The 72,089-nt window shown below is 43.3% G+C and overlaps 2 protein-coding genes and 1 pseudogene across 3 annotated transcripts in view; 2 read left to right on the plus strand and 1 right to left on the minus strand.

Annotated features, from left to right (window-relative positions):
• Positions 1-3,429: 3,429 nt before the first annotated feature.
• Positions 3,430-60,506, minus strand: LOC134323446 (leucine-rich repeat-containing protein 49). Of its 2 annotated transcripts, XM_063004973.1 has the most exons (18): positions 60,382-60,506; positions 57,969-58,037; positions 57,291-57,363; positions 54,894-55,100; positions 54,681-54,789; positions 51,925-52,128; positions 48,042-48,108; positions 42,475-42,618; positions 36,073-36,134; positions 33,224-33,371; positions 28,256-28,339; positions 22,515-22,690; positions 20,995-21,102; positions 15,093-15,327; positions 13,833-14,018; positions 11,990-12,099; positions 7,456-7,609; positions 3,430-4,635 (listed from the first exon to the last, which is right to left on the minus strand). In XM_063004973.1, exons 1-18 carry the CDS (start codon positions 60,436-60,438, stop codon positions 4,420-4,422), a joined length of 2,409 nt encoding a protein of 802 aa, XP_062861043.1. In that variant the 5' UTR covers positions 60,439-60,506; the 3' UTR covers positions 3,430-4,419. The 2 variants fall into 2 exon arrangements, with proteins under 2 accessions (XP_062861043.1, XP_062861044.1); XM_063004974.1 differs by lacking the exons at positions 3,430-4,635; positions 7,456-7,609 and adding an exon at positions 13,264-13,464 and having other exon boundaries at positions 12,044-12,099.
• LOC134323700 (U2 spliceosomal RNA) lies at positions 7,669-7,845 on the plus strand (annotated as a pseudogene).
• Positions 60,507-68,469: 7,963 nt separating the features above from the next.
• The window catches only part of larp6a (La ribonucleoprotein 6, translational regulator a), a 12,904-nt gene continuing 9,284 nt past the window's right edge, over positions 68,470-72,089 (plus strand). The window contains exon 1 of the mRNA XM_063004976.1: positions 68,470-69,408. Coding sequence (XP_062861046.1) covers positions 68,837-69,408 — 572 coding nt within the window. The 5' untranslated portion in view covers positions 68,470-68,836. The remainder of the gene's footprint in view (positions 69,409-72,089) is intronic.

Consider the following 72,089-nt stretch of genomic DNA (forward strand, 5'->3'; position numbering starts at 1 on the left):
ACATTTAATTTATAGAGCATTTGTGAGGTCAGACACATTACAATTCCACCTAAAATGTGTTTAGTGGGATTGAGAATCTATGCTGTACTGAACCTACACTATATTGCCAAAAGTATTGGCTCGTCTGCCTTCACACACATATGAACTTGAGTGACTCCCATTATTAATCCATAGGGTTTAATATGATGTCGGCCACCCTGTGCAGCTAACAGCTTCAACTATTTTGGGAAGGCTTTCCACAAGGTTTAGGAGTGTGTTTTCCAGAAGTGCATTTGTGAGGTCAGACACTGATGTTGGACGAGTAGGCCTGGCTCACAGTTTCCGCTCTAATTCATCCCAAAGGTGTTTTATCGGGTTGAGGTCAGGACTCGGTGCAGGCCAGTCAAGTTCTTCCACACAAAACTGGCTCATCCATGTCTTTATGGACCTTGTGCTTTGTGCACTGGTGCACAGTCATGTTGGAACAGGAAGGGGCCATCCCCAAACTATTCCCACAAAGTTGGGAGCAAGAAATTGTCCAAAATCTCTTGGTATGCTGAAGCATTAAGAGTTCCTTTCACTGGAACTAAGGGGCCGAGCCCGACTCCTGAAAAACACCCCCACACCATAATCCCCCCTCCACCACACTTTACACTCGGCACAATGCAGTCAGACAGGTACCGTTCTCCTGGCAACCGCCAAACCCAGACTCGTCCATCGGATTGCCAGACGGAGAAGTGTGATTCGTCACTCCAGAGAACACGTCTCCACTGCTCTAGAGTCGAGTGGCGGCGTGCTTTACACCACTGCATCAGACACTTTGCATTGCGCTTGGTGATGTAAGGCTTGGCTGGAGCTGCTCGGCCATGGAAACCCATTCCATGAAGCTCTACACACTGTTCTTGAGCTAATCTGAAGCCCACATGAAGTTTGGAGGTCTGTAGCAATTGACTCTGCAGAAAGTTGGTGACCTCTGCGTACTATGAGCCTCAGCATTCGCTGACCTGCTCTGTCATTTTACGTGAGTTGCTATCGTTCCCAATCACTTCCACTTTGTTATAATACCACTGACAGTCGACTGGGGAATATTTAGTAGTGAGGAAATTTCACGACTGGACTTGTTGCACAGGTGGCATCACGGTACCACGCTGGAATTCACTGAGCTCCTGAGAGCGACCCATTCTTTCACTAATGTGTGTGGAAGCAGTCTGCATGCTGAGGTGCTTGGTTTTATACACCTGTGGCCATGGAAGTGTTTGGAACACCTGAATTCAATGATTTGGATGGGTGAGTGAATACTTTTGGCAAGATAGTGTATATTGAAACTATATGGTGTAAATGTTCTGTGTACGGACATGCAAACTGCAGACTAGCACACGACCCCACTGGAACATGTGAAGCCATCAAGGTCTTTTTTTCACCAGCCAGCACATAAAGCTGTAACACAAACAAAAGAAACAACAAGCTGTACTCAAAGTAATCCTCCACCAGACAGAGGGAGTCGCTATTGCAGCAGCAACAGGATCCCCATCCAGCCTTCTGTCACTTCGACAGAGCCCAGTGTAAGACTGCTGGGTCACCTGAGATCTAAAATGATCTACAAATGGTTTGTTTTAAAAGAGAAAATTCAGTAAATATGAAGACACAAGTCAACTCATCAGGTGATAAAAGGTAAGCACTTGCATATACAGATAAATAACATGAGCGAGTCTCAGTTCTCTGCTTACTGTTCGTCTGGTGCATTACATCAGGTCCTAATCCACGTTCACATTTCGATCCTTCATTGGGAGTGAGAGTTTACCCCCGAGCTCTTTCCTGCAGTGGGATTAGGGCTGGATCAGATCTACCCAAATCTGACAACAGTACTTAACATTGCGTGATATTTCTGTGGCCATGACGTATAAATTAGACGGCAGTGATGACAGACACCAGACAGCAGACTGCAGCTTCAAACCCATGTCCCGATGTCTTGCATCGCTTCTCTTGCATATATAGATGAGAAGGTTCGGTTCTAGCCTTGATCTAACGAGCTAAATCATCTAATCAAGACTGTCAAAAGCACCGGATCTGGCTAGAATGGATCTAGAAAGTGAAAGCCCGGGATGAACACACAGACAGGGCGAATTTAGCAGCTGCTACATGAAGCAGCTGCTACATGAAAAAAATGCACTTGCAAATTACTTTTTACAAGCCCTGGATGATTATACAATGCTAAGCATCAGCTAGAGTCTTGTAAAAAAAAAAAAAACACTGGGGCAGGAACTGTCTGATGGATGATTCTGAGGTTGGCAGATGCAGGAGAATGCTTTCTTATTGCATAGTGGTGTCTGTCTGTCTGTCTGTCTGTCTGTCTGTCTGTCTGTCTGTCTGTCTGTCTATCTATCTATCTATCTATCTATCTATCTATCTATCTATCTATCTATCTATCTATCTATCTATCTATCTATTCATATACATATACCGATCAGCCATAACATTAAAACCACCTCCTTGTTTCTACACTCACTGTTATCAGCTCCACTTACCATATAGGAGCACTTTGTAGTTCTACAATTACTGACTGTAGTCCATCTGTTGGTCTGCATGCTTTGTTGGCCCCCTTTCACTCTGTTCTTTAATGATCAGAACTCCCAAGGGACTACCACAGAGCAGGTATTATTTAGGTGGTGGACCATTCTCAACACTGCAGTGACACTGACATGGTGGTGGTGTGTTAGTATGAGTTGTGCTGGTATGAGGTAAACACCTCACTGTCACTGCTGGACTGAGAATTGTCCACCAACCAAAAATATCCAGCCAAAAGCGGCCTGTGGGCAGCGTCCTGTGACCACTGATGAAGGTCTAGAAGATGACCGACTCAAACAGCAGCAATAGATGAGCGATCGTCTCTGACTTTACATCTACAAGGTGGACCAACTAGGTAGAAGTGTCTAATAGAGTGGATAGTAAGTGGACACGGTATTTAAAAAGTCCAGCAGCGCTGATGTGTCTGATCCACTCATACCAGCACAACACACACTAACACACCACCACCATGTCAGTGTCACTGCAGTGCTGAGAATGATCCACCACCTAAATAATACCTGCTCTGTGGGGGTCCTGACCATTGAAGAACAGGGTGAAAGCAGGTTAAAAAGGTTGCAGGTATGCAGTTGTAGAACTACAAAGTGCTTCTATATGGTAAGTGGAGCTGATAAAATGGACAGTGAGTGTAGAAACAAGGAGGTGGTTTTAATGTTATGGCTAATCGGTGTATATAGAACATGCAGGATCTTCTTGTGAAATAAGACAGTTAAAAAATAAACCAATCATTCACTTCTTGCCAATCAACATGAAAACCCGGTGTTTGGACAGACAGATGAAGCTGCTCCTGGTGTGGCTTCTCCGATAGTCAGTGTTGATTTTGGAAAAGAGTAAGGAGTAAAGAGTGAGCAGGCAAAAGTTTATCATTCTCTTTTAATATCCTGTAAAATACAGAACCAAAGGTGAAAACTCAAGAAACAAGAGGAGGAAAAGTCACCTGGATCTCAACCAGCAGCATAAAAAGTGGAACAGAAGCTGATTAAACACGTCAGTCTTTCTCTGTTGGACAGAATAAGAAACGTATCGGATTGTTTTCGTCCAGGAAATGAACTATTAGCAGCACCATTAGGAAGACTAGAGGAGCTCACGTACGGTCTATTACACCTGTGTGACCAAAAGTATCTGGACACCTGACCATGACCTGGTTGGACGTCCCAGTCCAAAAAGAAATGGTAGTTAAAATATTGTAATCTCTATGTGACGTGTGAAGGCTTCTTACTTTAAAGACTTTAAAGTATGTCTGTGGGAATTTGTGCCCATTCAAACAAAACTGGGCACTGATCAACAGAACCTTAGTTGAGTTGATGTTCCAGTTCATTCCAGAGGTCAGCAATTCTTCATGTCTGTGTCTTTATAGAGGGCCACAGTCATGCTGGAACAGGAAACTGACCCTCCCTAAACTGTTGCTGCAAAGTTGGAAGTATACAGCGTATAATTGATTTATTACACCTGTTAGCAACTGTTGTGGCTGAAACACCTGAATTCAGTCATTAGTAGAGGTGTCCCAATACTTTTGTATGTATAGTGTATTTTACTACTTAAATAAGTAAGTAAATTGTATTTTTTAGACTTTTTTTCTCAGACAGTCAGAACTTGAACCTCCATCAAAGCTAAAACATGTTCGTGTCGAGGATGAGCTCAGGCCACACACAAAACATCCATCAGATTAGGAACAAAAGCCTCCATAGGAGACCTAGACCTTGAAGAGAAGCCAGGGAGGAAAGTATCCAGAAAGCTTGAGAAATTTGCGGAACGTTGTTTTTTCCTGGGTGGCATCGGTGTAACGTTTCCATTCATCTCTCCTCATGCAAGTTCCATTTTGCTCCCTGGCTCCCTGGCTCCACGTTCTCCGGTTTCTCATTTGGTGTGGGTGAGCGTGTTGAGGCAGGTGCGGGTGTACGCCGGCGTGTTCCTCATCTCCAGCACGCAGTCCCTCACCATCTCCACGAACACGGTGGGCCAGAGCTTGTGCAGAGCCTCCCTCTTCACGCTGGTGCTGGAGGCCGAGCGCAGGAGACCGTGCAGGTACTGATCCACCATAGCGGTGCGCTCCAGCACCTCACCGCCGCCCTCCTGGGAACGACATGCAACAGCAGGCATTAGAGATTTACTGCTCACAAAAGGAAACATGGCAGACTCCTGTGGCAAATGGTTTAAAATAAATGTATGATCTGTCATGACCAAAAAGGGCCACAATTCCACCCAATGCACATTCTAGAAATTCTTATTCTTATATATATATATATATATATATATACAGTGTATCACAAAAGTGAGTACACCCCTCACATTTCTGCAAATATTTCATTATATCTTTTCATGGGACAACACTATAGAAATAAAACTTGGATATAACTTAGAGTAGTCAGTGTACAGCTTGTATAGCAGTGTAGATTTACTGTGTTCTGAAAATAACTCAACACACAGCCATTAATGTCTAAATAGCTGGCAACATAAGTGAGTACACCCCACAGTGAACATGTCCAAATTGTGCCCAAATGTGTCGTTGTCCCTCCCTGGTGTCATGTGTCAAGGTCCCAGGTGTAAATGGGGAGCAGGGCTGTTAAATTTGGTGTTTTGGGTACAATTCTCTCATACTGGCCACTGGATATTCAACATGGCACCTCATGGCAAAGAACTCTCTGAGGATGTGAGAAATAGAATTGTTGCTCTCCACAAAGATGGCCTGGGCTATAAGAAGATTGCTACACCCTGAAACTGAGCTACAGCATGGTGGCCAAGGTCGTACAGCGGTTTTCCAGGACAGGTTCCACTCGGAACAGGCTTCGCCAGGGTCGACCAAAGAAGTTGAGTCCACGTGTTCGGCGTCATATCCAGAGGTTGGCTTTAAAAAATAGACACATGAGTGCTGTCAGCATTGCTGCAGAGGTTGAAGACGTGGGAGGTCAGCCTGTCAGTGCTCAGACCATACGCCGCACACTGCATCAACTCGGTCTGCATGGTCGTCATCCCAGAAGGAAGCTGACGCACAAGAAAGCCAGCAAACAGTTTGCTGAACACAAGCAGTCCAAGAACATGGATTACTGGAATGCCCTGTGGTCTGACGAGACCAAGATAAACTTGTTTGGCTCAGATGGTGTCCAGCATGTGTGGCGGCGCCCTGGTGAGAAGTACCAAGACAACTGTATCTTGCCTACAGTCAAGCATGGTGGTGGTAGCATCATGGTCTTGGGCTGCATGAGTGTTGCTGGCACTGGGGAGCTGCAGTTCATTGAGGGAAACATGAATTCCAACATGTACTGTGACATTCTGAAACAGAGCATGATCCCCTCCCTTCGAAAACTGGGCCTCATGGCAGTTTTCCAACAGGATAACGACCCCAAACACAACCTCCAAGATGACAACTGCCTTGCTGAGGAAGCTGAAGGTAAAGGTGATGGACTAAACCCAATTGAGCACCTGTGGCGCATCCTCAAGTGGAAGGTGGAGGAGTTCAAGGTGTCTAAAATCCACCAGCTCAGTGATGTCATCATGGAGGAGTGAAAGAGGATTCCAGTAGCAACCAGTGCAGCTCTGGTGAATTCCATGCCCAGGAGGGTTAAGGCAGTGCTGGATAATAATGGTGGTCACACAAAATATTGACACTTTGGGCACAATTTGGACATGTTCACTGTGGGGTGTACTCACTTATGTTGCCAGCCATTTAGACATTAATGGCTGTGTGTTGAGTTATTTTCAGAAGACAGTAAATCTACACTGCTATACAAGTTGTACACTGACTACTCTAAGTTATATCCAAGTTTTATTTCTATAGTGTTGTCCCATGAAAAGATATAATAAAATATTTGCAGAAATGTGAGGGGTGTACTCACTTTTGTGATACACTGTATATACAGTATATATACGTATATACAGTATATATATATATAATGCATTTTTCTCCCATTTTCTCCCAATTTAGTGTAGTCAATTTGTCTTCCGCTGCTGGTGGATCTCCAATTGTTTGCATTTGAGGAGGGTATATTGCTGCTCACGCCTCCTCCGACCCGCTGGACGCCCTTAACAGAACCCTTTTCCACCCATGCACTCTGCACAGGTGCCTCTATCCGCCAATCAGGGTCCTTACACTGCGTTTGAAGACCCCGCCCACATATTCCGGTCACTCTCCCTGCAGGCACTGCCAATTATGCCCGCTAGATGGCGCCCAGCCGACCGGTGGCAGCGCTGAGTTTCGAACCCGAGGAGTTTAGAATCTCTGCGCTGGTGTGCTAGCGGAATATTCCACTGCACCACCTGGGCGCCTATTCTAGAAATTCTATTTATTTTAATTTATTTTCCCCCTTTTTTCCCAATTTAGTCATATCCAATTACTTAGTTGTATATCCTTTGCTGTAAACCCAACTGTCTAGACCCCTGCATACAGTAGCTGTATCCAAGCCCTGAATGGTCCTGAATCTAATAAAAGTTTGGCATTGTTTTAAATCTGGTGATTAAAGGCCAGAAAATGTGCTTTTATTAGTATATATGGAGGCATTACGGTGCTGGACTATAGGAACATAACCAGGAATCAAAGGTTTGCACCATAGGGTGCTCCTTGTCATAAAAATGGTAAAAGTAGCTCAATAATGGTAAAAATAGCTTAATAATAAGATTAATGGCAATTATATTTATTAAAAATCAAATCCACAACACAATAGTGAACAAAATGTTATAAGGGTGTGAATACTTTTACATTCTGGCCTTTCACTGCTTTGACATATCACTGTGCTGTCTGAACTTTATGATACATGCAGCTGTGTTTGCAGCTGTGATCTGTAACTTTAAAGCAGAGAATCTTTTTCATGTGGTGTTTTAATGATCGGATCCACGCCCTGTACACACATGCTTGTGTACGAGAGACTGGGATTCTGTTCTATCTGTCAGGTGTATCACCTCAGGACTATCGGAGCTGAAGTCCCTGCTGGGGTAGTTAAACAGCGCTCGGCTCATGCTCTCCCCCAACAGCTTGCCGTTTTCCCTCAGCTCCTCCGGGCTCAAACCCAGCCTGCGACCTCTGCCCTCCAAAAGGAACTGCAGTTGCCTCTTTCTAAAGAGAGAAAGTCAGACAGAGGGGGTAAAGAAAGGATTTATTTTTAAAGATTAACATTAAATGTCATTTTGTCATGACTTATCTGCTCTTATCAGTTTGATATCTGATACGACACCTACCAGGGGACCATATATTGAATTGTTTTTGGATCAGGGAGCTGGAATAGGGGTTTGCTTCAGTCACTCCATGCATCAGTCTGGTATTGCAGTACCTCTGGGAGCAGTGCATCCCCCTGGAACAGTGGTAGCCTAGTGGGTAGAGCTGTGGGGCACCAACTCGATGGTTCAAATCTCAGCTCTGTCATGCAGCCTGTTGGGCCCTTAAGTGATGCCATGGGTGCCGTACAATGGTGTGAGCGTAACACAGTCAGCGCATCCCTGAGACGGTGGTAGCCTAGTGGATAAAGCTATTGGGTACCAAGATGGTTGTGGGTTCAAATCTCAGCTCTGTCATGCAGCCTCTGTTGGGCTCTTAAGTGAGACCGTGGGTGCTGTACAATCGGGTTGATTGCTCACGCATTAACCTGATATTGCTGTGCTTCCGGGAACAGCGCATCCCTGGGACAGTGGTAGCCTAGTGGGTAGAGCTATTGGGTACCAACTAGATGGTTGTGGGTGCGAATCTTAGCTCTGTCATGCAGCCTCTGTTAGGCTCTTGAGCGAGACCAGGGTGCTGTACAATAGTGTGAGCGTAACACAGAGTCAGATTGCTCACACAGTAACCTCCAGAAACAGTGAATCCCTGGGACGGTGGCAGCCTAGTGGGTAGAGCTGTGGGGTACCAGCTAGATGGTTGTGGGTGCGAATCTCAGCTGTCATGCAGCTACTGTTGGGCCCTTAATAGTGTGAGCGTAACACAAAGTCTGATTGCTCACGCATCAACCTGATATTGCAGTACCTCCAGGAACAGCGCATCCCTGGGACAGTGGTAGCCTAGTGGGTAGAACTATTGAGTACCGACAAGATGGTTGTGGGTTCGAATCTTGGCTCTGTCAAGCAGCTAATGTTGGGCCCTTGAGTGAGGCCCTGGGTGCCATACAATGGTTGGGCTGTTGGGCCCTTGAGCGAGGCCATGATTACAGGTTTTAGCTGACACCCCGTCTTCACCCCGAGTCCATCACAGGCCTGGAGCCGTGGTGTCACCTGTGCTTGGGCTTGGTGTGACGACAGTAGTCACCAAGAGTCTGCCATCAATGTCAGGGTGACAAGCACAACTACAGCTTTCGGAGGACGATCCTGAGAGAAGGCATGTCTAAATTCTTAGATTCCCTTAAATACTCCTACTGAGGCGCCTTAGTGCAAATAATCTGCCTTATGAGTTCGATGTCTTATTAGAATCCTCTCTACTGAGGCAGCTGATCAGGTAGGTAGTAGGCAGCGAGGCAGCTCACTAGGTTTTCAGACAAAAGTATTGGGACACCATGTATGCAATGTATGCACTGTTTTGTAGACAGAATTTTTGTGTATGTAATGTGACGTAGAGACGAGAGTGAAGAACAGAACTGGATGTTTGATCGCACACACTCTGTAACCTGGATGTGGATGAACTGCAGCATTTCAGCAGCCGGCTTCAGTTCCCTCTGCCAAAGATCCGACCCGCTGCCTACCTGCAGGCTAAAATTCTGCAGGTACACTGCTGCAAGTATGAGTGGGTGTGGATTTACTGTATAAGTGTGTGTGTGTGTGTGTGTGTGTGTGGGGTGAATGTTCTAATAGTTCGAGACAGAACAGAGATGTTCCACTGGAGCCACTGGTTTAAATACCTGCGAGGGTTTCACAGAAAAACAGTCTTCTATTAGAACACTTCCCACCTGCTGCCAAGATAGCCTGGGGTGGGTGGTGAGGTGATCCTAAACCAAGGGTTTACCCTTCGTGTCTTATACAACACACACACACACACACATACACACAGTATCGTAGGCACACATGGCAGCTGCATTAAACAAGCACCAACCTGCCATCACCTCGCCACCCTCTCACCTACAGCGCTAGAACTATTTCAGGAAGTCTTTACACTTTCATTCAGTCACACACACACACACACACACACACACACACACACACACACACACACACACACACACATCTTACTGGCACATTATCATGATCAACCCCCATAACCTAAATCTAAATCTAAATCTATGATAAACAGTACTCAGATACCAGTAATGGGCAATAATCAAGACCGGTTCTGTGTTCGCACACTAAGTTAGGATGGTGGACCGAGTAGCTTGTGCATTTGTAATACATTTCTCAAGAACTGAAATTGTGTATTTAATTTTCTTTTTTTTTTTTTTTTTATTTATGCATTTTCTCCCTTTTTCTCACTAATTTATCATAGTCAGATTGTCTTCCGCTGCTGGTGGATCCCTGATTGCAGCTGAGGTGGGTATATTGCTGCTCACGCTTCCTCGAACCCTCACGCAGCCCTTAGCGAAACCCTTTTTCAACTATGCAGTCTGCACAGGCGCCTCTCTATCTGCTAATCAGGGTCCTTACACAGCGTTTGAAGACCCCACCCACATAGTCCGGTCATCCCGCCCTAGCAGAAACGTGTCTACTGCAGGCACTGCTAATTATGTCCGCTAGATGCACCCAGCCGGCCGGTGGCAACGCCGATTTTCAAACCGAGGAGTTCAAAGCTGGTGTGCTAGTGGAATATCTCACTGTGTCACCTGGGCGCCTCAATTTTCGAGCCTTTTTAATTCGTTTCACAGATTCGACTGTGGCACTCGGGTGCCGCAGCGGTCAATTACGGTAAATTTTGAATCCCCAGCGGTGCTTGATGATTAGCTATGTTTGTAGGGGGATGGCCGAGGACCTATGTTTGATCGGCATCCTGTCTGGTATGCGTTACTGCACTGCACCCAGTGATGCCGGTGAAACCGGACCCACTGCAACCCTGCTCAGGGTAAAGCGGTGTGTTATGTTTGATATCATCTGATTATTAGTATTTTGCTGCTTGTGCATTAAATACTTATAGTTGTTAAATCCTCCCGTAGCTGCTTGAGATGTGGCTGGGAGATAAGCAACATGTCTTTGGTAAGCAGATAGGAAACAACAGTTAGCACAGAATGGAGGTTCCAAAGTCCAACACCCAATGTAAGGTGACTAGAGCAGTATAAAGGGAGGCACACAACTGTTACTTGTTCTTCAGCTATTCCACTGCTGTAAGAACCCAGGAAGACATGTGTTGCTCCAAAATGTGTAAATATCACTCACATTAATGTACAAGTTCTCCATGCCGTGGGCATCAACATAAACCATACCATGACAAACCATGACATATTCTGCTGCTGCCAACCTGAATGATGGATACATTTAAATTGTATTATGTATTATATATTATATATGGCCTGTAGAAACAGTCCACGCTTAAAGCGTTGAGGTGCATTCGTGAAAACTTTAAGTTCTTTAAACATGGTCACTGTCCAAAAAAGGGGAGAGAACCACAGCAATCTGGCATCTCTGTGATGGAAAATAATATATGCCAGGGTGTGATGGGTACATCAGCTCTGACTGTGAAGCTAATGGAAGCCTAAATTGGCACGGTGGCGTCGGTGCCACAAGCAGAACAGCGCTGACAGACGGAGTCGGAGCTGAAATGATTTGTCTGCACTTAGGAATGTCTGCTGGTGCCAAGGGTACCACCCTGCATCAGACCTAATACAGGTCAGAGCATTCTCGTTTTACTCTCGACAACACACACCTGCAAGTGTAACAAATGTACACACACACACACACCCGGTCGGCCAGACAGTAAGACAAATAGACTGAGAGACATTATGTCAAACATTGTCAAACCTCATTGTCCTCTTAATGATCTTCTACTCTACTGTGTATGAATTTGTCCCCTTTCCTTTGCAAAACTGCTTCAGATCAGACCAGCCGCACAGGTCCTCCACATCATCACAACGTCAGTACCAAAAATGACACCATTTTTAGAAGGGTTTACCCCTTTCATTCCCACCCTAGTCATTCCAGGTCTCTGTTGGCATCCTTTGCTGTTTGTACCTCCACTGTGGTGTCACTGGCTGTTTCTTTACCACCAGTAGATTCTCACCAGTGTTTAGCACCCGTTTACTCCTGCTGGCACCTCAACCAGAGGGCGCCAATGGCTTTCTTTGCAGCAGAAATAAAGAGAACACCTTATAACCTTATATACCTTATATACCTTACCCTTATATATACCTTAACCTTATATATACACAGTCAGAAGTTCTCACACTGCTCTGCATTTTGGCTTTTTAACTTCTGACCGTGTATCACTGTGAGACGGGAAGCGAACACAGACTCGACACATCAAGGTCAGCTCGTCTCTTCATCACACTCAGACTTGGAAATGTCTCGGACATACACACGCTGCAAGTACACTCACCTGGACTCCTCCAACAGCAGCAGCAGTCGACAGTGCGGCGTTTCAGTGGAGGCCACGTAACCCAGAGAGCCAAAGAGACGTTCAGCCGCCATGACATCGTTTATGGTCACCTGGTATCAGACAGAATTAAATTAAATCAGATTAAAGAACAACTCTACAGGAACCGAACCACAGAACATCTCAAGATGAAGTCAGAAGAGCATTCAAAACACGAGAAACACGTAACTGAGACGATTGCAAGGTCATTGCAAAGGCACCGGCCATACCAGGAAGGCATAAAGAGGCAGATAATTTTTTTGTGAATATAAACAAATGTAGAATTTGATGCCTGCAACACGCTCAAAAGATCTCTGCTGCTCAAAATAGACCGACCAGGTATAACATTATGACCACTGACAGGTGAAGTGAATAACACTGATTATCTCTTCATCACGGCACCTGTTAGTGGGGGGGGGGATATATTAGGCAGCACGTGAACATTTTATCCTCAAAGTTGATGTTTGAATCAGGAAAAATGGGTGAGCGTGAGGATCTGAGCGAGTTTGACAAGGGCCAGATTGTGATGGCTAGACGACCGGGTCAGAGCATCTCCAAAACTGCAGCTCTTGTGGGGTGTTCCCGGTCTGCAGTGGTCAGTATCTATCAAAAGTGGTCCAAGGAAGGAACAGTGGTAGACCAGCAACAGGGTCATGGGCGGCCAAGGCTCATTGATGCACGTGGGGAGTGAAGGCTGGCCCGTGTGGTCTGATCCAACAGATGAGCTACTGTAGCTCAAACTGCTGAAGAAGTTAATGCTGGTTCTGATAGAAAGGTGTCAGAATACACAGAGCATCACAGTTGCAGGGCTGTTTTGGCAGCAAAAAGGGGGGCCAACACAATATTAGGAAGGTGGTCATAATGTTATGCCTGATCGGTGTAGCTAAGATGAGAGTTGAGACAGATGTGTGTTTACCCCTGTGTTTCATCACCTTTCCTACGTTTTAATGCTTTGGGAACTGAGGACACAAATTGTTGCAGTTTTGCAGGTGGTATTTTTGCTAATGCTTCTTTATACTAAGATTTTTTCTGCTCAACCGTCTTAGGTTGCTGTCGTTTCTCCTACATTTTCAACAAAATTCAGATCCGGACTGCAGGCAGGCCAGTCAAGCACATATACTCTGTGTCTACAAAGCCACATTGTTATAGCGCATCATATTTCTAAAATTCTGCTGTTTACTTTTAAAGCTCTCCATGGTCTGGCCCCAGCTTATCTTCAAGAGCTCCTTCACCCTTACATTCCCTCTCGCTCCTTAAGGTCCTCCGGTGGTGGGTTTCTCGCTACGCTTCTGACTAAACTGTCCTTGATGAACGTCAGATCTTTTAGTGCTGTTGCTCCTAAACTCTGGAACTCTCTGCCTCAATCCCTGCGATATTGCTCTTCTGCTCTTCCCTACGAAAGACTTATCTCTTCGAACAGTATTGTTGTTCCCTCTGTCCTGTAAAGCCACCTTGAGACTGTGAAATGCGCTATATAAATAAAACTTATTATTATTATTAAAATAATCATGACATTTCTGGGTAAAGATGTTGCCTGGATGGGGGCACATGTTGCTCAAAGTTCCTAATATACCCATCAGCATCATTGGTACCTTCACATATATGCAGGTCACCCATGTGGACACTGATGCACCCCCATGCCATGACAGATGTTGGTTTTTACACTTTTTGCTGAAAAAGTCACAACTGAAATGTGTTGTTTTTACTTAAGTTCTCTTTGCATAATTAAATGTTAATCGATCTGAAATAATTGTACACAGAAGCAATAAAATCGTACGTTATAATCCGGGATGCTACGCAGTCGTACCTCTATGCCGTTGATTTTCTGCAGGTTGAGGTGATTGAGTCTGTAGATGAGGAAGGATCTCCACAGAGTCAGGCTCACCACCGGGTTTCCTTCAGGGTCGATGGTCACCTGCTCCAGCCTCTTCATCTGCGCCAGAGATGCCAACTGCAGCAAGCGGGTTATATTGGTCTCCATAAACATCAGGTGCTACACAGGTAAAAGGAGGAAGGAGATGAGGAAGAGGGAGAAAGAGGAAGAGACATGTTGAGAAAGGAACAACAAGAGGAGAACAGAGAACAAAAAGGAGGAAGATTAAAGAGAAGGAAGGATGGAGATGATTAAGTAATACCAATAAAGAACAAGAGAAAATAGAGAACATCCTTTAAAATCCAGCACTGTTGGATCAGTGGGTTATTTTATTCCATTTTCATCAAGCACTCTATCCTGGTCAGGGTCATGGGGGATTCGTTTCCACCTGAAAACACTTGCAGGAATACCCTGATCCTAGACGTAACCAATCGTGTCTGAGAAGATGCCTGGCTGGTCGATTGTACCGCTGAGTTTGAACCTGGAACCGCTGCGCCACCCAAGCACCATCAGTGGTACATCCAAATGTACATCAAGCACCTGACAGATCGATTCAGCTGAGGCCACCGTGATGGATTGGCTCCTTGTCCGGGGTGGATTTGTGCATTGTGCCCAGTAATTCCATGGAAACTGGACCCACCGTGACCCTGATCAGGATAAAGCAGTGGTAAAACATGAACATCCTAACAGGGATCTATTAAATTCTGATCCTCTTACTGAGGTGTGTTTTTTTTTTTTTTCATTTTTATCAATCGCTTAATCCTGGTCAGGGTCTTGGTGGGTTCAAATTCACCAGGAAACACTGGGCACAAGGCAATGGTACTAGGTGCCTGGATAGGCGCCGATTCATCACAGGGTATCGGCCATCCCTGACCCCCATCAGACATAGCCAATAGCTTCTGTGTAGAAGCCTGGCCGGCTGATAGCACCACTGAGATTCAAACCCTGGATCCCTGCACCACCTGAGAACCACTGTGGTAGATCATCATGCTAAAAAGAGCCACGAAGAAATGCACATAATCAGAAACAACATTCAGAAAGTATATGGTAATATAAAGCTTGCTTGAATGTTGACAGGATCTCTTCTAATGCATGTTGTTTCTTCAGTGTTGGACTACTTGACCTTTGCTCTGGTGAGACATCACTGTTTCATGTATGTTCATGTGAAAAACCTCAGCTTCACACCAGGCTCACCGTGAGGTTGGGAAATTTGAGGCGAATACGTGGCAGGGTTGGCACGATGCTGTCAAACTGGATATATCGGAAGGCCATGGTAGTGACCGCGCTGGCCGTCTGCACCCCCCAGCCCCTCTCCAGAGTGTCCAGGGCCCCGGGGCCGAACAGACGCACTGTCTCGCCATCCAGCTCGGCCACGTGACTCTCGGACAGAGACAGACTCTGCACGCTGGCGCCCCCTGCCTCCTGGAGTCTGGAAACAAGGACACATGCGGGTCAGAGTCCAGCCAATAAAAAACATTTCACTGTAGTGACTAGAGAGAGAATCTGTTCATCCATCCACACAGTTATCATTATATGACTTTCCAAACCTGCAGCATTGATAACACGTAAAAACACAGCAGTTCATGTAACGCACCGGTGTGACTAGTGTAGATGCACAAAAACCACTACAGTGCCAATAGATTCTCCTTCAGGGGGGGCTTATGGGTGATAAATATGAGTGAATAAGTAACAGACAGAGTGAGTGAGTGAATTGGTGAATCAGTGTTTGAGTGAATCAGGGAGTGAGTGAGTAAATAAGTGAGTGGCTAAGTGAATCAGGGAGTGAGTGAATCAGTAAGTAAGCGAATCAGTAAGTGAATCAGTGAATGAGTAAGTAAATCAGTGAGTGACTAAGTGAAACAGGCAGTGAGTGAATCAGTGAGTGAGTGAATCAGTAAGTGAATCAGTGAATGAGTAAGTAAATCAGTGAGTGACTAAGTGAATCAGGGAATCAGTGAGTAAAGGAGTGAGTGAATCAGTGAGTGAATCAGTGTATCATTAAGTAAATGAGTGAGAAAGTGACTGAATCAGTGAGTGAATCAGTGTATTAGTGAGTGAATTAGTGAGAGAGTGAGTGAATCAGTGAGTGAATCTGTGTATCATTAAGTAAATGAGTGAGAGAGTGAGTGAATCAGAGAGTGAATCTGTGTATCAGTGAGTAAATGAGTGAGAGAGTGAGTGAATCAGTGAGAGAGTGAGTGAATCAGTGAGAGAGTGAGTGAATCAGTAAGTGATTTAGTGTATTAGTGAGTAAATGAGTGAGAAATTGAGTGAATCAGTGCGTGAATCAGTGTACAAGTGAGTAAATGAGTAAATCAGTGAGTGAATCAGTATATCATTAAGTAAATGAGTGAGTGAATCCGTGCATCATTAAGTAAATGAGTGAGAAAGTGAGTGAATCAGTGTACAAGTGAGTAAATGAGTAAGAGAATCAATTTATCATTAAGTAAATGAGTGAGTGAATCAGTGAGTGAATCTGTGTATCATTAAGTAAATGAGTGAGAGAGTGAGTGAATCAGAGAGTGAATCTGTGTATCAGTGAGTAAATGAGTGAGAGAGTGAGTGAATCAGTGAGAGAGTGAGTGAATCAGTGAGAGAGTGAGTGAATCAGTGAGAGAGTGAGTGAATCAGTAAGTGATTTAGTGTATTAGTGAGTAAATGAGTGAGTAAATCAATTTATCATTAAGTAAATGAGTGAGTGAATCTGTGAGTGAATCAGTGTATCATTAAGTAAATGAGTGAAAAAGTGAGTGAATCAGTGAGTGAATCAGTGTGCAAGTGAGTAAATGAGTAAGCAAGTGAGTGAATCAGTGAGTGAATCAGTATATCATTAAGTAAATGAGTGAGTGAATCAGTGTATCAGTGAGTAAATGAGTGAGAGAGTGAGTGAATCAGTGAGTGAATCAGTGAGTTAATGAGTAAGAGAGGTGTAAGCACTAATGTAAACGTTAACCTGCATTTTCATCACTGATTCATTAGCTGCTGATTCAGTTTGAACTGGCCCCGGTTCAGAATTCCTCCCTGCATTCTTACAGCAGCCGATTCGTACAGGCTGAGCTCGGGTACACTCATCCCTACAGAGCTCTCTGTGTATCTAGCAGCCCTGAGTGCCTACATGGTGCGGTGCCAAATCCCCATCTGCCCTATCCATTAGCGCAGATGCTAATCAGCAAGCCTTTTACAAAGCCCTGCATTCGATAACGTGTGCTTCAATAGGATAGAAGGTATTGAGTGTGTGAGCGTGTTAGCTAAAACCCAGGTAGGAGAGAATGGACGTCCGCCTGGCCTAATTGGCCCACCTCCCGGCCCGGCCCGGTAAAGCCGTGAGAGTGGAGGATCGCTGTGAGTCTCAGGAAAGATCGATATCCGGGTGGAGCTCGGGTGGTGACCCGGGACCAGCGTGGCCTCGTGACACCCACGTTCAGGTGGGATACGTACAGGCACAACTACCGGGTTCAAGTTTCACACCCTGATGAACCAGACTGTGGGTGGGGTGAGGCGTGACACTAAAGCCACACAGGGAATCCCCGACAGTCTGTCCATGATGTGTTGCAGGAAGGAGCTGAATGAGGACGGGGGCAGAAGGTGAGACGCTACAAGGCAGCCGTTGTGCTTAAAGAAATAAAATCTCATTCAGGTGACGAGGGAAGAGGGAGATAAAAGGTGAAATTAGACCTCATTAGGCTAAGAATGAAATAATGATTAGATTACACCCAGGGAAGCATGGAACAAAGATGAGCTTCATGACCTGACATGCACTATATGGTCATAAGTATTGGGACACGTCTTCGATTATTGAATGCATTTGCTTCAGCCACAGCAGTCGCTAACAGGTGTAATAAATCAATTATATAAAGGTAATGATATGCTTCCAACTTTGTAGGAACAGTTTAGGGAAGGCTCGTTCCTGTTCCAGCATGACTGCACCCCTGTGCACACAACAAAGCTCTGTTAGGAGCTTGTTTTTGAGACTGGATGTTCAGCAAGAATTAATTAGGGTCGGAATTAGTCATTAAAAAAATCAGATAGATAGATAGATAGATAGATGGATGGATAGACAGACAGACAGACAGACAGACAGACAGACAGACAGATACACAGGGTGTGTTCAAAAACCAAGGGAGGTGCCTTGCTGTCTACACAGGCAGCTGCCTCAGTAGAGAGGATTCTAATAAGTCAGTAACTTATAAGTCAGGTTATTTGAACGCGATACTTAGACAGCGATAACATCGGGTTTCGCATTTAGCATTTAGCATCTTGCCATTCAAACCAATGGGATGGGGTGGCACAGCACGCTAGCATGTCACCTAACATCTCCCTCCGTGTACCGAAAACGTATTTGCAAATTCGCTGACAAGCCCGAACTTGCAAATAAAAACACTTGTGCAAGTTTATACAAATTAAAAATCAATAATAATTTATTTACGTTTGAAAATAACTCCATTTGTTTCTCCGCACCGTCAGCCATGTTTTTTTTTTTTTTCTGTGAGAGAAGAGCTGCCGCACTGAATTCTGGGATTGCCTTGATCACTAAGGACGCTTCCGATGCTCACTCGTTCTTGAGTCAAAATAACATTAAAATGTTAAAATGCCAACTAAACATCTTATTAAGACATCTAGGATTTCGAACAGCCTCCTTCTTGGGAGCGTGCATAGGATGACGTAAGATGCGTCTATGTAGAGAGAGAGCTAGGTTTTCGAACACACCCGATAGATAGATGGATGGATGGATGGACGGACGGACGGACGGACAGACAGACAGACAGACAGATAGACAGAAAGTCAGACAAAAAGACATACAGACAGACAGAGAGACATATAGATAGATAGATGATAGATAGTTAGATAGATAGATAGATAGATAGATAGATAGATAGATAGATAGATAGATAGATAGATAGATAGATGATAGATAGATAGATAGATAGATAGATAGATAGATAGACAGACAGACAGACAGACAGACAGAGAGACATATAGATAGATAGATGATAGATAGATAGATAGATAGATAGATAGATAGATAGATAGATAGATAGATAGATAGATAGACAGACAGACAGACAGACAGACAGACAGACAGATAGACAGACAGATCTATTCCTGTAAATCATGCTGCTACACTTTGATGGAATGATTTATCGCCGGGCTGGGTGTTATTGTTTCAGATTACGCGGTCCAGGTGCTTATCTAACAGGGTGAACATCTCAGGATAAAAGGCAGATGAAAGATTAGAGGAGTGAAAGATTAGAGGAGTGAAAGTGCAGGAGGAGTGAAAGTGCAGGAGTATGAGGAGCTTTAGGAGTATGAGAAGCTTTAGGCTGATTTATGGCTCCTGATGGGTGCCGCCGTGGGTGTCTGGAGGAGACTGATATGAGAGTTCAGTGAAGCGTCTCAGTTAAACTCGACCCGCTCTTCTTACTGTCGGGTTTATCGTACCAGGACTAATGTGGTCTGAGAGAAATCTTTATTATTATTGTGATTATCATCATTATTATTATTATTATTATTTTATTATTTTATTATTATTATTATTATTATTTGGGGGATGCAGGGTTTGAATCCCCAGTGGTGCTATTGGCTGGCCGGGTGTCTACATACAGACATGATTGGCTTTGACTTGAGAAGAGGGGTTGGCAAGGCCCCACAATGGATTTGTGCATATTTAATAAAGAGAGCAGCTTTGCAGGCACTGCATTTGTGCAGGCACAGAAGGCACAGAAGGCACAGAAGGCACAGAAGGTCTGGCTCTCAGTCAGCATTCTAATCTATCCCAAATGTGTACAATAAGACTGATGTCAGGGCTTCATCAAACTCATCAAACAGTGTCTTTATTGACATTATTTTGTGCAGAAAGGGCACAATCAGCAGAGAACAGAACAGAAAAGAGTCTTTCACAAAATATTACCATAGTTAGAAGCATTTTATCAATTCAGTATAAGTGATTTTTTAAACGAATGAATTGGAATGTTGACTGGGAGCCAGTCTAGGGTTGCCAACTTTCAGAACTGGAAATAAGGAACACCCTGGGCTGGCGGGATGCCAGGTGTTTACCTGGGGGGGGGGGGGGGGGTGTAAGACCTGTAAACAAAATAACGGGTCTTACACCATCATAGGAACATTATCAAAATGTTTAATTTAGGCTGTTTAACTAATATTATTTTCATTCTTTATAATAATAAATCAGAACCATATTTTAGGTTAAAGAACATCATGTAACATTTTTTCCTCAATAGTGAAAACAACATTTTTACATAATCCATCTTCACACCGACATGCAGCCCAGGTTCTGGACTGTGTTGCTTAGGGGGGCAGTAAGAAAATTGGGCGAGGGTTGGGGCAATGCCCACCCCAGTGCCCCATAGCGCCGGCCCTGCTTGTGTTACTTTAGTTTCACCCTAAGCCGGATTCGAACCTAGGGCAGAAGAACGTGCGTGATGCGCTCTGCCCACTGCGCTACTCAAACAGCGGTGTATTTATAGTGGTGGTAAATTCGGTTCATTTTATGCACTTGGGTTAATCTGAGTCACTCAGTAATGTGATCCGGTTCACTTGGGTCACTTGAGTCAGTTGAGTCACTTATACTGACGTTCTGATTGCGACTGATTAACTGCATTAAAATGCATCCAAATATCACTTGTCTTCCATGCACTTATCTTCTGTAAATAAATCCTTCTCTCTTAATTCTCTTGGCACCTCACACTTCTCTTGTCAGTGACAAGTTGACACTTTTTTAAAGTGAAATCTTGATCATGGGGGAGGGGGGGAGAAAATATGCTGCATTACTAATCTATACCACTACTGCTGATAATAATAATAATAATAATAATAATAATAATAATAGCATGTGCATAAAATCAGCCACATAACGAACACCAGTGTGTATCAGTTCAATACGGAACACGACGTTTAGTTTCCAAATACGGAACGATTCCGTATTTTACGGGACGGTTGGCAACCCTAAGTCAGGCCTTCTGTGCCTGCACAAATGCAGGGCCTATTTTTTATTTGAGCCTCCTGTTAAGCTCAGGTTAGCAAACTGGTTCAACCAAGTGTGTGTGTGCGTGTGCGTGTGTGTGTGTGTGTGTGTGTGTACCTCGGGTCTCTGGGACTGTTGGGGCGGCTTGTTGAACGCAATTGCAATCTACCATCACTGCCCCCTGCTGGACGATCTGGAACAGTGACAGGACTAATTCTGTCTCTTCTGAGTAAATGAACAATAAACAAATCAAGAGATTAGTACGGAAAGACAAACAGACAGACAGACAATACTGTTCTTTATTTAATAACTTATTAAAAAGCTACACTTCATTTCTAAGCAGGATCATCAGTTTTATACCTAAAAAAATGCAGAAATCTTTGTTAAATGTTTATTATTTAAAAATATCAACAGAAAACGTTTTATAAACTGAGCAGCATGTTGAAGCTGGTTTTCATACGCAGGTTTGTACATTCATTGGTCATTATATTATTATATTATACACTGATCAGCCATAACATTAAAACCACCTCCTTGTTTTTACACTCACTGTCCATTTTATCGGCTCCACTTACCATATAGAAGCACTTTGTAGTTCTACAATTACTGACTGTAGTCAATCTGTTTCTCTGCATGCTTTGTTAGCCCCCTTTTCACCCTGTTCTTCAATGGTCAGGACCACCACAGGACCACCAAAGAGCAGGTATTATTTGGGTGGTGGATCATTCTGAGCACTGTAGTGACACTGACATGGTGGTGGTGTGTTAGTGTGTGTTGTGCTGGTATGAGTGGATCAGACACAGCAGCGCTGCTGGAGTTTTTAAACACCTCACTGTCACTGCTGGACTGAGAATAGTACACCAACCAAAAATATACAGCCAACAGTGCCCAGTGGGCAGCGTCCTGTGACCACTGATGAAGGTCTAGAAGATGACCGACTCAAACAGCAGCAATAGATGAGCAATCGTCTCTGACTTTACATCTACAAGGTGGACCAACTAGGTAGAAGTGTCTAAAAACTTATTTAATTTAAATTATTTAAACTAGTATTTAAAAACTCCAGCAGCACTGCTGTGTCTGATCCACTCATACCAGCACAACACACACTAACACACCACCACCATGTCAGTGTCACTGCAGTGCTGAGAATGATCCACCACCTAAATAATACCAGCTCTGTGGTGGTCCTGTGGGGGTCCTGACCATTAAACAACAGGGTGAAAGCAGGTTAAAAAAAAAGCATGCAGAGAAACAGATGGACTACAGTCAGTAATTGTAGAACTACAAAGTGCTTCTATATGGTAAGTGGAGCTGATAAAATAGACAGTGAGTGTAGAAACAAGGAGGTGGTTTTAATGTTATGGTTCATCAGTGTACTTTTGTCCATATAGTGTAGATGAACTACACATATTCTCTGTATATATTGTTAACCCCCTTTACAGCATCACTTAATGGAAACCTATACCAGGTGCAGTAGTGTTGTTGGGGTTTTAAATACTGTTAAACACCTACTGTCCTCTGTATTAGGAACACAAAGCGTTTTATTTACACGTCGTATTATGTCTTTGGTCTTAAATCTTAAAGCTGAAGGGATTAATTATTATTTTAATCATAAATAACAACACGATTGTCCTTACTTCAGTTCATCAGGTGAAGGCTCCTGAGCGAGTCCGTTAATCTGTCCGGGACTATAGGCGGGGCTGTTCTCTGGGCTCACGTCCTCCCGGGAACCATTCTGAGTGGGAAGCTCCAGAAAGCTCCTGGATTCCTCCCACAGCTGGGCGGCGTTACGGATGGCCAGCCGTCGCTTCTCCTGCACACAAAAATAACAAACTATAATAAACGGATAATAGATCAGTCGTGGTCCTAATTCAGTCCTCACTGGTGTTCGGTTTCACCCTACATACCTTCTTTTACATACACAATGTAATATAAAATTTTTTTTTACACAATTTTTAATATACAATTTTTCTTACTCTACCACTGCAGACCTTTATTCCTGATCAATTTCAGCAATTGAGGGTTAAGGGTCTTGCACAGGGGCCAAACTGTGGCAACTTGGCGGTGGTGGGGCTTGAACCAGCAAGCATCTGTGTTCTAGTCCAGTATGTTAACCACTGAGCTACCATTGCCGCCGTGACTAACACACACCCCCTCCAACACGTGCAGTAGCTGAGGCAGGTTCATATGGAGATCCGTATAGCGCACGGAGAGTCAAGCACTGAACTTAATTATCCCTCGTATCTGTGCAGGTGCCACTGACCAGCCAGCAGAGGTCGCAATTGCAGCCGGTAGCAGAGCTCAACATGTCAGCACTGGTGGGTTAGTGCGTTTTCCACCTGATTGACTTCAGCCTACATACTTAATCTATATACAAGCAGTGGGCATGTTTTGGATCAGGATTATTCATCAGAGACCTGGCAACCCTATTTACAGGCAGTGTCTGGTGGATATTCAGTAAATCAGCAATGAATATACCAGTTTAAATTTCTCTGGTCAAAAGTATGTGGACAAATGATGGAAGTGATGAAGATTCTTCATTCGGCAAACTTTGTCTATTGAGCACCTTGAGATTCGAAGTCTGGTGGTGGTAGTGCTGCCGTATTAGACAAACGTCCTGATTTATTAAAACCAGTGACAGGGTGTTTTGCTTTTACTGTGCTGACTGGTGGGTGGCACGGTGGCTCGGTGGGTAGCACTGTCGCCTCACAGCAAGAAGGTCCTGGGTTCGATCCCCAGACGGGGCGTTCCGGGTCCTTTCTGTGTGGAGTTTGCATGTTCTCCCCGTGTCTGTGTGGGTTTCCTCCGGGAGCTCCAGTTTCCTCCCACAGTCCAAAAACATGCAGTCAGGTTAATTGGAGACACTGAATTACCCTATAGGTGAATGTGTGTGTGTGTGTGTGTGTGTGTGTATGTGTGTCTGCCCTGCAATGGACTGGTGCCCCGTCCAGGGTGTTACTGTGTGCCTTGCGCCCATTGAAAAGCTGGGATAGGCTCCAGCACCCCCCACGACCCTGATTGGATAAGCGGTTAAGAAAGTGAGTGAGTGAGTGTGCTGACTGGTAATCGCCACACTTGTTGCGTAAAACCTGACCATAGCAACACAAAGTGGGCGGAGTCAGAGTGGGCGGGGTCAGAACATAGAGACAGCATTGCAGCAGCGTAGGTTTGACTGCAAGAAAAATACAAATGTATGGGTCTTAGCACACAAAAGTGGCTCTGTGGCTAGCACTGTCACCCCACAGCAAGAAGGTCCTGGGTTCGATTCCCAGGTGGAGCGGTCCGGGTCCTTTCCGTGTCTGCGTAGGTTTCCTCCGGGAGCTCTCGCTGAGACTTACTGAAGCTTTGTTGCATCGCTGCCGGCGTAAACGCGAGAGTAAACTGGAGACACAATGAGGAATGTAGCTGTTTTCACCACTTATTAAAGTTTCTACTGACTCAGGTGTGGAATGTGCCACTCCCATTGTGTGTGTGTGTGTGTGTGGCATGAAGGACTTGATGTTTTATCATTCTCTATTTGCAGGGATTATCTGGCTTCAATTACACTGGAACTATCACATCCAGTCTCTTCCCGTGGGCACAGACACGAAGGAAACAAATATGTCACGCCACGGCTCATTAATTCGATCTTTAAAACACGCGAGGCGCCAAGTGTCTCTGTTAACTAAAAAATGTAGGGGGTGTAGGGTTGCTAAAGGGTTGCATTTGTATACTACTAATTAGGGATGCATCGATACCATTTTTTCCCAACCGAGTACGAGTACAAGTACATGTATTTTTGTACTTCCCGATACCGATACCGATACCAATACCTATTTAGAATACCGTTTTTTTTTTTAAACAAAAACACACGTGAGAAGTGACGAGAAGTTTAATGATACCACGTCCAAAAATGCACGTCAACAAGTAGCGAGTGATCAAAGTGTTTGTGCGCTGACGTGATGAAATCAAGGAGGCAAAATAAATGAATCTGAGTGGATTTGGCAACACGAATAGCATGGATTGTTCTGTAGTGAGTTGGAGGTTAATAAATATTTTTGCAATGTTGGTGTTTTGTTGTTATGTTTTGTAGAGAACGATCAGGTCAGAAGTACTGTAAAATGTGTGTGTGCTGATGTATTCTGATATAAACTATATTACCCCCCTGTACCACCTGTTTACACTCCTCTCCTGCGTTTCCCCTCACACCGTATCCTGCGTTCTCATTGGCTGTTCGACATGTCACTCATTCCCAGTCGCACATCTCAGATCAGATATCTGACGCAGAGCCGTAGATTCTCTCTACGCTCTGATCTGACGTGCTAGAAAACTCAGCGAGAGTTGTTGGATAGTTCACACTTAGCGATCGAGAGCCGAGTTTTGATCGCCGAGCGAACGCAGAGTTGCTCCCGAGCCGGCAAATCTAGCGCCGACCAGTCACCGAGCGAAAATCAGGGCAAAAATCGTGTAGTGTGAACCAGGCATAAAGCAGCAACGTGCACTAGGCACACGGTATCGGATGTTTAGTATCGAAGCCTCGTTTGCGAGTACGAGTACAAGTTAATGAGCGCAGTATCGGGCAAATACCCGATACCAGTATCGTTACTCATGCATCTCTACTACTAATAGAGCAAGAACATCAGAAACAGACATTTAGGGGTCGTCACAGCGGATCATTCTGGTCCACGTACCCGATTTGGCACAGTTTGTACGCTGGATGCCCTTCCTGACGCAACAGTCCTATTTTTATCTGTGCTTGAGAACAAGAGAGCACAGACAAGTCCCAAAACATTTGCAAAACACTGATATAGAACTGGCTCAAGCACAATAAAGTCCCGTCTGTAGTCAATCATCATCAGTAGTGTGGAATCAGGAGGCAACAAAGTTAAATGACTGAATAAATAATAATCTGTTTGTTCACTCACTCACTTTCTTAACCGCTTATCCAATCAGGGTCGCGGTGGGGTGCTGGAGCCTATCCAATGGGCACAAGGCACACAGTAACACCCTGGACTGGACTGTGGGAGGAAACCGGAGCTCCCGAAGGAAACCCACGCAGACACGGGGAGAACATGCAAACTCCAGACAGAAACGACCCGGACCGCCCCCCTGTTCATTTACAAAGTTGAAGTTTTATATTATTAAAGGTGCCTTTGCCGAATCCTCATGGTCCGTTATACTGACCACATCACTAACGAGTACACCATCGCACGCCGAAGACTCCGACTGGCCGGACACATTCTTCGTATGGACAACGCATGGATCCAAAAGATGGCGATGCATTGGACACCTCTGTGCAAGGCACACAGTAACACCCTGGACGGGGCGCCAGTCCATCGCAGGGCAGATACACACACACACACATTCACCTATAGGGCAATTCAGTGTCTCCAATTAACCTGACTGCATGTTTTTGGACTGTGGGAGGAAACCGGAGCTCCCGGAGGAAACCCACACAGACACGGGGAGAACATGCAAACTCTGCACAGTAAGGACCCGGACCGCCCCCTGTTTGTTTACAAAGTTTTATATTATGCTGCTGAATGTAAACTAAATAGCAAAAAGTATGTGGGCACCCCCCACTATTCATTTATTTATTTATTAGTCTTTTAAGGCCATGTTTTCCACTTTGGGTGCACAAATAACAGGACTTGTAGTTACACGTTACCCATAATCCATCAGCTCAAGTTCAATGTCAAACACTGTCACAGCCAGTATAGTATCTCCAGTTTACTGACTCACACGTCTTTGTAAGTTGGTTGTGGGAGGAAACCGAAACTCCCAGAGGAAACCCAAGCAGACGCAGGAATGCCGTGCAAACTCCACACAGAATCTGGGATTCAAACCCAGTACCTTCTCGCTGTGAGGACTGGGAATGAGGACAGTGCTACCCACTGAGCCACCCCTACTAATTATTAAGATCAAGGATTTTATTTATGGCATCAAGCAGACGCTTTTAGCAAAAGTGACTTACAACTGTGACCGTTTGCAATCCAAGCAGGGCAAGAGTTAGCTCGGTGGTTCAAGTAATCGGAAGGTTGCTGATTAAAGCCCCACATGTATCAATCATGGAGCAATAAGAGCAATCTTTAATCAGCTGAACAAGATCTGGTCCTCGTCGTCCATCTCCCTGAAGATCAAGTTCCGCCTGTTCAACTCCATCGTGGTCCCGACATCCATCTACACCACTTGGAAGGCGTCAGTGAACATCAACAATAAGCTCGACGTCTTTCAGCAAATGTGCCTTCACAGAATCCTCAAGATCCGTTGAATTGACCCCATCACTAACGAGGAAGTGCTCCGAAGGAGAGGCGCGGTCAAACTCCATAACACCGTCGCACACCGAAGACTCCGACTGGCCGGACACATTCTTCATATGGACAACACACGGATCCCAAAGACGGTGATGCATTCTACACCTCCTGGCGTAAAAAGATTATGTGGACACCTTCGCAACACCTAGCGAAGAACCTTCATACAAGACCTGAAGGCACTCAACATAGCATGGGATGATGCCGAAGCCCTGGTGCGAGACCAGAACCAGTGGCGAACATTTGCTGCCCAATATGCTACCTAGTCCAGCACCTTAACTGCTCTTAACTGCTGAGATACCACCTTCCTGTACACCTAAGCAAATTATACTGGCATCTTTTAACCTGAAGTCTCCCGGAGAGCCCATTGTGCACGGTGAGCCACACTATGCACTCAAGGGAGGATCTACTACCTAGTCCAGCACCTTAACTGCTGAGATACCACCTTCCTTTACACCTAAGCAAATTATACTGGCATCTTTTAACCTGCCAGTGGTGGAGTCTCCCGGAGAACCGCATTGTGCACGGTGAGCCACGCTATGCACTCATGTCACAGTTTTGCAGCAGCATTGAAGCCCAGCCTGAGCCAGCTAATTGTGCCTGTTTGGACATTCAGGCAGGTCAATAGCAGCGTCTGGAATATGAACCCAGGAGCTCAAGATCTCAGACGCGAAAGGTTAGTACATTAGATCACTGGGCTTAAATTGTTTCATTTGACAAACATGCAGTAAGAGAGGCGATCAGTTTAGTGAATTACTTTTCATACCAGTGAACAAACTGTGGAAGTAGAGGGTGGTAAATGTACCATGTCATCCATCACTGACAGGTAAAAAATAAGACTTAATGACTCATCTAATGAGCATCCTGTCCCACCCCTGCCCGCATGAGCCTGAGTCTGGAGCTGGGAATTTAGCCTAAATTACAGCCTGTCACGTCAGCAGCAGATGAACCGCTAGTGATTTTATACAGCAATGGTGTCTCAGAGATGCAGATTAAAGAAACACGACATAAATGTGCCACCAGAAAAAAGGAACAAGAGGAACCCTGTGAAGAAAAGTAACCGGGGGAGGTTTGTGGTGATTGTCTACCTTATGAGTGGGTTGTTTGTGGCTCTCGCGTTTCTTCTCATCCTCCCTTTTCACTAAAAGACCTCCAGTGCGTCTGTCCTCCTCCTGCAGGACAGAAACAGTCAAGGTAGAATATAAACCATTACTGACCTGCAGTCCATCATCATCATTTCCAATTTTCAGCACCGCTTTATCCTGGTCAGGGTTGTGTTGGATATAGTTTCCCTTAAAAAAAACACTGGGTGAAGGGCAGGACTCCACCCCAGACACGGTGCCAATCCATCAATCAAAACATGGCCAATCACGTCTGTGTAAGAGCTTGGCATACAAAGTACAGAGACGTGTAAATGAGTAAACTGGAGATACTATATTGGCTGTGATGGGTCCTGGCTGCCCCGGGAGGAGAGGTTGTGTCAGCACTGCACTCTCAGTACAGTAGAGATGGAGCTGCACTTCCTCACCCGGTGTACCAAGTACCACCACATCCGCTCCCAATTCTTCCCCAAATTTAATAACATCATCCCCAACTTTACCTCCCTCCCAGACCCTGACAAACTGCCCCACCTACTGGGGGAACACAGCGAGAGCTGCACACTAGCAGCACTCTATACACACACCTGCCACCAGGTGAGGAACAGTGGGTGACCATGTCTCATACACACACACTTATAATATAATATAATTTTAATATACAGTATTTTATATAATATAAAATATAATATAATTATAAATATTATAATTTTTATTGTTATTATTTGTACTGTTTATATTAATATTTTATTCTATTTTATATTTTTTGCACATGTAACTGTTTTGTATATTTTTGTTCTTTCTTATTGTTATTTTTATTATTTCTCTGTAACTTGCTTTGGCAATACGAATGTCCTTATTTGTCATGCCAATAAAGCTTCTTTTGAGTTTGAGTGTTTGACATTGAACTTGAACTGATGAATCATGGGTAACCTGTAACTACCTGTCTATTGGTGTAACCTGTTGTGGGAGTTCAAAATAACCGTTAAAGATTGACACGGACAACCGGAGTAATAGCAAAAGCAAAAAAATCAATTTATTACTCAGCTGAGGACCAATCTCATAATGCAAACACTCACAGGCCTTAACAAAAGAGAAGGGTGGATACCGTCATCCCTGTCTCCTTATTTATACCCTCTTTACTGCCCCATCAGGCTAACTCTGCCTAACTCAAGGCTGACAAACTTGTTTATTATTCTACAAGAATAGTCAGCTTGGTAAGAACATGGCATACTTGCATAAGAATGTGTGTGCAATCAAAACTGTGTGTGCAGGGGTGCCCATGCCAACGTCAACATATCTCTGGACTTCTGAAACCTTCAAAAAGTCTCTTCTACCTCTGCTAATTGTACTAAGAAAGCAGAAACGTATGAGTTTAATGCAAATAACTAATAAAATATAAAATTTCCAGTCACAAACCAAAGTGTAAAACACTAATTAATAAATAAATGCATAGTGGGGTGCCCACATACTTTGAGATACCACATTACTTTACACCCCATCAACCCTGCGCCTTTTACCCTGGAAGCAGATTTCTGATATCAGTCTCTCACTGCCTTCAAAAGACGATTAAAGACCCATGCCTTTACTAAGCACTTAGGCTGAGCAGTAACAGGCACTTACTAACCTTCTATAGCTTCTTATTAAAGAATGAAAAACCCTAACAGGGTTTCAGCAGATGTGTATCACTGGACTGTTGTTTACTTATACCCACTTACTTTCTTATCCGCTTATTTAATTAGGGTCGTGCGGGGTGCTAGAGCCTATCCCAGCTTTTCAATGGGCGCAAGGCACATTACACCCTAGGCGGGGCACCAGTCCATCGCAGGGCAGACACACTCATTCACCTATAGGGCAATTCAGTGTCTCCAATTAATCTGACTGCATGTTTTTGGACTGTGGGAGGAAACCGGAGTTCCTGGAGAAAACCCATGCAGACATGTTCTCTTGGGAGAACATGCAAACTCCGCATAGAAAGGACCCGGACCGCCCCGCCTGGGGATCGAACCCAGGACCTTCTTGCTGTGAGGCGACAGTGCTACCCACCGAGCCACCGAGCCACCGAGCCACCGTGCCGCCCTCTTCTTATACTAGAGTAGGCAAATGTTTACTGTTGCTCCTCTGTAAGTCGCTCTGGATAAGAGCATCTGCTAAATGCCGAAAATGCAAATTTAAATTATAAAAATAAATTTGTGCAATAAATTGGCGCCCTCTCCAAGGTATTTCTGCTTTGCTGCCAGTGTTTTCCGCTACGACTCCGACCAGGATACATCGTATGATGAAAATGAAATGAATACAAACAGTTTACAACTTTCTCATTTGGATACAGGACTAAAAAATAATAAATGAGTAGCACAGAAGAATCCGGAATCAAGTCACGTCTATTAACATCTCAGTGTTTAATAAACAAAAAGCCCCTACTGACTTTGGTATTACATCATGCTGTCTTCATACTGATAACATTTAATGATCCCTATTAAAAATAATAATGATAAAATAACTGACTGACAGCTTTCATGCGTCTCAGTTACAGCTCCATAAATAACATCTAAAAGTATGTAGCCTTGAGCATCAACTATAAAAGAAAACTCCGGATATTAGAGATCTGAACGCTCGGCTCCTCACATCGACTGAATGTGTCTTAAAGAAATCACAGCAGGTCTTCAGTAAGATCACAATAACCCACGAGAGCAGCGATGGTTTTTGAATGTGAAAATCAGGACACGTGTTTCATTTTCTCCCTTTTACTGGCGTCTTTATAATCGTGATCCAGCGTCTCAGTGAATCGCACAGCGACGGACGTGTTAGATCAGATCCCTGCACCTTCCACGCCGAGTCCTAACACGACAGTAAGAGTGAACTCACCGCAGGCCACTGGAGAGAGAAACCCGAAGATCTGAAGCAGTCTAAATGTAGAACAGACTGGAACTTGTTTGGCATGCCGTGTTGACACAGAGAGGTGTGGGTGGGCCAGTTCTACAGCAGGTCAGGAGCTGGGAGGAACTGGCCCAGATTTTACTGATGAAGAGCAACACTGCTGATGAATTTCACCGGTCATTTCAGTCTAGCTTATGGAAGATTGTACCAAATAAAAGTATGTTTTGCTAGGAGGTGAGGAAAAGTATAATGAGCTGCTTTTTCCTGATTGAGGAGTGACAACTGGGTTTAGAATCAGCACCCCCACGTCTTGGTTCTTGATCCTTTTTGAGTGTGTGCATGTGTGTATGCGTGTGTATGTGCATGTGTGTGTGTGTTAGGGTGGATTTGAGGCACCTGATGTACCCAAAGTGAAAAAAGAAGTGTAAGATTAATAAGTGGATCAGCACCAGAGCTTTTACAACCACTGTATTGTTCCGTGGTGGTAAAGTTTACTACGTATCAGTTAGTCCCTATTCTCACAGCGGTCATCAGCTGTGGGTACTGACCAAAAGCATAGGGTGATGGGTACACCAGATGCCTGAAGAGCTCCCATTTAAGAGAACTTTGGAAAATAGCCACTGCTTCTATAAATCAAGAGGAACCAGACAAAGTGGTTTGGACATCAGACAACAATTTTCCTGGTCGGCTCCTTCTGGTGCTGCTTCAGGCATGCCAGGCTGGATGGAGACCAAGGGACAGATCCAGGACCTGTTTACGGGATTGAATCTCACATCTGGCTTGGGAACTCATGTGATAGGTTCTGTGTCCTGGGATACAGAATTTAGGCTCAGAGGTGTTTCTGAAAACAAGCCTTGCGGTAAAATACGCTATCACACCAGAGCTGGGGTTTTGAATACATCGTATCGAATCTCAGCTCTGCCGTCCAGCCGGGCGGGGCGGCTATATGTCCAACGTTTGGCTGTTGTTCATCCAGGGAAGGGAGCTGGATAGGTGACTTCATGGATGACTTGTCACTGAGCCAACAGGCCAAACACTCCTGAGCAGAATAATCATTGCTCAGTAGTTCCTGTCTTATTAAGTACTGCCTCTTACTGTGGTTCGGTGGAATTCTGGAGTCCTAAAAATGACTTTTCTCAAGATTGTAGAATAATTAAGGTGACGGCTTTAATGTGATGGAAACGTCTCAGATAAGTAAGAAGTAGATTTTACAGGGAGACCTGAAGTAAAGACTTGTTTTAGTCGATCAGCTGATTTGACTCACCAATCATTTGGTGACATTTACACTGATCAGCCATAACATTAAAACCACCTCCTTGTTTCTACACTCACTGTCCATTTTATCAGCTCCACTTACCATATAGAAGCACTTTGTAGTTCTACAATTACTGACTGTGGTCCATCTGTTTTTCTACATACCTTTTTTAGCCTGCTTTCACCCTGTTCTTCAATGGTCAGGACCCCCACAGGACCACCACAGAGCAGGTATTATTTAGGTGGTGGATCATTCTCAGCCCTGCAGTGACACTGACATGGTGGTGGTGTGTTAGTGTGTGTTGTGCTGGTATGAGTGAATCAGACATAGCAGCACTGCTGGAGTTTTTAAATACCTCACTGTCACTGCTGGAATGAGAATAGTCCACCAACCAAAAATATCCAGCCAACAGCGCCCCGTGGTCAGCGTCCTGTGACCACTGATGAAGGTCTAGAAGATGACCAACTCAAACAGCAGCAATAGATGAGCGATCGTCTCTGACTACAAGGTGGACCAACCAGGTAGGAGTGTCTAATAGAGTGGACAGTGAGTGGACACGGTATTTAAAAACTCCAGCAGCGCTGCTGTGTCTGATCCACACACTAACACACCACCAACATGTCAGTGTCACTGCAGTGCTGAGAATGATCCACCACCTGACCATTGAAGAACAGGGTCTATATGGTAAGTGGAGCTGATAAAATGGACAGTGAGTGGTTTTAATGTTATGGCTGATCAATGTATTACAAGAGTGTAATTAATGTTAAATAACTTGGAACTTTAAATAAAAGTGTTGTTTCGTTTGTAAAATATATTATTTTACTCACTGTGATGCGTTTCATGTCGAGCGGGCGGAGTGGAAGCACGGAGCGCAGCGTGGTCGGTCTGTAGCATGACTCCTCAACTACAGGGTTCCCATCCAGGGTGAGTTCACTCAGAGAGCCTGAGTCTCCCAAACAGAGCAGCTCATCCAAACTACACACACACACACACACACACACACAAACACACACACACACACATTATAGCACAAAGCGAGCTATAAAGACATGGTTTGACTAGTTGTGTGTAAAGTAGCTCCACACAGAGCCCTGGTGAACACTTAACCCAACTCAACTTTTGGGATGAATTGAAACTTTCAAGCCAGGCCTTCTCTTCCAACACTAAGTGGCCACAAATCCCCATAGACACACTCCAAAATCTTGTAGAAAGACCTCCTACAAAAGCGGATAATATTCAATCTACAGAGGAAAGAGGGAGCAATTCAATATAAATGCCCATAGTTTTGGAATTGAATGCCCAACAAGCTCATGCTGAGGTGTCTCAATACTTTTATCTATACAGTTTACGTAAGTAATAAAAAAAATCCAGAAATGGCCTGTCTTTAGTTCTTAAACATTCCCCAAAACCCTGATAGACTGATAAACTTTAAAAATGCAGGTGAAAGCTGTTGGAACGACTCTTACAATTTCCCTCTGGGGTTTAAATCTTAGCTCTGCTATCAACCGGGCAGGCACCTTCACAGACATGATCGGCTAATGTCTGCTGGGTGGGAGGGCAGAAGGGACTTCTCATTGTTGCTGCAATTACGGCCTCTGTTGGCTGGTCAAGGTACTGCGGTACTACATAGAGACGATGAACAATGGAGAGCAGTGCCTGACTCCCCATATCTGACACTGATCCCTGTGTGAACTCCCCTCAGGTAGGTGAAAAGAAGCAGTTGGCTATTGCACACATGTCAGAGGGGGCGTGTGTTAATTACAGCCCGGTTTGGTCAGGTTCGGGGTCTGCAGCACTGGAGGAAGATATAATGAGGGCACTTGGATACGACTGGATAGAAAAAAAGGGAAGATGCATAAAATATACATAGATAAAAATTATGGGATCTTTGTATTCAAGAACATCCAAGAAAATTTAAGAACTAAAAGCATTTTGCAGGGATGAGTGGGTGAAATTTTGTAAAACAAGATTTGTATTTGGCTACAAAAACATTTTCCAGCTAAAAACTGTAACATTTGCCAAAGGGGGTGTTACTCAGACTTAGTTGGGTGTCCACACCTTTTGTGCACATGCCACAATTACTATTTCATATTTTTGTTTAAAAATTAATCACCTTTACATTAACACTTGAAGATTTGTTACTGTTTAAAAACTGTGCCAGTTGTGTTTACTATTTTTTTCTTCAAAAATCAACAAAATACACAATATGACCAAAATTATTTGGACACCCCTCCCACTGTTTCATTTTCAGCTAGTTTTTAGGTGTTTCAGACACACACATTGCTAATACATTGGAGTATAAAATCAAATATAAAAAATAAATATGCTTCCAATGCTGTGGAAACAGTTTGGAAAAGCCTTTTACTGTCCTAGCAGTACTATGCACAAGGCAAGGTCCATAAAGACATTTTATTATGATTTTAACATCATGTTTTACACACTTTGATTACATTCATGACAGGACAAGTAGTTACTGATAGATTCATCAGTTCAAGTCTTAAATGTTAAACACAGTCATGGACAATTTTGTATCTCCAATTCACCTCACTTGCATGTTTTTGGACTGTGGGAGGAAACCCACACAGACACAGAGAGACAAAGAGAACATGCAAACTTCACACAGAAATGGCCCAGACCGCTCCACCTGGGAATGGAACCCAGGACCTTCTTGCTGTGAGGTGACAGTGCTACCTACCGCCCCACCGTGCCATTAGGATGAATTGAAATGCTGATTTTGAGCCAAGCCTTCTCGTCTCACTCAAGTGCCTGACACATGTCTCACATAACTACTCTTCTGACTAAATGGACACAACTTTCCACAGACACACTCCAAAATCTTGTTGAAAGGCACAACACTGAGGCAACAGTGGCTCGGTGGGTAGCACAGTCGCCTCACAGCAAGAAGGTCCTGGGTTCGATCCCCAGATGGAAAGGTCCTAGTCCTTTCTGTGTGGAGTTTGCATGTTCTCCCCGTGTCTGTGTTGGTGTGCTCCGGTTTCCTCCTACAGTCCAAAAACGTGCAATTGAGGTGAATTGGAGACACTAAATTGTTCATGACTGTGTTCGATATTAAACTTGTGAACCAAAGTGTGTAAAACATGATGAATTTTAAGCTCATGGTCAGGTGTCCACATACTTTTAGCCATATAGTGTACATTAGGGCTCAGCTCTCTCCCTCCCTCTCTCTCTCTCTTTTTTCAGGTCACACTGGTATAAATCAATTATTGACTAAGCCATTTTAACCCATGATGATTGGTTCCTGGCCCTCTCTGGGATGAGCGGAGCTCCTCACAGCCCCTCACCCCATCCATCCACACTGCACAGCGCTATCTGTAATATCTAGATGTGCTAGAACTGCTGGCTCACTTTTTCTCCGGCTAAGCCGGTGTTGCTGCATGACACTGCAAAATCCAGAACAATGGGTTGTAAAAAATAATAGAAGAAAAAAACACACATGGAGCTTTAACTATAAACCTGTACTGACCCAGGAACATAGATATGTCTAAATACCCTGCCATAACTTCCCCAGCAAGCTCACCATCCATGCACTGGCACAACAACCATCTAAACTATTACCAGCATGGCACTGGCATGAGGGCAGGGAGGGAAAGACGTCAGTCTAAGCACTTTTCTTGAGTGGTGGAGAGAAAGGGGTTAAAACAGCAGCACTTCTTACCTGCTGATGCTGTTTCCACTGAGGAAGAGACGCTGGAGCCGGGGCAGCCGGTCCACCTCTGTCTACAGAGAGAGGGAAAACAGAGAGGGATGATGATGATAAGGAGGAGGAGAATAAGAGAGAGGGATGCTGCAGGATTCTCGTGGTCCTGCAAGACCTCACCATCCGTCCAGTCACCTTGTTCGCAGTGCCGGCAGGCACTTCATCCGGCAGGCGCAGGCGCACGCGTGAACGCTGACGGAATGGCGTGGATGCTCGGGGAGGGGTGGGAAATGAACGGTGGGATGAGGACGAGAGGAGGAGGGAAAATAAAAAGAGAGAGAGAGGGAGAGGGGGGTAATGCAGAGACGGCCGCTGCAGGAAGATGCTCGTACAGCGCATGACGAAGAGCAGATGACGTATTCGCCGGAAAGGGCTGATGAGAGGGATCTGTTTTATTGTTGTGTGTATATATGAGTGTGTGTGTGTGTGTGTGTGTGTGCGGCAAATGCTAAAGACCAGGGGGTGGAGGGGTGGAGGAGAGAGAAGTGGAGTGTGAGAGTGACCGAAAGATGGGTGGGGGAGAGGGAGAAACAAAGGGAGGGTGGATGAGGGATAACGCTGTATCTGCTGGATGAGGGCACAACCAGGCAATTTCACTGAGGGCAACAGTTTCTTAAACAACTTTTTTCCAAGCAACCCACATGTTGTCCATGATTTTTACCGCAACCCAGGCAACACGAACGATGCATCGAAACAAAACACAAAACGAAATATACTTAATTAATAAAAATGGTGGCAATCTGGTCGCACTGTGGTTAGCAAGAAGTAACCTAAAGCCTCCATAAGGGGACGTTTGTGTTCAAGTTTATTTTGTGTTTATGTGCCAGTTAAAATTCATTCACTCTCTCACTCACTTTCTTAACCGCTTATCCAATCAGGGTCGCGGGGGGGTTCTGGAGCCTATCCCAGCTTTTCAATGGGCGCAAGGCACACAGTAACACCCTGGACGGGGCACCAGTCCATTGCAGGGCAGACAAACATACACACACACACACACACACATTCACCTACAGGGCAATTCAGTATCTCCAATTCACCTCACTTGCATGTTTTTGGACTGTGGGAGGAAACAGGAGCACCCGGAGGAAACCCACACAGAAAGGACCCAGACCACCCCGCCTGGGGATTGAACTTGCTGTGAGGCAACAGTGCTACCCACCGAGCCACCGTGCCGCCCCTGTTAACATTAATTTACTTAATTATTATTATTATTTTTGGCTGGTGAGTCACACAAGGGTTGCGACCCAGTTTTTGAAACACCCTGTTCTAGAACCAGTGCCATCCAGGAAACTGTACCAGTTCTGATTGGGTACCTGGGTCTTTTTAGCCTAGCATTAGGGTACCAGAGGAAATGACAGGAGTAGGAGGTTGGAGTGGTGTTGGCAACTGGTATGCACCACTAATAAAAACCTGGATCACTTTTAAAACAGATGTAAGATTTCTAAGAAACATGAGGCATGAGTATCAAAGAGGTCAATGGTGCCAGCCTATGATTGAGCAATTACCTCTATGCAATGGTTAAAATGGTTCAATAATAACCCCTCCTCATTTTATTACATCTTATTCTTTTAATTTATGTTTCTTACATCTGGATAGATCAGTGCAGCCAGATGTCAGGCATGGCGAGGATCAATATTGGTTTTGGTACCTGCTGTGCCTTCCGGCCAAACCTCTCCAGGTTTGTGCTTCCAGAGGGTGTGTGCAGGGCACATGCTGGCACTCTATATATCTGGCATTCTGTGCATCCTTATTCACACACACACACACACACACACACACACACACACACACACACACACACACATACATACACTATGCTAGATTGTAAAGGTACTGAGTCAGCACTTACTTCAGTATTTGGCTTGATGCCTCTTAAGCCTCTCACACTGCCAACATTCACACACTGCAGCGCTTCAGTTCTGTTATAGTGCTTGTGTACAGGCATGCGAACATATTGATGTAAGCACCCTGCATTCAAGTGCCACCTTAACTAGTACAACAGGGGTCACTGAAACAAGATACATGGTACATACCCATTGTTGGGTGTATGGTTTCAGCACCACACTTAATATTAGCAGACCTCTTGTTTCGTAGTTCCTAAACTACATCTGGCCATGAAAATCAGTTTCCTCTTAGTATGAGCTGACTGTTTCAGATTGACCTTCATAAGCGACCACTGTTCCATGTACTTTTTGAAGAGTACGGTCATAAGGCGCAGGTGGCGCACCAGCACTAGCACACCAGCACCGAGATTCTAAACTCCTCGGTTCAAAACTCTGTGTTGCCACCGGTCGACTGGGCGACATCTGGTGGGCACAATTGGCAGTGCCTGCAGCAGATACTAATTGGCCATCGTATCTGCAGGGTGGGGGCCAGACTATGTGTGGGTGGGTGGGCCTTCATCAAACTAGTCCTCTTTATATCGGCACGGATAATTTACCCACATGTAATCATGATTACTAATAAAGAAGCCATGCCACAAAGTTAAGTTATATTATAGATGTAACAGGGCGGGGCAATAGCCTTTATCTGCAAGACCAGGGAGGATGAACTCAACATGCAGGGAGCTCAAAGAAGGCAGAACAATACTTTGCCTAAAGAGCTACAATTCATTCAGAAATGAAACAAAATAAAGGGTGGTCAAAATAACAGAAAAAGCCAAATAGCCAGCAAGTAAAAGCCCAATGAGAACAGTATTTTAAACTATCACCCAGCTGCAGTGCATTACTGCTGATGAAATGCAGAGACTGTCTGATTAAAACAGTGACATGAGTGACAGGTCAGATGGGCATGATTCTGCAATCTGAGCCCCCTGCCTGCAGATGGGTATGTTAAAATAGGACAACATGGTCAAATTGATGTTACTGTGTGTATATATACAGTATCAGGCCCACAATAAACTTAAAATCCCATAAAATCCATGTCCCTTACAAGTGTATGTAAACATTAACAGTGTTAACTGTGTATACAGTTCCATCACCTTAACCTTTAGTATCTGATGTAAAAAAAAAAATTTGGATTTACAACCAACACACTGAAGCTTTGTGCTCAGGCCAGACTCTTCTAAATGTGACAGGATAAATCAATGTTGTGCTGATCTCATTATGTAACCAGCATGACAACCTCTGGAGCTTGGCGAGGACACCAGAAGACGTAGACGTCTATAAGAGATTACTACTCAAAGTCCACAAAACAGCAAAACAACAGTAATACACAAAGACACACATCAAAAGTTGCTGCAGAAATTCTATAAACCTCCATAGAACATTTATATACAGCAAATTATGTTAAAAATAATAATAAGCATATACTGTACAGGTCGATATTTATTTATATTTTATAATAATAATTCATTGTCATGTTTCACTACCTCTTTATCCTGGTTAGGGTTGCGTTTGGCCTGGTTGACCTGCCGGTTAAATTTGGTAATTGTATTGGACATGGAAGACTTTTGAACCACTTAAGAGGTATGTTTGGGGGCAATATCGTTTAGGTATATGAGAATAACTGGCGCGGATTACAGTATCATGCCCATCTGTCATGCCACTAATAGCAAGCAGGGGGAGCAGATGACTGACAATGCACCTCATTAAACAAGAATTTACTGCAGCTGAAAGAGTTCCATTTATAATCCTAGCCTTGGTGTCAGATCTTCACTGGCTTCTTTGTCAAAGGTCAAAGCGGAAAGGTGAAAGACCAGTGAGAAAAGAAAAGGGACGTTCACTCAGCAGGTCGGAAAGCTCAGATGACCTTGTTGCCCCACAGGGACATCAGCGACACGCCCCCAGCGAAATGCACCACCACAGACAAAAGTAGGAAGCAATTCAGTAAAAGGACAGGGGTGAAAATTGCATTACAACAGCACTAGCTACTCAATCCACCAGTGTGCGATAACTCATACTTTTTGGAAAAGGCTATTAAAAAAAGACCGGAACAACTTAATTACTGATGCAGCCCTCGTACAGTGTGGCTTTGTCTGAGGGGATTTGGTCAAAAGGTGCAGTCATGCCACCTTTCCGCTTCCACGCCACCTGCTGGCCATTAGTAGCAGTGCACATGGACATGATTTTGTAATCTCAGATCTGCCGATCTCCACAGTGGGTGGGCCTATTACAATTTTTTACTTTTCATTTTGTAATTATTTAGCCACATTATCGTCTTGCCTGCTTAAGCATCCTGAAAAATGGGTTCATTTTGTAAACGTGCAGGGCTCCATCTGCGCATCTGTAGAGAGGAGTGCTTGCACCATAGGGTGCACCTGATCCAGTAAAACTGCCATGCAAATCAATCATTAGACATAAGTGCTATCCCACTTTTGCCTTAACGCAAAACTTCTTTGGCTTCCTCGATAACAAATTCATCAAGATGTTAGAACCAGTGTATGTTGAGTCATTAGACCTCAATGACTTTTTTCACTGCTTAGGGGTCCAGGCACCAGTAGAGAGGAAGCATAACGCAATTGGGTAAAAGTTGGACACGGTAAAAATCTGGAAAAAAAAAGGGAAAAGGCATTAAAAAAATAATAAAGGTGGCCATTAAATTCTGTGAATATTTTTCTTAGATATCTTTTCTTTTCTTTGTGCCTTAGTGAAACAATGCATTTGTTTACCATTTGTAAGCAGTATTTGGCCTTTTCGGAACTCTGTTAGTTGCTCCACGTTGCAAAATATCTCACATATTAGAGTGGGGATTGTTGCAGATCTTTTACATTTACATTTTTGTCATTTAGCAGACGCCTTTATCCAGAGCGACTTATATTACAGTATACAGTCCAGGCCTTGCTCAAGGGCCCAACAGCAGGAACCTGGCAGTGGTGGTGCTAGAACCAGCGACCTTCAGATTACTAGCCCAGTACCTTAACCTTGTTGTTAACTGTTATAAACCAAACGTATTTAGCAGGTTTATACAGGGCTTTAACATCAGCCATGAAACATGTGTGCTGTATCTTGGGACAGAGTTTTGTATAACCATCTGTAAAGAACATCTGTATCATTGAAGGTGAGATGCAGAGCATCAATCCTCCTCTTTCTTTTTCCTGAATGGCCGGGTCTATATTTAGATGTGACATCATCACCCAGCTGATACGGTACATGCCAAAAACTCACCAATCTGAGACGGGCGCATGGAGAGACGTGACGGGGGAAATAATTTGAAGCTTTCATCATTTCAAGTGTTCTTTTGTTTCCCTGTGGTCTGTTCTGCTTCTCAACCAACCATTGACAACCAATCAGATTTAACCAAATGACATTATTAAGGTAAACACTATAAATTAGGGTGATATAGTGGTGCAAGTGATGTGCCACACAGTGCCAAAAATCCTTGTCTGAGTGGTTTTCTGGTTCTCTGGTTTGTTACCACCTCAAAAAATGCAGAATCTAGAGGCGGCTGACGTAGCCCCGTACCTGCAAGACCCAGGAAGTGCGCTTGATGCTTAACCATGACAGAGCAATAAAATCCGCAGACCAAAGCAGAAAGGCGATAGAACAGATAGATGAGCATGTTAGTCAGTGTAGTTAATATCACACCCCACAGGCTCTCCCAAAAAGAAAAGGGACTCACCCCACAGGGACAGCGATCTTGATCTTATGGCGGGTGCCCTTCATAACACAAACCTCCTATTTAACCTGGGCTTGGGACCGACCGGCACTGAGAGCACACTGACAAGTCCACTTCCCCAAGTCTAATCAGTTTGGGCCACCCCAATACACCCCTCATACACCTTGGACATTAGTCAATCATGTCCACGTAGACGCACGACCGGCCGATAGCACCACTAAGATTTAAACCCCAAATCCCTGGATCTTAGCGTTAGTGGGCTTGCATTTTTAATGCTGCTCCACCTGAGCATCTTACATTGTGTTTAAAGGTCCAATAAACAAGTCTAATAGACAAAAAGTAGCTGCATCAAAAACAAGATCATTTGTTTAAATACACTATATGGACAATAATATTGGGACACGCATTCTTATTTTTAAATTCTTGTGTTTCAGCCACAACAGTTGCTAACAGCTGTAATAAATCAATTATATAAAGGAAATGATGCCTCTGTGCCCCTGTGCGAGTCCTGATCTCAGCTGCTCAGCTTTGGAATGAACTGGAACATCAACTGAGGCTTTCTTGAGCAACATCAAAAGCCTTCTCAGAAGAGCAGCTGTCGTTATAGCTGAACAGATCACATAGACGTCACTCTGTTATAATACCATTTGTTTTTGACATAGGACGTCCCACAAGCTCACGTTCAGGTGTCCAAATACTTTTGTCCATAAAGTGTATTTATACAGAGTGAATACTGGGTGAATGTCTCATTATTGAAGTCATTTCATCATAAGAGAAAGCTATGTGTCCAGTTTCAGTGCTCACCACAGTGCAGATGCGGTTGTGTTGGAGGTCGAGCTCGATCAGTGAGTCGAGGCCCTGCAGATTCTCCACCCGGGTGATGAAGTTTCCTGCCAGGTTCAGCGCTCGCAGCTCCACCAGATGAGCCACGTTCTCAATCCTGCTGATCTACAGAGAGAACACGCAGAACCTGAGCACAGCAGTCCAACATCTGTACAGTCCAGGACGCTCTGACTTGTGTGAACCAGCGCTGTATAGCAGTCATAGTGATTTTGCTTAATACTGACCTCACTATTTATCACGATGATTTAATACAGGTTAACAAGATCAAGATCTCACCCGGATGCCTTGGGTTCATTTTTAATTCTTGTAGGTTTACGGCTTCATCTCACGTTTCAGTAACAAGGCTACCCCATCATTACAATATGAGTGCAACAAGTTTTATCACTTACATGAATGAATGAATGAAAACAGCTTGGTTGGAACAGTAAGTAAAATGCTATTTGTAACTGTAAATTATTTTTGAGCTGTACTAAATTACCTTATGCCAAGTTCACACTACACGACTTTCCAAGTGGTCAGGTCGCTGTACAGTTCACACTACACGACTGGATCTCTTGTAATCGGGAGTCTTTCAAGCTGGTGTGTATTTCACACTACACCATCTATCACCAACTGAAATCACAGGCGAGCTTCTCTGCTCTCCCAAACTACGTTTTGTCATGAAAACAAACGTGAGAACTGACGAGGGGTTTAATGATACCACGTCCAAAAATGCACGTCAACAAGTAGTGAGCAATCAAAGTTTGTGCACGCAAAAACAAAGAGGAAAAATAAATGAATCTGAGTGGATTTTGCTTGGATTCTTCTATGGTGATATTGGTTAATAAATATTTTTTGCAATGCGGCATTGATGTTATGTTTTGTAGAGAACGATAAGGTCAGAAGTACTGTAAAACTTGTGTGTATGACAATGTATTCTAATAGAAACTATATTAAGCCCCTGTACCACCTGTTTACACTCCTCCCCTGTGTTTCCCCTCACACAGTATCTTGTGTTCTCATTGGCTGTTCGACATAGAGAATCAAGAGCCGAGTTTCGATCGCCAAGCAAATGCCGAGTTGCTCCTGAGCCGGCAAATCTAGCACCGACCAGTCGGTGAGCGAAAATCAGGGCAAAAGTCGTGTAGTTTGAACCAGGCATTAGGAACATGCAGCATGTTTACCTTTTCTTTTAACAACGCTCTGTAATCACTTTTTTACTAAGGCTGTTTTACTGTTTTACTAAGGCGAATCTGTAGCTGTACAACTCCATAGAGCCTTTGTTGTCATATTTTGCACTTCATAATGCACAAGAGACAGGTCTGGACTGCAGACACGCCAGTCTAGCACCCGTTCTCTTTAAATACAGATGTAGCCTAGCAGTTAAAGTACTGGACTAATAATCAAAAAGGTCGCTGGTTCAAGCCCCACCACTGCTAGGTTGTCACTGTTGGGCTCTTGAGCAAGGCCCTTAACCCTCAATTGCTTAGACAACATACCGTCACAGTACTGTAACTCGCTTTGGATAAATGTGTCTGTGAAATGCCAAAAATGTAAATGTTAAATACGCAGTCATGCTGTACAATTATATGCTGATGATACTGTTAATTATACAGATGATACAGTGTGCAGTTACATAAATTAAAATATTACTTGTAATATTTTAAACTGGTAATAAAATACAATTACTGAGCGCCCAGGTGGCACAGCAGGATATTCCGCTAGCACACCAGCGCCGAGATTATAAACTTCTCGGTTCGAAACTCGGTGTTGCCACCGGTTGGCTGGGCACCATCTAGCGGACACTAATTGGCCACCGTGTCTGCTAGGGCGGGATGACCGGACTATGTGGGTGGGGTCTTCAATCGCTGTGCAAGGACCCTGGTTAGCAGATACAGGCGTCTGTGCAGAATGCATGGGCAAAAAGAAAGGGTCAGCTAGGAATGCGCACGTGTCGGAGGAGGCGTGAGCAGCAATATACCCTCCTCGAATGCAATCAGGGATCCCCCAGCAGCGGTAGACAGATTGACTACACTAAATTGGGGAGAAAATGCACAAATAAATTACTGTAGAAAAAAATATATACAATTACTGAATCAGATTTATCAATGCACAGGGCAGAGGGTTAATACCATCCTTCCTCAGACACAACCAACTGTTTGTTCCCTCAGACAAAGCCGATTGTTTCTTCTCTTAGACAAAGCCAGTTGTGTCTGTTGAGTGCTCGAACAGAGTGGCGGCAGCACTAAGATCCGTACCCACGTTCCCACAGTGGTGGGCTGGCATGCTAGACCACTCACCAACCCGGCGCCTTAGATTTAATCTCTGAATTTAATTTGTCATTCGACATTCACTAGTGAAGCTTTCGTTATTGTTTTTTACAAGCCAGGACAACAGAGTAAGTATCACATAGCGATCCATAAAACATCTGGTTGTCATTTTTAGTAATATTGTATTAAAACCACAAATATGTGACTACATTTCATTTTTCATAAAGGCAGAAAATGAGAGAAGGTGCCAACATCCCTGGCGACATCCGTGCCACTGCTAACACCTCGCTGTAATTCAAACTGACCTGATGCTAATGAATCACTGTCATGTGCAAGTTTCACATTAAATAGATTGTAGTCAGAGAATGGAGATAATTAAAAACTTAGCGACAAGCCTGTAAGAGGATCAGTTTATTCTTATGTTCCTCGTGTCAATATTTTCTTACGTCAGTATTTCTTATTTGAATTATTAAACCAGCCCGTCCTGCGTTTGCATCAGTTCTAAACCACATCAGTAAAGCGTCTAGCATGAGATCAACATTAGAGGTTCCTCTCAAGCTGTCGTGTCATTAGCAGTACAGTGAAACTGTTCCACTAAGCCATTTTATTTAGCACTGGGTTTTGATTTTCTTACAGAATCGAGGTTTTACAATCAGACCTGTAAAATCAAACATCTGCTGCAGAAAAAGGCGCAATTTTACAGTGTCACCACCAGATGGCGTCAGACATTTCCATTTTACACCTAGGGCTAAACGTGAGCAAATGTACACTTTTAAATCATAATTTTATTAATTGTACTGTAATCTTGGAGTGTTAATCAGAATCAGAATCAGCTTTATTCGCCAAGTATGTTTACAGACACAAGGAATTTGTTTTTGGCTGTTGTTAGCTTTACAACATACAAACACTACAATATACAGACAAGACCAAATTTAACACGCTTATCCAATTAGGGTTGTGGGGGGGTGCTGGAGCCTATCCCAGCTTTCCAATGGGCGCAAGGCACACAGTAACACCTTGGACGGGGCGCCAGTCCATCGCAGGGCACACACACACACACACACACTCACACACACACACATACACACACACACATACTCACGCCCATTCACTTATAGGGCAATTCAGTGTCTCCAATTCACCTCACTTGCACGTCTTTGGACTGTGGGAGGAAACCGGAGCACCCGGAGGAAACCCACACTGACATGGGGAGAACATGCAAACTTCACACAGAAAGGACCCGGACCGCCCCGCCTGGGGATCAAACCGAGGACCTTCTTGCTGTGAGGTGACAGTGCTCCAGAAAACAGAAAAATAGCATAGGTAAACAGTAAACAATTTACAGTACAGCATGTATAAAGTGCAGTGTGCAGCATGTAAACAACAGCTCAGTTCTGGTTATTAATTAGTTTGATGATGTAACTGTCCATTGTAATTAAATGATTAGTAGATATAATTTATCCAAAAAAATAATTAGTTTTTGGTGGAGTTAAAGGTTATTTTATGCCACTTAACTTCGTGTCATGGCCTCCTAATTCCCCATTAGTGATTATGGTGACTTCTCTGTGCCCATACAAAGAGAGCTTTTAGAAGTACATGGAACAGTTGTATTGCCAAGGTGGGAAAGCAAACCCAAACCATCGTCTTATGCTGAGAGGAAATTTGTCTGCAGAAGTCATATTTACACCGATCATCCATAACATTAAAACCACCACCTTGTTTCTACACTCACTGTCCATTTTATCAGCTCCACTTACCATATAGAAGCACTTTGTAGTTCTACAATTACTGACTGTAGTCCATCTGGTATTATTTGGGTGGTGGATCATTCTCAGCACTGCAGTGACACTGACAGGTGTGTGTTAGTGTGTGTTGTGCTGGTATGAGTGGATCAGACACAGCAGCACTGCTGGAGTTTTCAAACACCTCACTGTCATTGCTGGACTGAGAATAGTCCACCAACCAAAAATATCCAGCCAACAGCGCCCCATGGGCAGCGTCCTGTGACCACTGATGAAGGTCTAGAAAATGACCGACTCAAACAGTAGCAATAGATGAGAGATCGTCTCTGACTTTACATCTACAAGGTGAAACAACTAGGTAGGAGTGTCTAATAGAGTGGACAGTGAGTGAACACGGTGTTTAAAAACTCCAGCAGCGCTGCTGTGTCTGATCCACGCATACCAGCACAACACACACTAACACACCACCACCATGTCATTGCAGTGCTGAAACTGATCCACTACATGCAGTGCTAAGACGCTTCATCACTACTAATATAATTGTCACACGTAACTAATGTTGCTGACTTTTGCTGTCCACAAGTAATTTTTTGCGACTCACGAGTCAAGTCCGAGTCATTTGAAACGAGTCCGAGTCGAGTCTCGCTGTGTCGTGTCTGAACTCCCTGTGTGTGCAACTTACGTGAGACTCGGACTCGAGTCCCCAGCTCTGCCTCCCACAGTACAAAGACGTGTAAGTGAGGTGAACTGAGGATACTAAATTGTCCATGACTGTATTTGATATTAAACTTGTGAACTGATGAATCTTGTGTAATGAGTAACTACCGTTCCTGTCATGAATGTAACCAAAGTGTAAAACATGACGTTAAAATCCTAATAAATAAATAAAAGAAATATTACCATTTATTTTTAGAAAGGCCATATAGTGTTTTTAAAGCAAAACCTTTTTACAGTGGCCCTAATACACCATCGTAGAATACGTAGATCTATAAGAACATTAATATATCGAAATTCGTAACAGCATGTTTTATAATGAATGCTTTAGCCCGGCCAAACATTCCACTAGATTAAATCATTTCTTACACCAGAGCTCTTCAGTAGAGCCCAGGCCACTTATACTGGGCATAATTAAAACCCAGCTATCAGGGCTATTGAGAGCGGATTTGAACAGCAGCCCTCCAACATAAGAGCTGATCAAATAAAAAATCCAGCAGTGCTGCTACATCTGAGACCTCCTGCTGCTTTGGTCAGTGTAAGGATTTGGACTGAGTTTGGTTTGATTATATCGCCTCTGCTGGGGATCCCAGCGTGTCATACGGGACCGGGGGAGGCGTTACTTCCTCTCGGCATGACACTGGCATCGGCCTGCTCAGCGTGTACCCCGGGGGATGGAACCCAAGTCCCTGAATATTACACATTTAGCCTGGTGGAGCATCAGAGTATGACAGCCCACACAGAGCAGGGTTTTAGTGCCAGCGTGATCACGTGTACGAGGCTGAGAGGATTTAATAGCGGATATTATTAAATAAGTTGATACCTGGTTGCTGTGGAGGTCCAGCACATCCAGTTTAGTCAGGTCATACAGGCCACAGATTCTCTCGATCCTAATAAAAAGCAATGAGGACAAAAATATTACATTTATGGCATTTAGCAGACACTTTTATCCAAAGCGACAATTATGACTGAACACAATTTTAAGCAGTTCAGGGTTAAGGGGCCCAACAGCTCAGGGGCCCAACAGTGGCAGTGGTGGGACTTGAACCAGCAACCTTCTGATTACTAGTTCAGTACCATAACCACTGAGCTATCACTGCCCTGAAAATATGAGAGATTGTTGTTATGTTGTTATAATGTTTATATTAAATGCAGATACAGTGTATGTACTGTATATATGTATACACTGATCAGCCATAACATTAAAACCACCTCCTTGTTTCTACACTCACTGTCTATTTTATCAGCTCCACTTACCATATAGAAGCACTTTGTAGTTCTACAATTACTGACTGTAGTCCATCTGTTTCTGTACATACCTTTTTGACCTGCTTTCACCCTGTTCTTCAATGGTCAGGACCCCCACAGGACCACCACAGAGCAGGTATTATTTAGGTGGTGGATAATTCTCAGCACTCCAGTGACACTGACATGGTGGTGGTGTGTTAGTGTGTGTTGTGCTGGTATGAGTGGATCAGACACAGCAGCGCTGCTGGAGTTTTTAAATACTGTCCACTCTATTAGACACTCCTACCTAGTTGGTCCACCTTGTAGATGTAAAGTCAGAGATGATCGCTCATCTATTGCTGCTGTTTGAGTTGGTCATCTTCTAGACCTTCATCAGTGGTCACAGGACGCTGCCCACGAGGCTCTGTTGGCTGGATATTTTTGATTGGTGGACTATTCTCAGTCCAGCAGTGACAGTGAGGTGTTTAAAAACTCCATCAGCAGCGCTGCTGTGTCTGATCCACTCATACCAGCACAACACACACTAACACACCACCACCATGTCAGTGTCACTGCAGTGCTGAGAATGATCCACCACCTGAATAATACCTGCTCTGTGGTGGTCCTGTGGGGGTCCTGACCATTGAAGAACAGGGTGAAAGGAGATTAAAAAAGTATGTAGAGAAACAGATGTACTACAGTCAGTAATTGTAGAACTACAAAGTGCATCTATATGGTAAGTGGAGCTGATAAAATGGACAGTGAGTGTAGAAACAAGGAGGTGGTTGATCGGTGTATATATATGTGTGTGTGTGTGTGTGTGTGTGTGGATTTTTAGCTCATTGTTACACTTTGGTTCCATTTGTAACAGGACAGGTATCAGTTCATATTCACTGACAAACACAGTCACGTCCAATTTCGTTTCTCCAATTCACCTCGCTTGCACGTCTTTGTACTGTTAAAGGAAACTGGAGCTCCCGGAGGAAACCCACACAGCCACGGGAAGAACATGCAAACTCCACACAGAAAGGAAACTGACTGTTCCACCTGGGAATCGAACCCAGGACCTTCTCGCTGTGAGGCAATAGTGCTACCCACTGCACCACTGTGTACCACAAGGACTTGGGGAATCCTACATATTCAGTGCTGGGTGTTACGATTAAATACTGTTTCATTATTTCATTGTTAACCCTGGACAGATCTGTCATGGTGGTTCTGATGCCGGACATTCACTTACTTACACACACGTATGGGCAATTCAAAGCAGTCAATCCACCTACTGAATGTTTTGGGCAGCAGTGAGTAAAACAATAAATCAAAGACTAAATTCTGTGTGCATTAAAGTATGAAATGTGAAATTAAACGGTAGAAAGAGCAATAAAAGACACTAGCTGCTTTATAATATTGAATAAATAAGTGAGTGAAATTATGGTGAATAAAAACTTTACAGTGATTTCCCAATATTAGAACATTAGAAACAGCGGATGAAATGATTATTCTGGCACTCAGGACCTGACAGGTCGATCTGCCCTGGCAGGACGGTCCGTCTGAATCCACCTAGAAGAAGAATGTTGACCGGAGCAGCTTTTTAATGAGTCGGAAATGCCGGCGGAAACTTAAAACCAGAGCGCTTTCATTACGGGGCACGCCTGGCAGCTTAGTGGCACAGACAGAAAGGCCTTGGTTTGTGCTCCTGGAGGCGAAGGGCAGACCTGTGAGATTTGATCCCACTGGCATTTAAGTGCAATTAACTTCAAAGCAGGAGAAGGAAAGAGTGAGACGGTGCGAGGACATTTAGGAACTGTGTGACTGAAGAAAGGTTCAGGCGAAGGTCAGCAATTATTTTTAAGTTTAGGGACGATTATTTGATCATGTTTGTGGTGAGTTTAAACATCATCGGTGAGTTAGCTTAGCTAAATAAGGTGCTGGTAAATCCCAAGCTCCACATTTTGGTATGTTTGGTATTTGGTTGAAGAAGAACGGCTTAATTTGTCATATATACAAATACACATGTACAGTACAGTGAAATGATTTTTCCACATATCCCAGCTTGTTTGGAAGCTGGAGTCAGAGCACAAGGTCAGCCATTGTATGGCGCCCCTGGAACAGACAGGGTTAAGGGCCTTGCTTAAGGGCCCAACATTTGCTGCATACCCACATTTTGTCCAAGCAACAGAATGCATCTTACTCTCTCTATACAAGATGTTACCTAAAGCCTCCACAAGCAGGCGTTTGCATACACTCACTCACTCACTCACTTAACCGCTTATCCAATTAGGGTCGCGGGACGGTGCTGGAGCCTATCCCAGCTTTTCAATGGGCGCATGGCACACAGTAACACCCTGGACGGGGCGCCAGTCCATCACAGGCAGACACAGATACACACACACATCTACACACACCCATTCACCTATAGGGCAATTCAGTGTCTCCAATTGACCTGACTGCATGTTTTTGGACTGTGGGAGGAAACCGGAGCTCCCAGAGGAAACCCACGCAGACATGAGGAGAACATGTAAACTCCACACAGAAAGGACCCGGACCGCCCCGCCTGGGGATCGAACCCAGGACCTTCTTGCTGTGCCATACACACACACACATTCACCTATAGGGCAATTCAGTGTCTCCAATTGACCTGACTGCATGTTTTTGGACTGTGGGAGGAAACCGGAGCTCCCAGAGGAAACCCACGCAGACACGGGGAGAACATGCAAACTCCACACAGAAAGGACCCGGACCGCCCAGGCTGGGGATAGAACCCAGGACCTTCTTGCTGTAAAGCGACAGTGCTAGCCACCGTGCCGCCCTGTTTGCATACAAGTTTATTGTTGCATACTAATTTTTTTTGGTTTGTGACCCACCCAGGGTTTGGAAAACCCTGTACTAGGCTACCATTGTCCCATTGTTTCAGTTGTTTCACTGGTTCCTTTATACAACGCAGCTTATGTAGTTGTTGCTCCACGGCAGCGTGGGTCCTGGAGAACTGGGTTTGAATCCTTAAATCTGATCACTTTCTGTGAGGATTTGTGCATGAACCGGCCAGCTTAATTGCCCATAGGTGAGCAAGTGAGCAAAGGAGTGAGTCAAGTCGTACAGTCGGCTGGCACAGAGTAATCAACACTTTCTGTTGCTCCGATGTCCAGTTCCAATGATTGTGTGTATATTGTAGGTGATTTCGACAGTGGACACGAGTTAGCATGGGCACTTTGACTGGACCTGGTCTACGCAGCCCCGTACAAGAAGGGTTTGATGCACTATGTGTCACCAGGAGTAAAATGATGTGCAGTGTGAATCACAGTAGCTCTGCTGATGCCATGACTCCTGACAGACAGTGACCGAAGACAGGGATCAAACCTTGGTGTGCAGCATCCACACTACCAGAGCGTATGTATTAAACCCAGTAAGTGCACTTTGTGAATGTGTGTGTGTGTGTGAGTCACTCATACACCATACACACACACACACACACACACACTCACCTGTTCCTGCCGAGCATGAGCACTCGGAGCGAGCGGAGACAGGAGACGGCCGTCATGTCCAGCAATCGGTTGTCATGGAGATCGAGGAAGACGAGGTAATGCAGGTGAGTGAGGTTCGGGAGGTGAGAGATGAGGTTGTGCTGCAGGCTGAAGAAGCGCAGCGTATCCATGCCGTCCAGGTCCGGCCATTCCATCAGACCACGACTGTAGACACACACACACACACAGTTAACCAGGGTTCGATCCCCCAGTCGTGCTATGGGCCGGTCCGGCATCTGCATATACACATGATTGGTTGTGTCTGAGGGAGGGGGTGGCTGACACCCCACGATTGATTGGCATTGTGTCCAGGTGTGTTACTGCATTGTGCCCATTGTTTCTGGGAAACTGGCTTCACTGCAACCCTGGCCAGGATGAAATGGTGGTAGAACATGAATTGAAATAAAACATAAAAGATAAAGTGGCATTACTTCTAGTAGGACAAGGGGGGAATTACACTGGTGCCCGAAGCATGATGGGGGCAACTGTGATTGGGCAGCTAACCTAATCCTTACTGGCGATTAAAACTGACTAGCCGGTGACTTCTCTGTACCCATTTAAATACAGCTACTTAACAATATCTTATACAATGTGCTTGTAATAGTAGCCTCGCTATTGGTCCGAATCTAATTTACCACACTATTTAGTTCATAGGATGTTATTTGGAAGACTGCAGCTCTTCTCTAGTCAGTGCACTATATGGACAAAAGTATTGGGACACCCCGTCTAATTACTAAGTGAATGTGTTTCAGCCATAACAATTATTAACAGATGTGATAAATCAATTATATAACAGAAATTACATGCTTGCAACATTGCAGCAACAGTTAAGGGAAGGGCATTTCCTGTTCTAGCATGACTGTACCCCTGTACATAAAGCAAGCTCTATAAAGACATGAAGAAAAGATCGGTTTAAAGAAACTTTAGTGTCCTGCACAGAGCCCTGATAAACTAGAACATCGACTGATGTTTTTCTGACCAACATCAGTGTCCTGCCAAACAAATGCTCTTTTGACTAAATGGGCACAAATTTCCACAGACATACTTTAAAGTCTTGTGAGAAGTCTAGAGTGGCTGTTGTAGTAGGTGAAAAGATCACATTGAGGTCACTCTGTTCTAATAGCATTTATTTTTAAAATGGGATGTCTGACAAGCTCATGGTCAGGTGTCCAAATACTTTTGGTCATACAGAGTATACACCGATCAGCCCTAACAGCCTTTCTCTACATACCTTTTTTAGCCTGTTTGGTCAGGACCCCCACAGGACCACCACAGAGCAGGTATTATTTAGGTGGTGGATCATTCTCAGCACTGCAGTGACACTTACATGGTGGTGGTGTGTTAGTGTGTGTTGTGCTGGTATGAGTGGATCAGACACAGCAGCGCTGCTGGAGTTTTTAAATACCGTGTCCACTCACTGTCCACTCTATTAGACACTCCTACCTAGTTGGTCCACCTTGTAGATGTAAAGTCAGAGACGATCGCTCATCTATTGGTTGGTGGACTATTCTCAGTCCAGCAGTGACAGTGAGGTGTTTAAAAACTCCAGCAGCGCTGCTGTGTCTGATCCACTCATACCAGCACAGCACACACTAACACACCACCACCATGTCAGTGTCACTGCAGTGCTGAGAATGATCCACCACCTAAATAATACCTGCTCTGTAGTGGTCCTGTGGGGGTCCTGACCATAAAGAACAGGACGAAAGCAGGCTAAAAAGGTATGTAGAGAAACAGATGGACTACAGTCAGTAATTGTAGAACCACAAAGTGCTTCTATATGGTAAGTGGAGCTGATAAAATGGACAGTTAGTGTAGAAACAAGGAGGTGGTCATAATGTTATGCCTAATCGGTGTATTTGCCCATTTCTCGTTCCATTTCGAAAGGAATTTTGTGTCGGTGCTCAGATGCACAGACAGGAGGAGGAAACGAACTTTCCAGAAGCTTTGCTGCCCCCTTTTGGCTCAATCTTATCATCATCTCCTTATCGTCACTGCTCAGTGAGGGGATCCTACAGACAGGCTACACATTCCAGGAAAAAAATAAACGAGTAGAAAAAAAAAAACCGACCTGTGCTTGATGGTCATCCTATTCCAAAAACCATGAGCGTTAATAGCAAGTTTGGTCCCTCCACGAGGTTTTAAAGTGTGTCTGTGGGATTGTGTGGACATTTAGTGAGAAGAGCATTATTGAGGTCAGGCACTGATATGGATGAGAAGGTCTGGCCCACATTCAGTGTTTTAATTTACGTTTACATTTTCAGCATTTAGCAGACGCCTTTATCCAAAGCCACTTACAATTATGACTGAACACGATTTTTTAGAAATTGAGGGTTAAGGGCCTTGCTCAGGGGCCCAACAGTGGCAACTTGGCAGTGGCAGGGCTTGAACCGGCAACCTTCTGATTACTAGTCCAGTACCTTAACCACTGAGCTATCACTGCCCCCCCATAATTTAACCCAAAGGTGCTTCTTAGGGTTGATGTCCACACTCTGTGCAAGCCACTGTAGTTCCAGCACCACAAACTCCATGTTAGACCATATATTTTGTATAAGGCACAGTCATACTGGAACAAAGAATATTCCCTACCAGGTACAGAAGATTTTGAACATCCTACACATGTCATCAATGTGATTTTATCCCATACAACACTGGTAAACATTTTTACTGGAATGCTTTTAAAAAGGTACTTTTTGTTTAGCATACAAACAGCGTACCGGTCCAGATCTAGTCTCTCCAGGCTGGCCGAACAATCCTCTCTACGGCAGAAACCTGGAGCACTGAGGAAACCTGGAGCAGATCTTTCATTCAGTGCTGCTGCATCACCTACAGGAGGAAACGTCACTATTACTCACCACTTCTCAGTGTTTCTAGGATGAACCTGCGCTGTCCCAACTTTTTCCCAGAAAGAGGTGTTAACATGCTCTTACCGACAGTGTGCAGGACACTGGTGTGCAAAAAATGGGCTCCTGTACTGTGGATAATTCGTTTTGCTTTTCTTCTGTGTTTCTGAGACCTCAGATCCCCCATTACAGTGGCTGGAGGGTGTAATGGAGCACATTCTGGTCTCATTAACTTATTCTCAATGGCCAGCACTGGGGTGGGTAAGATTCTGCAGTATGTAGTGAGTCTACTGTCTGCACAAAGAACAGAGAGAAAGCATGAATAAAGAGGGTAAAATGTCAAGAAACTGGCAACCTATTAGGTATTGGTTCACAACCTGTTTAGCCAAAAGCCAGTCTTACACATGTAGTAATGCGTTAAGTGTGAGGTGTACCTCAGTGTGTCACGCACCACTGCTACTTAATTTTATCAACAATACAGTATACTGTATACATTTTATGTAAAATCACTGACAATTTTAACTTGGCACTTTTTGATATGTAATAGGATTAGTTTTTAATTATTATATAAATAACACAAATTCAACACATTTATAAAACTAGAAGAGTGTATAATCTGAGAAAAATGCATGACTTGTGTTGCTTGGTGGTTGGTAAGGGTGTTGTTAGGGTGCTATGCTAAAACACGTGCCTGCTAGAATGTTACTAGTTACTAGTAATTGCTAGTATTATTCTCGTCTGTGGTCGATAAAATAATTTAGCTATAGTATTCCAGGTGGTTGCTAGGGTGTTGCTAGAATACTTGTTTTAAGGAGACATAAGCAGGATGTACCTAGGGTTGCCAACCGTCCCGTAAAATACGGAATCTTTCCTTATTTGGAAACTAAACGTCGCGTTCCGTATTGAACTGATACACTGGCGCTTTGTTCCGTATTTTTATCGATGGGAGAGAAATGCTGCAGATTAGACTGAGACAGGGCGATATGTATGAAACAGAAGGAAACTGCTGCTACCATGGGAATTAGAAAGCGTTTGGTTATTATTTTAAGTAGTGTTCATTTTTAGTCTTAGTAACGCAGAGTGTGTGCAGGCATATCAGCATAACAACCTGTTTATTACTCCGCTGTTTGGGTAGCGCAGTGGGTAGAGTGCATCGCGCATATTCTTCCGCCCTACGTTTGAATCCGGCTTAGGGCGAAACTAGAGTAACACAAGCAGGGCCGGCGCTATGGGGGCGCTGGGGTGGGCCAGATTTTCTCACTGCCCCCCCAAGCAACACAGTCCAGAACCGGGGCTGCATGTCAGTGTGAAGATGGATTATGTAAAAATGTTGTTTGCACTATTGAGAAAAATGTTACATGATGTTCTTTATGCATGTTGTTCTGCCTAAAATATGGTTCTGATTTATTATTATAAATAAAACATTTTAATAATGTTCCTATGACGGTGTAAGACCCGTTATATTTTTTATAGGTGCAACCCTAGCCGCCTACCCCCCGCTCCCGCTTCGGTAAACACCCACCATCCCACCCCCCGCTCCCGCTTCGGTAAACACCCACCATCCCATCCCAGTGGTAAAAGATGTACAGACGCACACATCATAATATCATAACACAAACATAATAGCTCAAACACTCTATCACACAAAATCAGGAAATGTGAAGTAACAAGAGTAAGAAGTGATGAAAGTACATAAGATAGTGCTGATTAGTGCACTGTAATCACTTCCTCTAAGATCTTGTGAAATCCAAAAATAATCAGATTCACACAAGTACTAGGATGAGAGGTAATTGTGGTAGATAAAGTGTTACCATGGAGATGAGTGTTCATGCTTATTACTCAAGTAATACAGCAGAAGTTCGAGATAAAAAGGAGTTCATGTACCAAATGTGTTACTAAATGTGTCTTCAAATAAATGTAAAACTTGTTAATTGCCTTGAATCTTCATTTAACTGGTAAATGTACAAAAAAAATGTGTTTTAATGTTTTTATGAACAACTTGATCATGTTTTGTAGACATAAACAATTTTTTTACTTTAATGCCAAATAAAAGTGTATAGGGACGCAACAATCGTATAGTAACCCTATTTATCGATCCACCCTTCAGTCAGTCTGCAAATTCAAAGTATTAAAATAATCCTTATATTTATACAATATAATCAGAATTATACTCTTCAGTTTGAGCCTACGAAAATGTAAAAACTACATAAAAATGGTTCTAATTTTTAACGTCATAATTTTAAAGCCCTTGAATAAAAGTTTAACGTTCACACTTTAATAACATCTTAATTGGTTCATTTCATTTTATTTAAAACATTTAGAATGCTTTAATCCCTATGCTTTAATGAATGTGCGTGAGAATTGGTTTTTATTGCATTTTTCAAAATGTCCCAACTTTTCTGGAAATGAGGTTTGTAAATGTTTGAATGACTTTATTTTATAATTGTTGTGCTGTAACTGTGTCGAGGTTTGTTCTGCTGGTACCTTTTCTTGCTGGATTAGATCTGTGGGCATCATTGTTACCTTTCCAAAGCTCTTTTGGCAACCGTATATCAAGCTGTGAAGTAAAAATAGTTTTAAGTGTAAAGTTTACATACACTCATGAAAGAAATTGAGTTTAATCAGAAAATACTATTAACATTTAAATCAATAAAAAACATCCGGACACTACATTAAAAAAATACATATATAATAAAAAGAGAACAAAAATATACTGTTATTAAATATACTGTTAAATATCTTCATTCTATTTATACACCTTCATAGTGATGTACAGTAATACTTATTTAGCTTAAATACTTTTGTTTTACTTTAACATACCATGAGCTGCTGTAATACTTGACATTCACATTGGGATTAATAAAAGTGATCTATTTATTCATATTGTAGATATTTCTGAGCTGTAATTGACAGCTATAGCTGCTGCAGTGACACCAGTGTTACTCTTCAAACTTTAAGGTGGCTGAATACTTTTTTCATCAACCAGTTGATCCTGGTCAGGGTAACAGCAGGGCCAGTTTCACTGAGAAGGGCCGAAATACCATGGACAGGGCGCCAATCCATCCCAGGGCTTCACCTTTCATGTTATTATTTGGAACTATTGCCTGGCAAAGTCCACATAATAATAATACGTGAAACAGAAGTGACGCACGGTGTACTTACAGGTGTCGGTATGACTTTGTCCGGCACTAGTGATTTCACCGCTGCTAAATGTAGTTTGTAGCTGTTTACCTGCGAACATCACACATACAAACGCCAATATATAATCAACACAGCTACGGACTGTACAAACGAGTCTGTTATTAGCCTAAAACACCCTGTGATGAACAAGTCAGATCCTTAACAACAGTCCATTATTGTAATCTGTCTGATTTAGTGTTTCAGGACAAAAACATGAAGATTGTAGCTTTGTGGGGAATAAATGACCATCTGGTGAGTTTTTGGTGGGAACAGAAGATGGTTAGATGATTCTGTTGTCATATTGTTGGTCTCACTCTGTCTCATATGTTTGACTCAGATGTTTGTTCATGAATTTTGGCACGTGTTGTCAATTTGGTTTTCTGATTTTGTCTAAAAGATTTGGTGGCCAGAATGTGGCCAGGGGTCGGACTTACGTAAACAATCAAAACATTTAAGTGTACAGGGGTCACTATGACACATTAGGTTGGTGCTGCACAGACTCAGAAACCCAGGATCTGATGCTGAAAGATACCTGTATGCAGACTGGCTATTTTACATTTGCTCTAGATTAGTGGCCATTAAAAAAACAACTGCTAGTAAAGCTAATCAGGAAAACCACAGGGACACAGGGAGAACATGCAGACTCCACACAGAATCAAACCACGACAGCGCTACCCACTGCGCCACCATGCCAGCCTGCAATCTCTGTACAGTATTAACAATTATCACAAGCCATGAATGTGACTCTGAGTCATTTGAAAGCAACTCCAGGTTTTAAAATTATCTGTACAAGCAATTATACAAAGTACAAAGAACATGAGAACAGTGGCTTCTGTGCCAAATGTCACCTGCTACAGTCCACATGGTTAGATAGAATCCAAGGACCACCGAAAAAATTTAAGACTGCAGGAACACAGTTAAGTGAGACTGACATTACGACAGGTTTAGAGGCTGCTGTGGTAGGAAGAAGCCCTACTTCAAAACAGACACCTTAAATCTCAACTAAAGATTGTTGCTGACAACATGGACAAAGAAGGAGCATCAGAAGGTATGTTTTGTGGTTAAATGAAATTGTAGTGGGATTATAGTGATTTTAGAGAAGAAAAAATAAACAACACTGCACCTGTTTTCTTATACAGTGCTGGTAGTGTTTTGCTCTGTGGCTGTTTTGTTTGCTAGTGGAACATGCTCATTACAGAAAACATATTAAACCATAAAAAGATTACATTAAAATTTTTGGATATTTGACATAATTTGGTGTTCTAGTAGGACAACATCCCAAAACATACTTCAAATTAAATTATGCTGAGATTAAAGCCTTCTTAAAGTCACAACCTCAGGCATGTTGAGAATAGTGCTTACACATCATACCTGAATTATAGCAGAACCTTGTTGATAGCTATTAAAATGGTAAATCAAGGTGAAAATCACTAAATATTACATTTACAGCAGACACCTTTATCCAAAGTGACTTACATTACAGTATACAGTCTGAGCAATTCAGGGTTAAGGGCCTTGCTCAAGGGCCCAACAGCAACAACCTGGCAGTGGTGGGGCTTGAACCAGCGACCCTCTGGTTACGAGTCCAGTACCTTAACCACTAGGCTACAGCTTGCCAACAATATTAGCAGGACTTATAGCTCTGACAGAAAACTCACGATTTTAATTTAGAACTACAAACTACAAATTTAATTTAGAACTAAGAAGTGAGTGTTTCAATCGTTCAGCCAAAGAAAACGATCAAGCTCAGCGGTTTAAGGTAATAGACTAGTGATTTGAAGGTTGCTGGTTCAAGCTCGGGCGGCACGGTGGCTCGGTGGGTGGCACGGTGGCTCGGTGGGTAGCACTGTCGCCTCACAGCAAGAAGGTCCTGGGTTCGATCCCCAGGTGGGGCGGTCCTTTCTGTGCGGAGTTTGCATGTTCTCCCCGTGTCTGTGTGGGTTTCCTCCGGGAGCTCCAGGTTCTTCCCACAGTCCAAAAACATGCAGTCAGGTTAATTGGAGACTGAATTGCCCTATAGGTGAATGAATGTGTGTGTGTGTCTGCCCTGCGATGGACTCGCGCCCTGTCCAGGGTGTTACTGTGTGCCTTGTGCCCATTGAAAAGCTGGAATGAGTGAGTGGTTCAAGCTCCATCACTGCCAAGTTGGCATAGGTAAGATCCTGAACAAAACCCTTAACCCGGGGTTGTATTTGGTCACCATTATAAGTTGATTCAAATTTTTAATTGTCATAAATAAAAAACAAGAGAATAGTGGTAGCGCTCTAGTAATTAAAAGACTAGTAATTAGAAGGATTAAATAACTGGACTGGACTCAGCTGCCATGTCTTGTATGTGTATAAATTTTTGGCTTTAACTAAATAAAAAAAATGATTATTAATTTTAAAGCTGTTACCATGGGTGTTAAAAGGTGTCCTGCTGTTTTGTTTCTTTGTTGTTTCTGAGACCGCATGTCCACAAAAAAACTCTTTAAACGATATAAATTATCCAACAGCAACAAGCAGCGTTACATTAACGTTCTTTAACAGTTACGTATCCAACACTTTCTCATAGCTGCCTATTTTCTCCACTATTTACTTTCACACAAAGCCCAGAAAACCAAAACAAAGCGCTCTTATTTTAAACACATTATGAGAAGAATCAATGCATTAGACAAGACAATAATGCTTGGAAGAGTTAAAGGTAAAAGAGGAAGAGGACGGCCAGCGAGAAGATGGATGGATACAATTAGAGAAACAATAAACGAGCCATTAAGAAGCTTGAAGACCCAAACAGAAGACAATGTTCTGGAGAAGCACTAAACTATGATGATAATAATAATAATAATAATAATAATAATAATAATAATAATAAAACAATAATAATTAAAGTTCCTAATAATTTTAAATTATTATTACTAATAATAATAGTAAATAATAGTAATAGTAATAGTAATAATAATAATAATAACTAAAGTTCTTAATTGTTTAAAATTATTATTAATAATAATAGTAAATAATAGTAATAGTAATAATAGTAATAATAGCTAAAGTTCTTAATTATTTTAAATTATTATTAATAATAATAATAGTAATAGTAATAATAATAATAATATGTATTTAAAATCCAGTATCGTTAAACGTAAGCAGCGGTCCTGTTTATTTACACTTGACCTCCCTAGTAACCAACAACTATCCGATGCTTAGAGGCTGTGTTTAAAACCGCACACAACTTTACTAAATAGTGTGCAAAAAGTAGTACACTCCATTAAGGAACTGAATTCATTTCAAACACTATATAGTGTTGCAGCGTATAGTTTGAAACAAGGCCTTTGTCTTACTGCATAAATGTTCCGTAAAGAAACGGCAGCTGTGGTATATAGTTCCTGAATGGATCGTATTCTCTTTCAGGAACTTGATAACCCGGTCAGGGTCGCGGAGGGCTCTGTACCACGTGGAAACACAGGGCGCAGGGCAGAAACTCAGCCTGGATCAGGCGACAGTCCATACTCACACATGTGCTCACTCACTTCTAGGTGTATTTTAAAGTAATGAAACGTAAAACTTCTGCAGATGTGCGGCATCCATAACACTTTACTAGCAAATATTAAAAATAAAATCTAAAAATACTAAATGAATAACTTCATACTAAAATATGAAACTAACATTATTTATATAATCTTTAGGGGGAAAGTAAAAATGTAAAATAAAAGGGGAGCATAAGGACACAGCTGGTAGTGTTGTCTTACAGCTCCAAGGCATCAGGTTCGATCCTCAGCTCTGTTACAGTGTTTTGTGTATTTACCATTTTCCTGGGAACCCAGATTTGTCCATCAGATCTTTGCCTGTGGTTTATCATTCTAAAAATGTTTCTACTCAATGTTTAGTCCAACAGTATTGTTAAAACACCCTCCATCCAAACATTTCTCTGTCTATATGCTAATCTAGCTTGTGTGCTACTGCTCAGCCAAACCCAATGAAACCCAATCCATCCATTCATAAATCTCCTCCCTAACAGGTATTTCTGCTGCTGCTGCACCTGTCAGCAAAAGGTGTGGCTGAAATAGCCAAATGCACTAATTCAAAAGAATCTGCATCCAGATTTGAATCATTTGATGTTCTTTATATTTAGCTTTTTTGGGTGAAGTTTGTAGCTGATCACACACACAAGGGGAAAGCAGGAGTAGGTGGCATTATTCAATTATAATCACTAATGAGGAATTGTGATGCCAGGCCACAATGTTAAATTACATTTGAATTTTACATATTTTTACACACCAGTCAGTCTTGGTCATGGCTCACCACCACCTGGAAATACTGGGTGCAAGGCAGACGCACACCCTGAAGAGGGCAATCCATTGTGAGGCACATACAAATTCACTTACATCTAGGGGCATTTAATGCCTATTTTCCATTTACATTACATTTACTACATCTACATCTACATGTCCAAGCAATTAAAGGTTAAGGGCCTTGCTCAGGGGCCCAGCAGTGGCAACCTGGTAGTGGTGGGGCTTGAACCAGCGACCTTTGGATTACAAGTCCAGTACTGTAACCACTAGGCTACAACTGCCCTTTTTTTGACAGCACATTACTCTATAATACAGTATGTTTTTTAATCTGTGAGCCTACATTTAGTAGTTGTTTCGATTAAGTGACCTGTACTGTACCTAAATTACTACTAACTACTGTTAACAGTTATTGAAGCATATTTGCTCTCATTATCTGGTGGAGAGTCAAGTTAAGTCAAGTCAAATTTATTTATATAGCGCCTTTTACAATGGACATTGTCTTAAAGCAACTTTACAGAATCCAGGACCAACAGCTGAGCAAGCTGGTAAGGAAAAACTCCCATAAAATTACAGGAAGAAACCTTGAGAGGAACCAGACTCAGCAGTAACCCGTCCTCTTTGGGTGGCCTGGAGGATACTTTAAATAAATAGGATTTACACAAATCATACAAACACAAAATTAAACTGAACTGAAAGTTGTAACTAGCAAAAAATAATTGGAGTTCTTCATTGTTCAGTCCAGTCTGTGATAAAGTCCGTTGTAAGTTCTGGACATTGTGGTGCAAACACGCCAGGTTCCCATCCCATCTAGTGGGAGCAGCATTGTTGGCATTGCAGTCTCGACTTGCAGTCTTTAACCTCGAAAGGGTAAACAGGTTTCCATCAGAACCACCTCGGGGTAAAACAACAGATGTAGTTACAATGTGAAATTGTTAAGAGTGAAATAGAGTAAAATAGAATGCCATCACTGCCTCACTTGAATTAATTCCTCATACATTCACAGACCGTGTTTTTAAATTTAATATAAATATGTTTTCATTTCAGATCTCAAACCTTAAAGATTAAGGAGCGCTGACAGTCATGAACTTTCCCCCCCAGTCATCTGACCCAAAACAAACATGGTTTGACTAAAAAACTATCAGATTGTGCACAAACTTGTGAAGACCACACCAGCTTGATTGCATACTGTTATTACAGCAAAATATACCCAATACCTAGATTTAAGTATAAATCATTCTTTTTTTTTCTTTTTTCTTTTTTCTCCTGAATTGTCTTGGCCTATAAACAAAACACTATTATATATGAAGAAAATAAAAAAAAATTAAAGAAAACAAACAAATCCCTAGACTAACATGACATACATGACCACAAGTAAACCTTTGGCCTCAACTGTAGTGTTGCACATGTAAAAACAATAAATAACTATTATTTATTCATTAGTTTTCACATTGCTGTGTCACATCTGTCGCAAGCACAACCTGCATGACCCTGACTCTCAGGTTATTTATTACCCAGCGTACGTCTGAATATTGATTAGCCACTCCGTCTCCGTGTGGATTATCCATGGGTACTCAGCCCTCCTGTCTCTCCTGGGTAAAGACGTCTATAAATATCCTGACTGAGTCAGAAGCAGGGAGGGACGTACAGCACATCATCAAACAGAGGGTTGAACCACAATGAATGATGATGAACAGACCAAAGCACAAGTCACATGATGGTGGACTAATAAAGCAACATGAGGTAATGTACCCTGTTGGTATGGCATGTGTAGCCTAGCGGTTAAGGTACTGGACTAGTAATCAAAAGGTCACTGGTTCAAGCCCCACCACTGTCAGGTTGCCACTGTTGGACCCTTAAACAAGGCCCTTAACCCTAAATTGCTTAAATAATATACTGTCTCAGTACTGTAAGTTACTTTGGATAAAAGCATCTGCTTAATGCCAAAAATGTAAACGTAGCCAGTTATCTGAAAAATATAGTGCGGATTGATTTTTACAGCACAAGCACAGTGGCACTGTTGCCTCAAAGCGAGAAAGGGCCTGGGTTCAATTCCCTGCCTAGGCGGCCAGGGTCCTTTCTGTGTGGAGCTTGCATGTTCTCCCTGTGTCTGTGTGGGTTTCTTCCGGTTGCTCTGGTTTCCTCTCACAAGTTCAAAGACATGCAGTCAGGTCACATGGAGCTACTAGAAATTACTCTAAGTGTAAGTGTGAGTGTGTGTGTGGCTGCCCTGTGATGGACTGGCAACCTTTGTATGGTGTTTCCTGCCTTTCACTGAATAACCAGGATAAAGCGGTGATTAAACAGACAATGAATGAATGATTAGGACATTGAGACCACCCAATGTTGAGCACACAGGCATCAGATCTGGACATCAGAGCAATGAACAAAGGAAGGTCAACTAGTCAGATAAATCCTGTTCTGTTTTGTCCAAAATCATGTGGACAGACGGGCATGTGTGCATTGTTTACCCGTGGAAGAGACGGCACCAGGATGATACTGGGCGATCCACCTCACAATGTATAGAAGTTGAAGAACCTGCTAGTAATGTTCTGGTACCGGATACCACAGAATACCATCAGATGTCTCGTGAAGTCCATGTCTCAGCATTTGAGAGTTGTTTTAACAGCATATTAAGTGGATGGTTCAATGTTTTGGCGTACAGTGTAAAGATACTGTGTTAGTTCATGAAAACTGCCGCTGTATCATTCTACATGCCATTCCAGTTCATCATACAGACATGGTGTTGCGTAATCTTCTCTTGAAAACCCTTTTGCAGTTTCATGCCTGCAGGAGCTTTGATGCTTTGTGTCATGGTGCACGTCACAGAAGAGCTGGCGTGATGTGACATGCTCGGTTGCCGTTATGAATAAACATTTCCTCTTGGTTGTTCAGAAGCACCTTGTTAATGGTGGCTGCTGTGGTTAATGTGTCACCATGGTCGTATTTATTTATTTATTTATTTATTTATTTATTTATACTAACATCTTCATCCTGGTTTAGGTTTTAAAGCACTGGTAGCAATGCAAGAACCAATCCGTTACAGAGCAACTCAGCTTCTGCATAAGAGTTCTTTTGTAACTTTCTGAATGAGTTGCTGATGTTCTCTTAATGATATTTGAGTAGGAGGTCCAGTGTAAAGATTCACTAAAGTTTTTGGGGTTTTTTTGGTGATAACAGCTCTCACTGTTGTGTATATACACCAATCAGCCATAACATTAAAACCACCTCCTTGTTTCTACACACACTGTCCATTTTATTAGCTCCACTTACCATATAGAAGCACTTTGTAGCTCTACAATTACTGACTGTAGTCAATCTGTTTCTCTGCATGCTTTGTTAGCCCCCTTTCATGCTGTTCTTCAATGGTCAGGACCCCCACAGGACCACCACAGAGCAGGTATTATTTAGGTGGTGGATCATTCTCAGACACAGCAACACTGATTGAGTTTTTAAACACCTCACTGTCACTGCTGGACTGAGAATAGTCCACCATCAAAAATATATTCAACCAACAGCGCCCCACTGATGAAGGTCTAGAAGATGACCAACTCAAACAGCAGCAATAGAGTGATCCTCTCTGACTTTACATCTACTAGGTGGACCATTTAGGTAGGAGTGTCTAATAGAGTGGTGTTGTGGGAATTCAAATTAACCCTTAAAGATTGACACAGACAACCGGGATAGTGATAAAAGCAAATAATCAATTTATTACTCAGCTGAGGACCCATCTCGTAATGCACACACACACACACACACACATGCCTTTACAGGCATTTATACCCCGCTTTACTGTCCCTTCAGGCTAACTCTGCTCAGCGACCCAGCTCAAGGCCAACCTTCCACACTAAACTTGTTTATCATCCTACAAGAATAGTCAGTTTGTTAGAAACATGGCGTACTTCCACAAGAATGCACCAGTATCAAAACTGCACGTGCACCCCCGCACACACAGTCCTGACACCCATGCATTCCCACGGAAGCAAGAAGCCCATGCCATGGTCAACATATCTCTGGACCTAAGAAACCTTCCAAAAGTATCTTCTACCTCTGCTAATTGAACTAAGAAAGCAGAAACTTATGAGTTTAATGCAAATAACTAATAAAATATAAAATTATCATTCACAGTGGACAGCGAGTGGACACGGTATTTAAAAACTCCAGCAGCGCTGCTGTGTCTGATCCACTCATACCAGCACAACACACACTAACACACCACCACCATGTCAGTGTCACTGCAGTGCTGAGAATGATCCACCACCCAAATAATACCTGCTCTGTGGTGGTCCTGTGGGGGTCCTGACCATTGAAGAACAGAGTGAAAGCAGGTCAAAAAAGCATGCAGTGAAACAGATGGACTACAGTCAGTAATTGTAGAACTACAAAGTGCTTCTATATGGTAAGTGAAGCTGATAAAATGGACAGTGAGTGTAGAAACAAGGAGGTGGTTTTAATGTTATGGCTGATCGGTGTATATTTTTTAATTTCATTTCTTCCTCAATTTCAGTTGAAATTTTTAAAGACATTTCAACTACTCATTGCTGACAAAGTTTTATTTAGGTGAGGGTGGCACCATGCAAGAAGGTCCTGGGTTCAATTCTAAGGTGGAGCGGTCTGGGTCCTTTCTTTGTGGAGTTTGCATGTTCTCCCTATGGCTGTGTGGGTTTCCTCCCACAGTACAAAGACACACAAGTGAGGTGAACTGGAGATACAAAATAGTCCATGACTGTTGGACATTAAGCTTGAACTAATGAATCTTGTGTAACCAGTAACTACCGCTCCTGTCATGAATGTAACCAAAGTGTAAAACATGATGTTAAAATCCTAATAAAGAAATAAATCTATTTAAGTGATGTTTAGATTTTACTGGGATAGTAGTAATTGAGGGCATCTAGCCTAACTGCAGGGGCAATTACTTTTTTTTTTACACAGGGCCAGTTGAAGTGTTCCCTATAGTCCCAGACCCATCATATCCCCCACCAAGATGAAGTGGTTAGTGGTATCACAGTTCAATCTAGCACTCGTGTCTGGAACTACTGATTAGTAATAAGCTCGACCTGCAGCCACCCCGGCTCTTTGTGAATAAGACTGACCAGGAGCCTTTGATATCAATGTGGACATCTGACCATTAGCTTGTTAGACATCCCCTTCCAAAAGCATGGGCATTAGTATGGCATTGCCCAAGATTTTCCAATGTGAATCGGAATTTGTGCCTGTTTAGTCAGAAGTACAGACACTGATGTTGGACAAGGAGGCCTGACCCACAGTCAGGAGTCTAATTCATCACAAAGGTGTTCAGTGTTGGTGACAACAACTTCCTCCACCTCAGACTGTCACACCTTCATGGGTGGCACGGTGGCTAAGTGGGTAGCACTGTCGCCTCACAGCAAGAAGGTTCTGGGTTCGATCCCCAGGTGGGGCGGTCCGGGTCCTCTCTGTGAGGAGTTTGCATGTTCTCCCCATGTCCGCACTCCAGTTTCCTCCCACAGTCCAAAGACATGTAAGTGAGTTACTACATTGTCCATGACTGTGTCCGATATAACCTTGTGAACTGATGAATCTTGTGTAATGAGTAACTACCGTTCCTACCGTAGGGGGAGTGTAGCCTAGCGGCTTTTGTTTATTGGGATTTTAACGTCATGTTTTACACTTTGGTTACATTCATGACAGACATGGATCTTCTTACACAAGATTAATCAGTTCACAAGGTTATATCGAACACAGTCATGGACAATTTAGTGTCTCCAATTCACCTCACTTGCATGTCTTTGGACTGTGGGAGGAAACCGGAGCACCCGGAGGAAACCCACACGGACACGGGGAGAACATGCAAAGTCCACACAGAAAGGACCCGACCTGGGGATCGAACCCAGGACCATCTTGCCGTGAGGTGACAGCTCGCCTAGCGGTTAAGGTACTAGACTAGTAATCTGAAGGTTGCTGGTTCAAACCCCACCACTGCCTGGTTGCCACTGTTGGGCCCTTGAGCAAGGCCCTTAACCCTCAATTGCTTAGAGTGTATACTGTCACAGTACTGTAAGTCGCTTTGGATAAAAGCGTCTGCTGATGCTGAAAATGTAAATGTTCCTGTCATGAATGTAACCAAAGTGTAAAACAGACAAAAGCAGTCAAAGTCAGTCATGGTTAAAGAGGAAGGAAGCTTCTTTATACTGTGGTCAATAAGTTGGAAGCATAAAATGTATTTAAAATGATAAAGTATACACCTGTCAACAACATTTGCGGTTGAAATGGAAGAATGTCCAAACACTTTGGCCACATTGAGTGTAACTTTGCAGGCTTAGTTGTCTCCTTGTGTCAGAGTAAATCCCTTTAGAAGGGCAGCAGTAAAGCCTCTTAACCAATTGCCATTAGCAGAAAGTGGGTCGGGCTGTTTAATTGGTAACCTGCTGCCTTTTAATTGCTAAATTGCTTTCAGGTGAACGATGCACCTCTCTATATTTAGGGAATCTCAGGAAATATGACGGCCCCCTTAATCTCCACAAAAAAAAAACGTGTAAAAAGACAAAACACCCCATAACAAAGAATCACCCATTGTTAATAAGGAATATTGAAATCACTAGGAATGCAGGTTTTGGTGAACGCCTTCCTTCGCCTGCTCTCCTTCCTGCTCCCTCCCTCCTGGCTACGACTCGGGTTTCGGTGCTGGGTTGGGGGGAATGAGGAGTACCCAGACGCACCCTGCTCCAATCCCGCTTCTGTCTCAGCTTCAGCCTCGGCGCACACAAAGCCGCTTATTGCGCAGCAGGAGGAAGTGCGAGTGAGAGGCGAGTCGCGTCCTCCTCCTCCCGGCCTCGCCGCGCTCGTTCTGTGGGGCACAATCCGGGAAGCGGCCGAGCTCCTCTCAGCGGCTCCTCTCGCCGCGTTCAAGCGCTGGTGCCGAAAAGCCCGAACCGATTTGGGTTTTCTGTCGCCCGGTGGAACCGTCACCGCTGACGCAGAAGCACCGAGCGGCTCCGAGCCTGTCATGAGCGTGGTGGCTACGGAGGCTGGAGACGCGGGGAAGCGGCTGCTCGACATGGGCACCCCGGTCACCATCACCGTCGCCATCCAGGCTGCCGAGGACGAGGAACCTGATGAGGAGGAAACGATCAACAACGACAGTGAGGACGAGATCCTGAGGCATGACAAATCCAGGTGAGATTTAAATCTGATTTGGGTCTGATTATTGTCCCAGGTCTCTTTTGAAAAGGCTTTGTATTGTTTGTACTTAAGTGTTTGTCATACTAAATAAATACTAGTATGTGTATAGATAGATGGATAGACACACACACACACACACACTAGTGTGTATTGTGTATATATACAAACATACACACACACACACACACAGACTTGTATATATAGAAAGATATATAGATACACACACTAGTGTACATATACAAACATACACACACGTCTGTGTGTAGGTTTATAGATAGATACACAGACACACATTAGTGTGTATATATACAAACATACATGCACACACATACACTTGTGTGTATGTTTATAGATATATAGATACACACACACTAGTGTGTGTTGCGTACATATACAAACATACATACACACAGATACACACACACATTAGTGTGTATTGTGTATATATACAAACATACATGCACACACATACACTTGTGTGTATGTTTATAGATAGATATACATATAGATACACACACACTGGTGTGTATTGTGTACATATACAAACATACATACACACACACACTTGTGTATGTTGAGATAGATAGATAGATAGATAGATAGATAGATAGATAGATAGATAGATAGATAGATAGATAGATAGATAGATAGATAGATGTATGTGTTTAGTTGGGCCTACCAGTCAAACCTGTTCATTTTTTGCTAAATAAGCTGGCTGATGTAAATGGCCTGATGATTTAGTCATATAGGAGGTTGGGGTGGAGCAGTATGTGTACGTTATTAAGGCCCTGTTGTAAACAATGCTGAGGCTTTCATTGATGGCAAAACTTGAATACTTTCATTGTGAATGAATGAATGAAGCCTGCAGAAGGGAGAGAGATTTAATCACACTATGCGATTAAAAGGCATGACAGATTTGTAGTGTGTGTTTAGTTTAGTGACACTGAGCAGTAACGTAACACAAGCAATGATTTAAAACACTTGGTACATGATGTAGAGGTCAGTTTAAAGAAATACTGAATACTGGACTGGCTACAGTACAGAATATAAAACCAAGCTGGTTAGTGCTAAAAGTACCAGTGTAATATATGGTGTAATATTTTGCAATCTCTGACTCGAGATGTAGAGATTTAAAGCGTATTTGTGTAGGAATTGATTCTTCAACATTTGTGACCGAACAACGGCTGCTTAAACTGCACCCATTACGAATGGCATGAACCAGCGACCGCCGAGCTCCCACTGCCCTGTGAAATAATGTGTCTGTCATAAATAAAAAGCTGCTGGCAACTGGCTCAAAGGCTGCAGCATGAAAACAGTGTATGGGATAAAACAGGGGCCAGTGATCCTTTTTATCACAACCTTGCTCCTCACCACATGGTCTACTTTTCCAGTTACTGTGAATAAATGCATAATTTACAGAATGTTGGCTAAATAATTCACTCGTTTAATAAAATAAAAGTAAGCTGTTGGTTATGAAATATTAAAATATTACTTACCTGAACAGTACAGTGAGCTAAAAAGTTAATTATTTTATGATATTCTATAAATTGGATTTATTTACCCAGCACTTTGATGGCCTCAGGGTTAAGAACCTCTGGGGTAGCATTTTGGCTCTGAATGTTACAAGCGAGTGAGTCTGCCATGCTTCTTTATGTGAACAGTAAGCTTGTGCTGGTGTAAAGGGCTTTTGGAGGCATGTCTGTAACATAACCCACAGAAGAAATGTAAACAAGTCTGAAAATGCAAGAACAGGACCTCTTTATTCTCAGCTCTGGCAGAAAGACCACTGCTCCATGTATTTTGTAAAGAGTGCAGTTAAACACTTGACAATCCAGTGTGCTTGGAAGGTTCGTTTCCTTTCAGAAAATTAGGAAAATTATTTACCAAAATTAACACGTCACTAAAATATTTAATAAAATTACCATAAGAAATGATCTTATAACTTTGAAGTTTTAATTCATAGGTGCATCTTGTTTTGCTCCATTTTATTCTCCACTACCATTCATTTTATCATGTTACTCAAGAACTACAAAGATACAATAAACTACTTCAAAAACAAGTCCAAAGACGTGCAAGTGAGGTGAATTGGAGATACAAAATTGTCCATGACTGTTTGACATTAGGGCAGCACGGTGGCTCAGTGGGTAGCACTGTCCCCTCACAGCAAGAAGGTCCTGGGTTCGATCCCCAGGTGGGGTGGTCCGGGTCCTTTCTGTGTAGAGTTTGCATGTTCTCCACGTGTCTGCGTGGGTTTCCTCCGGGAGCTCCGGTTTCCTTCCACAGTCTAAAAACATGCAGTCAGGTTAATTGGAGACACTGAATTGCCCTATAGGTGAATGGGTGTGTGTGTGTCTGCCCTGCGATGGACTGGCGCCTGTCCAGGGTGTTACTGTGTGTCTTGCGCCCATTGAAAAGCTGGGATAGGCTTCAGCATCGCAACCAGTGAGTGAGTGAGAGTGTTTGACATTAAACTTGTTAACTGATGAATCTGTAACCAGTAACTACCTGTCCTGTTATGAATGTAACCAAACAGTAAAACATAAAATCCTAATTAATACATAAATACCCCACCACCACCACCACCACCACCTATGAGGGTTAACAGCAGGTGGAATAAAGTAAAGACTTCTGTTAATAACATTCAGCCATGCAGGTACCGTTGTGTGTATGTGCAC

Source organism: Trichomycterus rosablanca, chromosome 11 (genome assembly GCF_030014385.1).
Source record: "Trichomycterus rosablanca isolate fTriRos1 chromosome 11, fTriRos1.hap1, whole genome shotgun sequence".
In the NCBI taxonomy this organism is placed as follows: Eukaryota; Metazoa; Chordata; class Actinopteri; order Siluriformes; family Trichomycteridae; genus Trichomycterus; species Trichomycterus rosablanca.

What these genes read in the sequence shown, in the direction of transcription:
- LOC134323446 (XM_063004973.1), bottom strand. Translation starts at nt 60,438, where the DNA reads ATGCGGTCTCAGAAACAACAAAGAAACAAAACAGCAGGACACCTTTTA. An exon ending in TCGACATGAAACGCATCACA is followed by an intron (nt 28,340 to 33,223) that starts GTGAGTAAAATA and finishes TCTGTCCTGCAG; the next exon opens with GAGGAGGACAGACGCACTGG. An exon ending in ACAAACAACCCACTCATAAG is followed by an intron (nt 22,691 to 28,255) that starts GTAGACAATCAC and finishes TTTTGTGTGCAG; the next exon opens with GAGAAGCGACGGCTGGCCAT.